This window comes from Rosa chinensis, chromosome 5 (assembly GCF_002994745.2).
Source record: "Rosa chinensis cultivar Old Blush chromosome 5, RchiOBHm-V2, whole genome shotgun sequence".
Taxonomy (NCBI): domain Eukaryota; kingdom Viridiplantae; phylum Streptophyta; class Magnoliopsida; order Rosales; family Rosaceae; genus Rosa; species Rosa chinensis.
The window spans coordinates 22,790,986-22,851,128 of record NC_037092.1 but is presented as its reverse complement, the minus strand read 5'-3'; the positions used below and the strand labels follow the sequence as shown (position 1 = coordinate 22,851,128).

Sequence of the window (60,143 nt, the reverse complement as noted above, 5' to 3'; positions counted from 1 at the left end):
ATATATATATATATATATATATATATATATATCAGTGAGAAGGGGGAGGAGAGAGAAAATCAGTTTCAATTTAATAATAGGGCCAAATTGTCAAAAGATGTTAGATTGGGTAAATGGGTTAACAAAACTCTTAGTAGAGCAAGTAAGTAATATTTATGCTGAAATTGGGTAAGTGGTCACGGCTCTATAAAAATAATGTTGGTCGAAAGACAAAAAAGAAAAAGAGTACAACACGCCTCACATTTCGAGAATACCATATATACATCTAACCTCCCCATGATGCCAATGTTTCCCGCTGGATTTTACAATCGTGAGAGATCATATGATTTTTGTAGATCAATGCCACGCACATATTTCTCCAATGTGGTTTTGGGCGATGACTTAGTATATATAACACATTAGGAGAGGGTGCAGGCGCTTCTGCCGGGCTTAGTCCCCAGTAGCTGGTTTCCGAGTTGGATTTGAATCTTGAGTATTGGTGGAGAAACTTGAAGAATGCACCGGAGGTGTTTGTGAAAATGCCTCAGAAAAAAATCCCGGAAGATTCGGGCGGTGAGGATGGGATTGTTTGTGTTGAATGCAAGAGTACAGATGGAGACCCGTCGGATCCGATTGTGTTCTGTGATGGGTGTGATCTGATTGTTCATGCCACCCGCTATGGTAATCCCCTTGTAAATGCTATTCCAGAGGGGGATTGGTTCTGCTATCAATGCTATTCCCGTCGGAGTCCTTCTCTTGCTGTCTCCGTCCTGGCAAAGGTGGAGCAATGAAGCCAACTGGAGATGGCCGGTGGGCACATATCATGTGTGCGCTTTAGGAAGGCTGAGAGGGGATTGATTGCTCAAAGGTTCCCAAGAGGGGATTGATTTGTGGGAAAAGGTATACTTTTTGTTTGTAATCACTACTTGTTCTCCTGCTTTGGCAGTAGATTTTAGATTAGTCTAGTTATTAAGTGTTGATGGGGTTTTGCTAAATGAGTTTTGTTTCTATTTGCAGCAACAAGAATCTGGGAAGTTCAAGATCGTGGCTAGAAAAGACTGAAGCGCATAAGTAGTAGTTAGATTGTGATGGATTAACTATAGATCTTTGTGGGATGGTATGTGGACCTGCTGGTTAGTGTTTGATAATTGTTTTTCGTTTTTATGGAATTACTGGTTGCTTTAGTTTTTAGATATCTGTTAGGTGTTGCCTTGTTACCAGTGTTTTGATATTTTTGGTTCCTGCATGTTGTGACTTCAGCTTTGAGCTGACCTGAATGATACTTCACTTTATGTAGTAAGAATTTGTTCTCCCCATCAAGTGGGTCCATAGGTTTTGATTGCCCCTCCTGTAATTTATAGTATTGGAGCATTGTTTGGAATGTTTATATTCATGAAATTATTAGTGTTGGTCCTGTTGGATGATCAACATTACTGTACCTTATAAAGTTGAGAAATGCTTTTGTCAGTATGATCCAATAAAGCAAGCCTCCAGAACTGCTGAATCTTCCTTTTATAATGAACTTGAGACCTACACAAAACTCACAACCAACGTCACTGTCTTTTAATATGTCCCCCAAATAATTAGACATGTGATCTGCACTTTTGGTACTGAGCTTATACTTCAATCATTGCATTCCTCTGGCTTGGTACTCACTACTCAGTGTGAGATTGAATACTTGGGAATAAGCTTTGTGAATACATTTTTCAGCTGTATAAAATCCTGATCTGGAATCTTCTGTGAAGAAATTGTTTTGGGTGTGAGTTCACAGAGTAGTAGTGTCACTAGTGTGAGTTTGTGAGAAGCTTCTTTTGGTGTACTTATAATTTTATTTGGGTTAGGAATTTGGGAAACACTGCCCCTTCCTAGAGGCTAATTAGTTCAAAATTAGGCATTCTTCAATTTTTTGACCAATCATTGAATTAATATTGTACCTGGTAATGATTGATTATAATCATTACTGTGTGACCATGATGCATAACCAAACCTTAAAGGTTGGTGGAACCCGTTGAAGCATATCATTTGTATTTGAATCACGTAAGGTTCTTTGGATGTAAGCAGTAAACACTGAACCATAGATCTAACAAAACCAATGATAATATTAAAGTTAATGTATTTTTATTTTTTAATATATTGGAACAGGCCAAGTACATAGCTAATTAAACAGAAGAAACAAAGATTAAAAGTATGTGCGCTTTCTTAATAGGACTTGATTTACCAAATTGTCCAAGTTTTTTGATGAAGAACCATGCGGAGTAGTGGCTTCTTCAGCTAGTTTCTTCCACTGCAATGCCCTGTTTTTCAACTTCTTACCCTTGTCTTCCTCCGTTAATTCTTTGACAATCTTCTCTACATGGTCTCTCTTGACATCATTAGTAATCTCCATCCCAATGCCCCAATCATTGCAAGTGTAGTAACTGTTTGTTTGCTGATCTGAAAAGACTGGCCAACACAGCATCGGCACTCCAGCTGTAACACTCTCAATGGTTGAATTCCAACCGCAGTGTGTTAAAAACCCTCCAACTGATGGATGGTTTAGGATTTCTTCTTGAGGGCACCAACTTGCTATTAGACCTCTGTCTTTGGTTTCAGCTTCAAACTCTGGCGGCAGGATTGCCGATTTTCCAGCAACCAAATCAGGCCTAATAACCCAGAAGAAGGGGAGCTTGGTATTTGCAAGTCCCCAACCAATCTCGAGAAGTTGTTCCGGAGTCAAAACCGCAACACTGCCAAAATTGACATAGACAATTGAGTTCGGTGCTTTGCGGTTTAGCCATTGGAGACAGTCTGTTTCCTCCTTCCAAAGACTGTATCCCATAGGCTTCAAAGGATCTTCTGGTATTTGATTTAGAAGCAATTGGAGAGGACCAATTGTATAAACAGGTGGAGAAATAGATGAGGTCAGAGCTTCCAAAACATCTTTCTCCAAAGCATCAAATGTGAGAAGAACAACAGCTGAAGCTTTATTTGCGTTTTCGACTGCTTCCATGGTGGTGTTGAAGAGGATGTCATCTGGATCTGTAGTTCGACAAAAGGTTGGTAGATCCCTTAAACGGATATCTTTCTTTTCTGGAATCCATTCTATAACATTGTCCAGAAAACCATTTGTCACACAGGTCTCATCTACAAAGCCCAAAAGACAAGATGCTTATTAATAAGTTAATAACCATAAAATTGAAACTAATCCTTCAATCATCATTTTAGTACCTTTAAGTGGTGCAAGCCCTTTCTCAAGCAAAGTACGGAATTTCCTGAATCCCATGAAGCTGCAAGCAGAAATAGTGTAGAACAATGCAATAGGGATTCCAAGTTCTTCTGCCGCTGTTATAGTAAAAGCGGACATGAAACCATCTGAAACAATGCAAGTCACTGGAGGACTAGTAGCGTTTAGTTTTATTAGGAGGTCACGAAATGGAGCCAAGAGATGATTTCTGACGGAGTCAAAAATCAAATTGCCGTCTTGGGTGGCATCTTCACCTGATTCTGGAATGCCATCAGGGATGGCTTCAAAGTGAAAATCAGGTAAGCCAGCGAGGGAGTTGGGTCCTCGAGACTTAAGAAATCGCTTGTGGTTGAATTCTGTGTTGACAAAGGTAATGTGAAAGCCTCTGTGGTGGAGGATTTTGGTTAATTTAAGCATAGCCTTTATGTGGCTTTGAGCTGGAAGTGGAATACAAACAGCATGAGGCTTATGATGATAAGCAGAAGCCATTTTAGATGCTTGTGTTTGCCAAAACTGTGTGTATCCTTGTTTACGGATGCCGGTTATTTATGGGGAGGGCTACTAGCTTGCTTTTGCTGTTGTTATGGCAAGAGTGTGGTAATGTCCTTGCTGTACTGTTACTGATAGTGCTTTTCTTGTAGGGACTAAAAGGACCCAAATAATTCTTTAGGGACGCTGCAGACATTCGCACGATATTCTTGTGATTTTGTGATGTTGAACTACGCTGTAGTAGTGAAGACTGAATTTCAAGCTTAGAAGGGATGAATAGAGGGAGGGTGAGAGCGAAATCTAGGAACTCTGAATAAAAACTACGAAAAGGTTAGTGGTTTTTATGATCAAGAAGGTGGAGATGGAGATTCCTCAACCCTAAAAGGGAGTGGAAAAAAACAGATATAGTTCTAACGACCTGAAAATGATGAGGATCTGAGGCTCTTAGAGCATCAGAAGTGGAGACTCTTTTTTTGGACTCAAATTAGGGTCCAAATAAGATGGAATAATAAATTGAGTCTATCTGAATAGTGTACAAAAGGACTTACTTTTATTGGGTGCTGCAGTGGTGCATGACTTATTTTAGGACCCATATTTTGGACTCATTTTTTTAGACTCAAATTTGGGTCCAAAACACAAATCTTGCCACTGTGGAACAGATTCATATTTGAGTATTCTACTTTATGTTTGTTTTAATATATATATATATATATATATATATATAATATATATAGACACACACACACATAACTTAAATTAAGATAAAAAAATTCCTAACAAATTAGTATAAATAAAAGTTAATCATCAAACATTAAACATAACATTCATTAAATTTATTCATTACAATATAAAAAAAAAAACGAGAACTGAAACCCGCTCAAGCTAGGAGGCTGTCCTTGCGCCTATTTTATTTAAAGAAACATAACACAACCAACACTAATAAAAACAATAATACACTTGATTTTTTTTTTTTTTGAAGAACAATAGAGTGAGAGTAAGGAATGAAAGAGGCAAATGAAAACTAAAATGAAGAAGTGAAGTGGGGTGAGAAAAATGGTGAAGTAAAATGAGTTTATATAAAAAAAAGTAATTAATTTTTTTCTAAACATAACCATTGCAACATTAAAAAAAAAAATTTCATCACAAAGCTGTTGAAAAACTGCTATTTTATAAGTAAAAATCAATATTTTACGTTTCTCAAAAAAAAACTGTAAAATAAATTTATATATAATTAATGGAATCTATTTCTGGCCATTAGATTGAATTAAAGGCTTTAATTAAACACAGAAAGAGCTGTTGGGTTAAAAGAAAGTGTGGGTCCCAGGATTTTCTGATCCCATAGGCCACATGCATTAGTAACACAACGTGGCGGGTCCCACTAATTTGGGTACAAATTTTTTTGGGTCCAAGACTAGATCAGATTTGCTCTCAAATTTGGGTCTCCGGCAGATATAGGTCCAATTTTTTCCGACCCACTGCAACTCAATTCCTACACTTTGGACTCAAATTTTGAGTTTGGACCCAAATATAGGTCCCCATTGCTGATGCTCTTACGCTTGAACCTCTGATACCAAGAAGAAATTTCACAAGAGAAGATCAAGGTAATAATTTGTGTACGTATTCATGCACGGTAAGTGACTATTTATACAACAAGTGATGAAGACCCAGCTACTACTAGACAATAGATCGCATGTGATATCTATAGGAATCTTTTTGCGTTTGTTATGTAGGATAGCAATACTGATAGTTGGCATTGTTTTTTTTTTTTTTTTTCTGCACTGCAATGTGATATTATTTTTATATATTTTATTTTTAATTAAATTGCCGTTTTAATTACGACATTCAAGTAGCATAAATATGGAGATTATAAAATTTATAGAATTGGCGCAAGGATTGAAATATCTGCGATATTTCCGATATATTTTCTGATATCTTCTTTTTTGGAGGAACTGATATATCTTAGGGGGAAAATATCTTATTTTCTATTGTTTCTGCGAAATTTCTCCGACGTCGTCAAATATCCCCGATATATTAGATATTTGGGATATATCACCAATAAAATGAAGAAATATATGTAAAATTTGATAATAAAAAAAAAACAAAAAGTAGAAAAAAACTCAGTAATTCTCTAAATGCAAATCTGTGTGAAGAGAGATCTCTTTAAGACTTCAAGGCGAATCTAGGTGAAGAGAAATACCTTCAAGGTGATTCTACGTGAGAACTGAGAAGTAATTCTCTAAATGCAAATCTGTGTGAGGGGAAATCTCCTCAAGGAGAATATGGGTGAGGAAAAATCCCCTCATAGTAAATTTGGGTGAGGAGCGTTCCCTTCGAGGGAAATCCGAGTGAGGAGTGGAATTCAGGTGAGGAGAAATTCCCTAAAGACGAATCTGGATAAGTAGTATTCTTGATTAAATAATTTCAAAAAGTAACTCATTCACTTCATTCTTCTCAATTATATGGGATTGGCCCAGTGGCGGAACTATTAAGAGGCCGGAGGTGGTCCTAGTAACTTTTAACACTTGTGTGGTACAATATCTTTAACCTATTAATAAATCTTTTTGAAAAACTAAAAAGAAGACATGAGTAGATGCTATGAAAGAATACATTGGTACGTAGCTCAAAAAATTAAAGCTTTCTTTACAAATGTTAAATATGTTTTGCATTAAATTGTTTTCTATAAAAATAAAAATAAAATTTGTTAAACATATTTCACAATTTTTCGACCCCCTCAAATACAGCCTTTTAGTTCTGCCACTGAATTGGCCTCAATTATATTAAAGTTTCAGACAAAGAGAACAAAACTATTGGATTCATCTTTATTATCCCCTTATAGGGACAAGAGTCGGCAGCTCTAAAGAGATATATAACTATCATGTTTATTACTACAATTCAAACTATATAAGACATATGTCTTGGTCTGATAATTGCACTTTCATAGACCAGTCAGGGACTTTTTAACCACCTAGAGTCTCTTTTTTGGATGTAGATGAAGTTGACATTCATATGTGTTTATATGTCATTCCAATAAATTGACTCTTTCAAAAAAGATATATTTTCCGGAATATCCTCGATATTTCTAATATCTCTCTTTTTCAAATTTTTGATAGATATGTATACACAAATATTTTAATCCTTGATGTGGCGATGTACAATCTTGGCGAGGTACAATCTTAGATAGTAGAATGAATTCAGCATTATTATTCGGTGCTATGTGGGAATCATTTGTCCCTGGTACAACTGGTGATGTGCAGCAGTGATGCACAACTCTACCAAATGTATAGCCACAAATTTTAAGGAGGAGAGAGACTACTCGGGAGTCGAGACCATGAACTTAATGTTGTTTGGTTGTAAGTTGTTAGTCGATCACATAAAGATGAAAGATACGAACCAAATTTGCTAAGTATATATCTTTCATCTTTAAGGGAAAATGTCAATTTTCAAAATTTGAGCTACACTAACCCCACTTACCCAAACATCTTATAAGATTGCTCACTTACCCAATAAATTACATATTGTTTTGGCCTAATACCAAATTAGTTTTTTTTTTTGGGACAATTTTGCCCTCTCGATTTTTTTGTCACTTAGAGAGAGAAATCATCGGAGACTTCGCCGTAATCCAGTGACCGGCCATTAGATAGTATAATGAATTCAGCATTATTATTTAGTACTATGTGGGGATCATATGTCCCTGATACAATTGATTATTATCATCACATGCAGCAGTGATGCACAACTCTACCAAATGTACAACCATAAAATTTGAGGTGGAGAGAGACTACTTGGGAGTCGGGACCATGATCTTAATGCTGTTTGGTTGTAAACTGTTACTCGATCACATAAAGATGAAAGATACGTAGCAAATTTGGAACCATACTATAAAGTTATAAGGGAAAATGTCAATTTTATCCAAATTTGAGCTACACTAACCCCACTTATCCAAACATTTTATAAGACTGCTCACTTACCCAATAAATTATATATATATATATATATATATATTTGTTGCCCTAATACCTAATTAAGTTTTTTTTTTTAAATTTATTTTTGAGACAATTTTTCCCCCTTTCTCTTTGTCACTTAGAGAGAGAGAGAAGTTATCGAAGACTTAGCCGTAATCCAGAGACTGGCCGCCTGATGGTAGAATGAACTCAGCATTATTACATCAATACTATGTGGGGATCATCTGTCCCTGATACAATTGATTAACATCTTCACATGCAGTAGTGATGCACAACTCTGCCAAACGTACAACCATAAATTTTGAGGTGAAGAAATACTACTCTTGAGTCGGGACCATGATCTTAATGTGGTTTGGTTGTAAGCTATTACTCGATCACATAAAGGTAAAAGATATGTAGCAAATTTGGAACCATACTAAAAAGTTGTAAGGGGGGAAAATATCAATTCACCCAAATTTGAGCTACATTAAACCCACTTACCTAAACATGTTATAAGATTGTCATTTAACTCAAGAAATTACATATTTTTTGCCCTAGTACCCAATTAATTTTTTTTTAATCACTTAGAGAGAAAGAGAGAATTCATCGGAGACTTCGCCGTAATCTAGGTGACCAGAGTCCGGTGTTTGGTTTATTGCTGCCTAATAATACCCAATAAAAATTTATTAGGTTTTATTGGGGGGTAATAAAGTCTCCGGAGACCTCTAGGAGGACCTCCGGACAGGTGACAGGAGTCTGACATCTGGTTTTATTGCTCCCCAATAAACTTTTATTGTCATCAGATAAAAATCTATTGGGTTTTATTGGAGGGTAATAAAAGTTTCCTGCGACCTATAAGATCTTCAACAACCTCTTTGGAGACTTCCAATGACCTCCGGCGACCAGTGATCGGAGTCTGATGTCAGGTTTTATTGCCCCCTAATAATACTCAACAAACTTTTATTACCCCCAATAAAAATTTATTGAGTTTTATTGGGGATAATAAAAGTCTCTGGTGACATATAAGATCTCTGACGATCTCTTTGAGGACCTCTGGTAACCAGAGTCCCGCATCCGGTTTTATTGTTCCCCAATAAAATTTAACAAAACTTTATTGCCCCCCAATAAAAATTATTGGGTTTTATTAGGGGGTAATTGAAGTCTCCAACGACCTCTCTAGTGACCCATAAGATCTCCGACGACCTATTTGGAGACCTTTGGCAACGGGATTCCCGTGACTACAGTCTCTGGTGACCAGCGAAGACTCAAATGATTTTTTAATTATTTGGAGGCCAAATTTTTTTTTTTTTTTAACTTATAAATAGGGTAAGTGGACACACAAATCTTTTAATGTAGTAAGTGGCCATTTATTAGGCCAAATTTAGACATTTGATAAGAGCCCTGTAACTTACTTTTAAGAGAAGCATAGAGTCGTAGAATTTAAATCTAATACAACAAGGAATCCTATTCAGAATTTTAATAGGAAATCTATTTTAATAGGAAATCTATGACTAAATATACTTTTCCAATCACATAAGAATTTATAATTCTGTTTGGACTAGTCACACCAAAACTAAGTTAACTACAACACTCCATCTTATGACTTTCAAAAGTGTCCGTATGTCGATGATGCTTTTCACGTTACCACGTTAAAACTTTATCAAGTAATAAAAAAAAATTTTGAGTAAAAATAATTTGATCGAAAGGAAAAGAGGAAAAAGAATATAACACGCCTCACCTAACCTCACCCTGATGCCAATATCTCCCGCTAGATTTTACTATCGTGAGGGATCAGGTGATTTTTGTAGACCAATGCTACGCACATGTTTCTCCAATGTGGTTTTGGGCAATGACTTGGTATATAAACACATTAGGAGAGGGTGTAGGCGCTTCCGCGGGGTCTAGTCCCCGATTGAGTACAAGCCGCATCTCGGGGAAGAGTTAAGAGGCTTTGGTGGAGAAACTTGAAGAATGCACGGGAAGTGTTTGTGAAAATGCATCAGAGAAAAGCCCGGAAGATTCGGACCGCGAGGAAGAGTGTGAGGATGAAGATGGGATTGTTTGTGCTGTTTGTAAGAGTACGGATGGAGACCCGTCGGATCCGATTGTGTTCTGTGATGGGTGTGATCTGATGGTTCATTCTACCTGCTATGGCAATCCCTTTGTAAAGGGTATTCCAGAGGGGGATTGGTTCTGCTCGCAATGCCCTGGTTCTTCTGAGGCTTCACAGTCCGATGAGTCTTTCTCTTGCTGTCTGTGTCCTGGCAAAGGTGGAGCAATAAGGCCAACTGGAGATGGCCGGTGGGCACATATTGTGTGCGCGCTTTATGTTCCTGAGGTGTTCTTTAAGGACCCGGAAGGCCGAGAGGGGATTGATTGCTCAAAGGTTCCCAAGGGGAGGTGGAAAGAGAGGTGTTATGTGTGCAAGAGTGCAAGTGGGTGTGCTATTCAGTGCTTGGAAATCAAATGTCCTTTAGCGTTCCATGTGACTTGTGGTTTCAACGAGGATCTTTGCATAGAGTACAGGGAAGGAAGGAAGGAAGGGTGATTTTATAGCTGGGTTTTGCAGAACCCACACTGATTTGTGGGAAAAGGTATACTTTTTGTTTGTAATCACTACTTGTTCTCCTGCTTTTGCAGTAGATTTTAGCTTGGTTTAGTTATTAAGTGTTGATGGGGTTTTGCTAAATGAGTTTTATTTCTATTTGCAGCAACAAGAATCTGGGAAGTTCAAGATCGTGGCTAGAAAAGACTGAAGTGCATAAGTATTAGTTAGATTGTGATGGATTGACTATAGATCTTTGTGGGATGGTATGCATGGACCTGCTGGTTAGTGTTTGATAATTGTTTTTCGTTTTTATGGAATTACTGGTTGCTTTAGTTTTTAGATATCTGTTAGGTGTTGCCTTGTTACCAGTGTTTTGATATTTTTGGTTCCTGTTGTGACTTCAGCTTTGAGCTAGTAAGAATTTGTTCTCCCCATCAAGTGGGTTCATTGGTTTTGAATGCCCTTCCTGCGATTAATATTATTGGAGCATTATTTGGAATGTTTATATAAAAGTGTTGGTCCTGTTGGATGATCGACATTACTATACCTTATAAAGTTGAGAAATGCTTTTGTCAGTATGATCCAATAAAGCAAGCCTTCAGAACTGCTGAATCTTCCTTTTATCAATTTGAGTGATAGACTTGATACCTACAAAAACCCACAGGCCACAACCAATGTCACTGTCTTTAATATGTCCTCCAAATAATTAGACATATGATCTTCACTTCTGTTACTGAGCTTATACTTCAATTATTGCATTCCTCTGGCTTGGTACTTTCCGTGAGATTGATTACTTGGGAATAAGCTTTGTGAATACATTTCTGAGATGAATAAATAAATCCTCTATATGGAATCTTTTGTGAAGAAATTGTTTTGGGTATGAGTTCATAAAGTAGTATAAGTCTGTGAGAAGCTTCTTTTGGTGTACTTTTAATTTTATTTGGTTTAGGAATTTGAGAAGCACTGTCCCTGTCTAGTTTAATTCCGTATGGTTCATGATTAGTTCAATTTTTGACCAATCATTGAATAAATATTGTACTTGGTGTGATTGTTATAATCATTAAACTGTCACCATGACGCATAACCAAACCTTAAAGGTTGGGGGAACCGCTTGATGCATATTTGATCTACTTAAGTTTCTTTGGATGTAAGTAGTAAACCCAAACCAATAAACCATAAAAATATTACAAAACCAATGATAACATTGAAGTTAATGTAAGCAAGCTATTTTTAATGTATAGGGAGAGACGAAGTACATCATTGTAATTAATTAAACACAGGAAATACAGTTAAAATTAAATGCGCTTTCTTAATAGGACTTGACTCACTAAATTGTCCAAGTTTGTTGATGACGAACCATACGGAGCAGTGGCTTCTTCAGCTAGTTTCTTCCACTCCAAGGCCTTGCTTTTCATTTTCTTTCCCTTGTCTCCCTCCATTAACTCCTTTACAAGCTTCTCCACATTGTCTCTCTTGACATCAGTGTTGATCTCCATGCCAATTCCCCATTCGTTGCAACTGTAGTAACTGTTTGTTTGCTGGTCTGCAAAGAATGGCCAACACAGCATCGGCATTCCAGCTGTGACACTCTCAATGGTTGAATTCCAACCGCTGTGTGTTAAAAACCCTCCAACTGATGGATGGTTTAGGACTTCTTCTTGAGGGCACCAACTTGCTATTAGACCTCTGTCTTTGGTTTCAGCTTCAAACTCTGGTGGCAAGATTGCTGATTTTCCAGCAACCAAATCAGGCCTAATAACCCAGAGGAAGGGGAGCTTGGTATTTGCAAGTCCCCAACCAAACTCGAGAAGCTGTTCCGGTGTCAAAACCGTGACACTTCCAAAATTGACATAAACAATTGAGTTCGGTGCTTTGCAGTTTAGCCATTGGAGACAGTCTGCTTCCTCCTTCCAAAGACTGTATCCCATAGGCTTCAAAGGGTCTTCGGGTATTTGATTTAATAGCAATTGGATAGGACCAATTGTATAAACAGGTGGAGAAATAGATGAGGAGAGAGCTTCCAAAACATCTTTCTCCAAAGCATCAAATGTGAGAAGAACAACAGCTGATGCTTTATTTGCGTTTTCGACTGCTTCCATAGAGGTCTTGAACATGATGTCATCTGGATCTGTAGTTCGACAAAAGGATGGTAGATCCCTTAAACGGATATCTTTCTTTTCTGGAATCCATTCTATAACATTGTCCAGAAAACCGTTTGTCACACAAGTCTCATCTACAAAGCCCAAAAGACAAGATGCTTATTAATAAGTTAATAACCATAAAATTGAAACTAATCCTTCAATCATCATTTTAGTACCTTTAAGTGGTGCAAGCCCTTTCTCAAGCAAAGTACGGAATTTCCTCAATCCCATGAAGCTGCAAGCAGAAATAGTGTAAAACAATGCAATAGGGATTCCAAGTTCTTCTGCCGCTGTTATAGTAAAAGCGGACATGAAACCATCTGAAACAATGCAAGTCACTGGAGGACTAGTACTGTTGAGTTTTATCAGGAGGTCACGAAATGGAGCCAAGAGATGATTTCTGATGGAGTCAAAAATCAAAGTGCCATCTTGGGTGGCATCTTCACCTGATTCTGGAATGCCATCAGGGATGGCTTCAAAGTGAAAATCAGGTAAGCCATGGAGGGAGTTGGGTCCTCGAGACTTAAGAAATCGCTTGTGGTTGAATTCTGTGTTGACAAAGGTAATGTGAAAGCCTCTGTGGTGGAGGATTTTGGTTAATTTAAGCATAGCCTTTATGTGGCTTTGAGCTGGAACTGGAATACAAACAGCATGAGGCTTATGATGATAAGCGGAAGCCATTTTAGATGCTTGTGTTTGCTAAAACTATGTGTATATCCTTGTTTACAGATGCTGGTTATTTATAGGAGGGGCGGAGGGCAATACTGGTAGCTGGCATTTTCTTTTCTGCACTGGTATGTGATATTTGTTTTTTTTTTTAATATATATATTTTTTATTATTAAATTGCCGTTTTAATTCAGCATTATTATTCATTACCATGTGAGGATCGTATGTCCCTGATACAATTGATTAACATCATCGCATGCGGCAGCGGGGATCATATAATTTGACCCTGATGCACAACTCTACCAAACGTACATGCAGCCAAAAATTTTGAGGGGGAGAAAGACTACTGGGACCATGATCTTAATGTTGTTTGGTTTAAAGCTGTTACTCGATCACATAAAGATCAAAGATATGTAGCAAATTTGGAACCAAACTATAAAATTGTAACTTAAAAGTCAGAGAAGCATAATTCCAGTTAGTCAATTAACCAACTAAACACATAATTGGAATTATGTTTTAGAATGAGGAAATTTGGACAATAGTAAATGAGACGATGAATTTGAAAATTTTGTATTCGTATGAGAATTTTAAAACGATGAATCATATTCAGAATGATAAATGAATCAACCAAGCCGATGAATTTGAAAAGTCTCATTTGTTGTATTGGAAAGATACATAGCAAATTTGAAATTTAGAAATTTTATTGTACAAAGACATGTCTAATCAAGATCAGTCAAGACGATGAATTTGAAATTCTCGTTCAAACTGGAAGTTAGAATGGTAAATGAGAGAGAGAGAGAGAGGGAGCAAATTGAAAACTTTCTTCTAATAAAAATATTGCACAACAAAATTAAACATTTTCTATGGTGTAAATGGGAGGCTGATTTCCCTCCATTCTGAGCTCATAATTCCCTTCTAGAACAAGTTCACCAAAACGAAATTTGAACTACTTACACAACAATCCTTTTTTCTCTGTTGTATGAACAAATATTGTATGAAATTTGACAAATCCTACTAGGTGTACCTAGTGCAAGATGCACAAGTTTGTACAATTGATTAGTAGTTCTGTTGTCTAAGCATGAAACAAAGTTGCAGAGCGCGGCAAAATTTCAATCAAATGAAACCTATGTAAGCATGGGTAGCAAATTTTCTCTCCGAGCCTGCTATGTCATCATACACTCATACAACGATCTGTTAATTTTCTGTTGTTGGAGAAACTTGAAGTCTCCCATCAAACAAGTTAAGTGGTCTTTATTGAAATCAATATGCAAGGATGGTGTTTTGATAGAGTTGTGGTCGAGAACGATTTTGATTGTTAATGTTGCATGTGCTATCACTGTTACTATAATAACGTGACATTGTTTAATTACAGTTTAGTCGTAATCCACTATATATACCACTTTATAGTAGCAGAGAGAGTGGAGGTAGTGGATTGTTGAGCCAACTACAAACCTCAATGCAATTGAAAATGATACAACTGTTGTGGTAAAAATGGAATTACAGAGAGAATTGTAATAGTATTATTGATAATAGGCGCCCTATATATATGGATTTACAGAGTACATAAAAGGTAATAGAATCCGAACATAATTAGGAAATCTAGAACCTTCTCCTATTACAATTTTAAGACTACACCGTAGTCTGAAGAGGCACACATGATGTCGACTTCCTTCAACACTCCCCCTTGTGCCGCTCAAACTTGGTGATGGCACTTTGATTGTTGCCTCACTAAAAACCTTGCCAGGTAACAAACAAAAATAACCCTGGTCGAAAGACAAAAAGAGCATAATACGTCCTTCACTCTTCGAGATCGAACATGTAGACATCATACCTCCCCCTGATGTCAATATCTCCCCCTGATTGCTACAATCATGAGAGTTTGGATAACTTTCTCAATCCGATGCTCTTCACATGTTTCTCGAAGGTGGATTTAGGTAACGACTTAGTAAATAAGTCCGCTACATTATCCTCCGATCGGATTTGATTCACTTCAATATTTAGAAGTGCTTGTTGTTGCTTATTGTAAAAGAACTTAGGCAATATATGCTTTGTGTTGTCGCCCTTGATGAAACCTAATTTCATTTGCTCAATACAAGCTGCATTATCTTCATAAATGCATGTAGGTTCATCTATGGTAGACTTCAAACCACAAGTTCCTCGAATATGTCTAATTACAAACCTTAGCCATATGCATTCTCGCACGGCTTCCTGTAGAGCAATAATCTCTGCATGATTTGAGGAAGTAGCAACAAGGGTCTGTTTTGTAGACCTTCAAGATATCGTAATGCTTCCCATGGTAAAGACATAACTCGTTTGGGAGCGACTTTTATGAGCATCAAAGAGAAACCCTACATCAACAAAATCCATCAAAACATCATCATCATTTTGATGTAAGGGAGGAGGATGGGTGACCGGCGGCTTTGCCGATCACGGCGTCTTGGACGGTGCCACTTGGGCTAATGAGATCCGTTCTCATTCTTCCGTCATTCTTTTCTCTCTGCAGGGATAGAACAAACCCATATCTATCGTACATTTTTAAGTAATGAAAGATTGTCATTATACTAGTCCAATGGCGTTGCGTTGGTGCAGGGCTACATCTAGCCAACAAGTTCATAACAAATGAGGTGTCCGGTCTTGTATTGTGTTAAGTACAATAATGCACTTATTGCACTTAACTAAGACATTTCTGCCAATTAACACGTCTTCATCATCATCCCTGGGACGAAACATATCCCTCTTAGGGTCAAGACTACGGACGACCATGGGAGTGTATCTTTGACTTTATCAAAATGCAAAGCATTTATTGACACAGTATACAAGTTCTAAATCTAGACAAAACCGTGTTCTCCCAAGGTCCTTCATCTCAAACTTGGATTTCAGGTGTTCAGCGGTTTCCCTTAACTCTCAAGGGTTCCAATTATGTTTATCAACATAAACCGTGACAATTGCAAATCCAGAACTTGTCAAGAAAATTGCGCATAGTTCATCATATCTTTTCCCAATCAAGTAGTCACTTTAGTGACACTACACCAAATATAGGCTTTAGAGACAGCCACAAAACGTCTCTAGAAATATATTAGTGACTAAAATATACTTAAATTTGTCTCTAATAGAAGGAGTGACAAATTAGACTTTCGTCCCTATAGGTTGCGTCTCTAAAACCTATTAGAGACACTTAGATAAAAAGTTCCGTCTCTATTACTTATTCACTGCCACATGGACAATAACTGCCAATGACAATTTAAGGTGTCTCTATTACTTTTAGAGACAGAAGAAATATTATATTTAATATATTTTTTATTAGAATACTTGATATTATTAATAATAGAATCCATCTATAATTAACCACTAGTACACCAGTTCGATTGGCATTGGAAAGAAACAGTGAATCCATCTATAACTAACGACATATATAAATTATATATATAAATTTTTTCTGGGCAACAAAATATAATATAAATTTATTTCCTGTTCAACAAATCTTTACTGATGCAACTTAAAATCAAGTCTACAAAATACTTGTTACTAAAAAAGTCACAAATTCATCTAGTCAAATACCTATCAGTTAGCATCTAATTATCAATAAGGGAAATAATAAAAGTCTATTGCTCAGATCCACGAGAGCTTTGATTCGATGAAGCCCTAAGCTGGTTCAACAAATCAGTTTCTTGGACACTTGTATCTCCCATAAGCAATCCAGTTAGTCCAGTGGTAGGATAAGCATGTTGAGACTGATAAGGCATTTGAGGATAGATCTGCGGTTGAGGCCAGTACATTTGAGGAGGATAAGAAGGCATCTGGAAGGATGGTTGCTGCAAAGGCTGAGAAGATTGTTGCGAAGGTGGAGTAGATTGCTGGGATTGTATCATTTGCTTTAACATTGCCAATTCTTGTTGGGTTTGCAAGAGTTGTTCCTGAGTTTGAACTTGCTGCACCTGTGCTTGCTGTTGTTGTTGTTGGTACTTGGACTCTAACTCCATAAATTGTGACTGCAAGTGAGCATAATGTCTTCCTTGTGATCTGTGTGATGATGAGCTACCATCAATTTGAAGATAAGGCACCATATCAGGTATTACACCTAGTCCATAACCACGAACTCTATGACGTTTCTCAGGTCCCATCACTGCAACATATGCTCTTTCTCACATCTCTGTAGTCTCATTACCTTCAACTGCTACAATTTCTGCCAACTTCTCTTGCATACCAGCCTATGAGAGAAAATACTTAACTTATTATGGGCTGGTTATATTTAGTGTGCAACAGATTATGAAATATATAAACAAAGCTCACATGTGTCCGCTCAGCAACTTCATCAATCCAGGTTTTTTCTTTGTCATTCCGTGTATGCTTATCATAAAAAAACTGAATAGGATCGGGCTCATGACCATGCTTCTTGAGCTAAACATGCAAAGCAGAAGAGAAATAATATCTAATCAAGTTTGATGCCATCATTTCAAACAATAAAGGAATATAATAGCATGTAAATAATATATTTCAGAAAATATTCAAACATATCATAACAAAAAATGCTCATTCCAAATCATGAGCCAGAACATGGAACCATGCTGCAGCCTTATTATTTGATGCAAAATTGGTCATTTTATCATGCACCTGTTCACTAGCATCTGCTATCAACATTTAATCTATTAAATTAAGCTTTAGATTTTCTAGAGCAACAATATTATTTACTTACATATTCTGCTCGACTGCGTGCATAAGTCTTGGTGCCAGAGGTGTGATTGTATTTTTGTTCTTTTCGATTTGCAGAATTCTTCTCAGCAATTACCTATTATTGGGAAAAGCAAATAACATCATAATAAATTTACACAACAAAACAGAAAAAAGTTGCAGAGAGAAGGACTTACTGTTGTCTTTTCAGTATCCCAATATTCCACCATTTCGCGCCATTCAGCTGCGTTGACATCTTTATTCCCACACACCCAACGTCCTGGTGTGCCTATTTTGGGATCATAATGAGCTTTCTTAAGTCTGTTCTTGTAGCTTCTCCAATATTTAGCAACTCTTTCCATTATATTATGCTTTATGAGAGGTAGACGAGGAAGATCTTCAGGTTTCCATTCAATAGTTGCCTGCACACACAATGTGTTGGTAAAATATCACCAAAATGTGTAATAAGATTAAAAAAATACCATAACAAAAGGAAAAAAGAAATACATACATATATTTGGTCCCATAAGGGATCTTTAATAGTACTTGAGACTTAGGCCAAGGTTTAGTGACGAGCGGAAGTACATTAGAATCTCGAGCTAACCCACCCAAGTACCGGCCAAATTTTCCATCATTAGAACCTACACTAACACCCATAAAATTGAACTCGAGGGATTCTTTTTTATTATCTTCCATCCAAGTACATGTTCCTTTACCACGTACTTTGGTAGTTTTGCCTACAAGAGACATATTAACTTATGAAAAGTAATGTAAACCAGTAAATAACATATACTTTCACCAAAAACAATTCACAGATAACTATATATAAAATTCAGCAACATACCTGTGCCATTAGCAGAATCACTTGGTCCTTCTATATCACCTTCCCATGAACTATCTTCGGAACTCATCTACATAATTAGTTTAGTATGTGTAAAATTGAAAAATTGAAAACATGAAGAAACAAACACTCAGGCAAATAAAGTTCTCTTTATTTAACAATGAAAAGAACGCACAAAAAAAAAAAAAAAAAAAAAAAAACATATGTGCAACCGAGAAACACAATTTAGTACTCTATGTCATCATAAAGCTCATCTTCATCTTCAGTATAAAGATCATCATCATCATCGGTTTCAAGCTGCATCATGTCATTGGGAATAGGTAAAAACTGGTTTACATGAGTCCCATCAACATCCAATCTAGTATCAAATTCCTCGCTATCCATAAATTGATCATCAAGATCTGGTATTGCATAATGATCTGCTGCATGTAATGGGTTTTCAAGATTAACAGAGACATCATCTTCAGCAACTACATCATAAAAGTCTCTTGGTTGTGTAACAACTGCAACATGCCAATTTGGGTCTACTGGATCCTTAACATAAAAAACTTGTATTGCTGATAAGGCTAATAAAAATGTGTCATTTGTATGCAACACTTCATTGAAATTGACCAATGTGAAACCATATTGATCCATCTTTTTTCCTCGTTCACTAGTACTATCAACCCATTCACAATTAAATAGCACAACATTTCGACCCATATCATCATCCTCAGTAGGACCCCCATATCGAAGTTCATATATATCCTTAATGACACCATAATAGTCGACATCACTAAGACGTGGATTGCGATCCCTTGCACTAGAATAACAAGGAGTGGTAGCTGTATAAAAGACACCACAATTCTGATTTTTTTTCCTATCATCCAGCGATTTTATTCTAAATCTGAACCCATTAACAACATGATTGTTATATCTAGTGACAGTTTTACTAGGACCATTAGCTAACCAACGCAAATCTTCTGATATTGAAGGATCGTGAGCTTCATATAGATCATTTACCTAAAATAAGCAAATAGAGATGCTAATAAATATAAAAGTAATGAAATAAAATGAAACAAAGGAGAAATAAAATGAAACAAAGGAAAAAAAAAAAAAATTCATGAAAGTAAAAGCGTACATGTTGCTTGAACCAAGTTGGAAAAATCTTATTTCTTATTTGCTCCAACTCTCGAATGGGCTTACGTCGATTATTTTGTTTTACTTCATCAAGACATTGTCTGTTCATAAACAAATTCAAAAATTGACCTTAAGGTTGTTGTAAACAAAGCATATATAAACAAGTTGAACAAAAAAGAAAAATCAAATGAAGACATCTTACTGTAAGTATAGTTTGCATTCATTGCAGTTGAACAAGACAGTTCTACGACAATGCTCCCAAATTTGTTGATCTAGCATGATCTGTGTCTTTTGACCTTTGGAATGTCCCAATGAGGCAAAAATACTCCAACCCCATCGACACCACGACCATTAGAATCTGCATTTCTGCCTTCTCGGTTGCGTCGAGTTTCAACATCTTCAAGGTACATAGAGCAAAACGATAGACTCTCCTCAACAATATATCCTTCTGCAATGCTTCCCTCTGGATGACTTTTATTTCGTACATATTTTTTCAGCGTGCACAAATACCTTTAAGTAAAAAAGAAAAAAAAAACAATGAAAAGTTGCAAACCATTGAAAATGGACAGCAATTGAAAATTACTAATAAACCACAATTCTGTTATTACCTTTCAATGGGATACATCCAGCGAAATTGAACCGGTCCTGCAATTGCAGCCTCTTCTGGTAGATGTACGAGAAGATGGACCATTACATCAAAAAAAGAAGGAGGAAATATCTTCTCCATTTGACATAAGACCAATGCAACCCTCTTTTTCAACAATTCCAACGATACTGGTGATAGCTTCTTAGTACATAACTCTCTGAAAATAGCACTCACTTCAAGCAATACAAGTTTAGTGGCTTTTGGTAAAATATGACGTATTGCAATTGCGAGCAACTGTTGCATTATAACATGATGATCATGGCTTTTCAACCCATATATTTTCCTCTCACTCACATTCACACAACGAGAAAGATTTGCAGAATACCCATCAGGAGCACGTACATCAGCAAACACTTCACACATTAAAGTCTTTTCATCTTTACTCGTGGTGAATGGTGCAGGAGGTAAGAAAGTCTTACTTCCTTCTCTGAGAGGATGTTGTTTTTTTTTCTTATTTTCATCAGTTCAAGATCTGCACGAGCATTGATTCCATCCTTTGTCTTGCCATTGATGGCCAATAACGTCCCTAAGATGCTATCACTTATATTCTTTTCTATGTGCATTACATCTAAGTTGTGTCGTATCAAGAGATTTTTCCAATATGGTAATTGGAAAAAAGTGCTCTTTTTCTTCCATTGAATATTGTCTCTATTTGCTCGGCTTGTGGTTCTTAAACTAGCAGAAGTCGAAGCCCCTTGTCTTTTTTGCCCAACACCACGTTTCAGAGGTTTCCCAAAAGTAAATGACAAATTAGACAATTCAGCCAAACATTGCATCCCAGTCAACTGTTTTGGTGCTACACGATCCTCTCCATAACCATTGAACACTGCTTTTAATCTTCGAAATCTATGCTCAATAGGTAGAAATCTGCGATGTCCCAAATAACAAATCTTGTGACTCATTTTCAAGTGTTTTGAGTCTGTTTCATTCATACAATGAGGACATGCCTTAAACCCCTTCGTACTCCATCCAGAGAGATTCCCATATGCAGGAAAATCATTTATGGTCCATAATAAGGCAGCCTTCATTGTAAACCTTTCATTACTTGACACATCATAAGTGTTAGCACCAACCCCCCACAACTCCTTCAACTCATCAATTAAAGGTTCTAAATACACATCCATATCATTTCCGGGTCCTCGAGGTCCTGGAATTAGCAGTGTTAAAAATAAATTGGACTGTTTCATACACATCCATGGAGGAAGATTATAAACTGAAAGGACAACTGGCCAAGTGCTATGAGCTGTACTCATATTTCCAAATGGATTAAATCCGTCACTCGCGAGCCCTAAGCGTACATTACGGCTCTCTGACCCAAATTCAGGGTACAATAAATCTAATTGCTTCCATGCAGGAGAATCTGATGGGTGCCTCATGAATCCATCCTTAGGACATTCGGTTGCATGCCATCTCATATCTAAGGCAGTATGTTTCGACATGTATAACCTTTGCAATCTAGGTGTTAAGGGAAAATAGCGAAGAACCTTAGCCGAGACTGGCGTACTAGATTTCTCAGATTCTTTCTGAATATATCTTGAGGTACCACACTGAGAGCACACTTTCAAGTTTGCTCTATCTTTCCAAAATAGCATACAATCATTGGGACAAGCATCAATCTTCTCATATTTGAGGCCCAACTCATTTATGAGCTTCTTGGTTTGATAAAAGGAATCTGGCAAACACTCCCCTTCAGGCAATAATTCTTTAATAAACTCCAATAACTTGGAGAAAATGTTGTCACTCAAACCCCCTAAACACTTCAGTTGGTACAATCTCACAACGGCCTCCAACTTCTTAAACTTCTTACATCCAGGGTACACCTCTTTATTTGCATCTTCAAGTAATTTATAAAACTTTTCAGCCTCAGGTGTTGGTCCCTCAAATATATGTGGTTGACTTGATAACCCAACATTTTCTCCAATTGTTGGCTGCACAAAGGTTTCGTTAAGGAACTCTTGCATGCCTTCTATATCTGCACCTCCACTATTTTGTAATTCCATTTTATCCCTATATTCAGCATAAGACTCTCCATGCTCCTTCCACCTAGTATTCATATAAAAAGGCCACATTCCTTTCACAACAAGATGTTGCTCAACAGTTCTTCTATCAAAGCTTTCACGATTTTTACATCTTGTACATGGACAAACTATCTCATTTCCAGGGTAACTTTTGGGAGCACCATCTAAAAACACTTTCAAACTAGCATAGTATTCCGGACTGCGGCGATCTAAATGAACCCAACTTTTGTCCATACTGCCAAGGACACCACATCAATTTTCACCACAGTAACACACTAGAAAATGGGGTTCTAATCGTAAAAAAGTGCAAGAAAGACTACCTTTAAAATACACAAATCAATGTTCTGTATAAAGTTCTAAAGGCAGTTAATGTGATACAATCTATAAAAGTACAGTTGATCGTCAGGTCAAAGTTTATATTAATGTTTTAGCTATTGTTAAGATTTTATTGCTACTCTATCATATCTACTTCCTGTTTGGCAATGAACATTACATTTGATGCTTATAAATTTTGGAAGTTCATGGTAAAGTTGTAGAAAAGACAGAACCATTGGTTCTTTAATCCCTACAATGTCCTTCCACTTGATCTTAATAGTGCAAATTAAGCAATTATGAGATAAGCAAAGGTAAAGTATTAAAAATTATATTTATAAAATTACCTCCAGGTTCAGTTATGACAGAAGGTTATCTGTGCTTCAATGTTACTCAAACTTTCTATTGTTCAATAGATTCAAGCTGCAGTTTTTGATCTTTGTAACAGCAGGGATCTTCCTTGGCCTGAGGAGAACAAAAAGATAAAAGAAGAGGATGTTAGCTGTAGTAAATGTTAGGTTTCAGGTGATGTAATTGGACAATAGAGTGAATTAATAGACATATATAATTAACCTTTAAAGTTCACTAGAGCAATATTTTCACTATATTTATTAAACTATTCTTCTTGGATCAAAGTACAATGTATTTTTTTTTCCTCTTAATGTAGAAGGCATAGCACAAACATAGCACCAAATATAGCATACTTAGAGTAATATAAGAACAATTTTCTACTGCACAAACATAGCACCAAATATCGCATAGCTCCAACTCTCTACTGTACACTCTACACATGATATTATCACTTGCAAATGTTCAGCCAATGACTCAAATGGAGCACTAAGTCAAAACTATTACAAAAGAATAAAAAATAAATGAACCAGAACCTTGAATTTGACATATATATATACACTTATTATGTGTGTATAACTGTATAATATATGTATATATCAATCCAACAAGTAACATTCATCCATATATAATAAAAAGAGGACAGACGCGCTCCATGGTCAATGAAGTCCACAAGAACCTTCATTATATTCTGTATCTAGATCCCCATAGAGATACGTAGTGACCACATTCGTAAGCTGCATGTTCAGTTATTTGGAAACTACCAAACTGACAAGGTAGTGGAGTGCAATGACATCCATTACGAGAGAATATGTCTTCTCGTAGTCGATTCCTAGGCGTTTTGTGAGAAGCCTTGCGCCATAAGGCGAGATTATCATCTCTTTTTCTCATCACGCTACCTAACGAAGACCTATTAGTGTCAACAGGTTTTATGTTAGGAGGTGTTAGCATCTCAGGCCCGAAATCCTTCCTCTTCGTTAGTGAATCCAATTCAACCTGGATCACATCTTTTCATTTAGGCCAATTCTCTCTACGTTAGCATTCTTCAACGGAGTAAGGTTCGATGTCATTGGTCTCAATAATTCCACGTCTTCATGTACACTAGTGTAATTCGTAGAGATCTCTATATTCTCAAGAATTGGTTCTAACATTGAGGCCTCCCCCAACGATGTCTTTTGGACATAACCACAATCCAGAATATTCTCATGAGACGAATTTTGAGTATCAATGATTAATTGATCAAGTTGTACCAAACTCGCTCTCTTCCTAAGGCAAGAATCCATCGAACCTATGGGTCTCCTACGCTCTCTAGCGGAACCCATGGCCTATGACGCCATTATGCCACCTTGTGGCGTCACCATACCACCGTCCATGGTAGTGGTGCCGTACCCATCTCCTCTGGGTGGCACCATGTCCTCTTGTGGGGACATCAATCCTTGCAAACATGTTTGCAGCAGGTATATGTGATCTCGTCACTTTTAGGGAATCAAGATGAGACATAGTGAGGACAGACCACGACAATTCCTGTCATTCCTGTTGAACGTTGACATTCTAATCTCCCCCTAACGACAGGAAGACTGTCTCATCAAAGTGACAATCTTCAAATCCAACGGAAAAAGAGATCGCCTATCAAGGGTTCTACATTGCGAACTTATAGTTGGAGACTCATGTCCAACACAAATATATATATATATATATATATATGCATTCATTGCAATGACTCATGTTGATGCGCTGTGGCGGTGCAATTGGCACATAAACCGCTCAAATATGTATAAGTACGAGATATTAGACTCGAACCCAGTCACTAGCTGTAACGCAAATAAAAGTTGAGTAATTGCTATGAGTCGTAGACGAATTAGCATAGATGCATGCGATATTGCATAACCCAAGTGGAAATATTGGTGCGCATTACCAATGTCCGGGCTACCATCGTAGTCATTTAATGGTGGCTTTTCCGGGAGGCCAATTGGGTGTGTACATGGGAATATGATACTTGATATCAATACCCAATGATATGCAATAGTCATAAAAAATTTTCGATGTAAACCCTCTAGCATTTTCAAGTCGAATTGACTAAACGGGATGTGAGCCCGTAGCCATATGATTGGGTTAGGAGTTCATCTTAAGCAGCATTACGAGTGGATGATAGCGCGACATGTGACCAGCGTGTCCGCATATCAACCAACAGCATAAAACATCTAAGCAGTCCGCAAGTTGGTTTAGTCGATCCATAGAATCCCCTTGGATTCTTTGTAAGAATGAAATTATTTCTTTAGTGTCCTTTGCATAGGATGGTCATGATCCTTTTAAAAAAAAAATAGGCTTTACAGAATGAAAGATTGGCCTTATAATCAACCAATGAAGGTTTTCGTTGAGCCACAATGTCACAATTTACTTTGAGAAGTAGAGAGAGGAGCCAAGTCTCCATACATGGTGTCAAAGCCATGATTTTTCCCCAGGGGGATCACGGCGCCGGCTTTGGCCGACAGGCCGTGCTCCAAGGCGTGGCGGCGGTGCAATGCTCTCTTTGAATCGACTTTTGATTCTTACTTCTCTTTGTTCTGAAGAAGAGATGTCTGTGTGAAGTCTTTAGTATCACGGATCATCATATCATGACCTGGGTGTCCCAAATGGTCGTGCCAAAGCCTATATGTGTCAGAATCCCATAAGTCATCTCTCATGACATGGTTGGATTCAATAACTGGAATAGTGGTTGCATACAACCCACTAGAGTGACACATAAGTATCTCTAATACTCGTTTATGTCTGTAGTTATTAGAGGTGATGCAAAGAAACTCTTGTCCATTCTCACAATGTGTTTCCACATGAAAACCATTGGCTTTTATATCTTTCAAATAATAAAGTTCGAATTAAGGTATGTCCAGGACATTAAGTAAAAGAATCGACACTTTATTAATAGCCAATGATTACATAAAAGTTTCTTAACCAAAGTATAATCCAAAATAAAAATCAAATTTAGACAAATCGTAGTCACTCAATCAGTTTGGTAACTCCAATCAAATATGACCAGAGAAGTAGAGAGAGATGTCGGTGGAGCGAGGCTCTCTTAAGTACCACTAATCTCAATTACTTTCCTAGACATCATACTTCATTGGATGCGCCACTTGAGAAAGAGTTAAGACAAAATTGTCATTTATTGATTAAGGCATAATTGCCATTACATAATTCTTGGTAAAATAAAAGACTATTCGAAATTAAAATTTGCAGCATTTTGTCTTCATCGCCAGATTTAAAGTCTTTTTGAACTCGATGTCTTGATCACCATGATGCAGCTACCTTCTTAGGTACATTGCAAATTCAGGTCCATTGATCAGACGTTCCATATCAAAAATAGACACCATGAAGAGGATTCTCCCTTGATTGAGGCGCATTGGCGCAATGTGCATGGTCCCTAGGACCGGAGGCATTAGAAAATTATGACCATGGCTAATGTTGGCTCTATGGTTTCCAACCCTTTGTCCCTCAAAGTCACGGCTCCTATGGTGGCGTGATTGTCACCTTTGGCGACTACCTTCATGAGCATTTTGATCATATGGATCATGACGTCTATGGCGACTTTCTCTAGCCATGGGATGATGCTCTGGATAACTATCTCGAAGCCTATCAATTTCTCTTCTCACAAGCTCGTTGCCTTGCCTTTCAGCAATTTCCATAGCTTCAATAAGCTGTTAAAAGCTTGTGATCCGTCTTGCATTTATGAGTCCGAAATAAACCACAGGACGTCATAGCATAGACAGGGAAGGTATTGAGGGTTTTCTCAATCAAATGTTCTTCTGTGATCGTCTTGCCACAGAAGCGCATCATTCCTATGATGCGGAGAGCTTCCGAATAAATTTGTATGATTGTATCAAAGTCTCTGACTTTTAAGATCATTCCATTCTGCTTCTAAATTCGGAGGGATGGAGTCACGAACGTTGCCATAACATTCACGAAGCGCTTGCCATAGCTTTATAGCGCTATCCTCATTCATGAACTCAAACCTGAGGTCCCTATCCATGTGATGCATCATTAGGGCAAGTACCCTAGAATTGTCAATCTCAGTTTGAGGGTCTAGAGCAGTTCCTTTATGACAAAGCTCTTGGATTGTATGCAATAAGTCACGGGCAATAAGGTGGAGCTCAACATCCTGAGCCCACATTAGTATCTTTTGCTTGCATAATCCAATGGAACAAAATCGAGTATATTTGAGTTTAACATCCTGAAAAAAGGTGAAACAAGAACGAATTAGTTTCGGAGCTAAACTTCCACGAAAACTAATAATAATAAGATTTCCGAGCTATGCTACCAAGAATCGATTTCCAAGAATATTTGGATTAGACCAAAACATTGATGTTTAATATGGTCAAAAATTGATGCTTGCGGACGCTCTTAGTCTGTTTATTATGAACACTCTTAGTTCATTGATTACGAATGCTCTTAGTTCATTTAGCGTGAATCCCCACAATTCCGCTTATTAAATAATCAAACTCATGTTCATATTATACAAATCCTACAGCAAATAAAGGAATTTAAAAGACAAGAAAGCAAGAACTTTAATCACAAAAGCTTACTTGATGATTCGGGGCTTGAGAACACGCGCGTATTGATGCAAGCGTGTTAGGGCAGCAGCAGCAGCAACAATTGGCAGCAGCAGCAGCAGCTAGTGGCAACAGGAGGTGGCGGGGCTTGAAACCGTGAAAGGATTGCACACGTGCTATCAATCTTGGGTCGGGATTGCAGATGCTGCTTCAATCCTAAGCTAGGATTGCAATGGCTGTTTGATCCTAATCTGGGATTGTAACTTGTTTACAATCCTGGTCGTGGCTAATGGCTCGGTGGTAATGCAGGAAGCAGTTTGCGGGTGCTTCCTGTCGGTGGCTTTGCTAGCTGAAATGCGGGAGCTTGCGGCAGGAGGCTGCAGGTGCGCGCAGGGTGTAGTCTGTAGGTCGCGGGAGGCGGACGAGCACATGGGTGCGCAAGAAAGCTGCGGGGGCAGCGCAGTGCTTAGGCTGCAGGGGCAAGGCTGCAGCGCGGGGAGAAGGCGCACAAGAGGCTAGCACGGGCTGTAGGTTGCAACGCGGGGAGCAGCTTGCGGCTAGGGCTTGCGGCAATTTTGGTGAGGGGAGTTTAGGGTTTTATTTTTTTCTTTTTCTTTTAGGCTAGGGTTAGGGCTCGTGCTGATAACGTGTTGTAGTAAAAATGGAATTGCAGAGAGAATTGTAGTAGTATTATTGATAATAGTAGCCCTATATATAAGGATTTATAGAGTACACAAAAGGTAATAGAATCCGAACATAATTAGGAAATTTAGAACCTTCTCCTATTACAACTCTAGGACTAAACCCTAGTTTGAAGAGGCACACATGATGTCAACTTCCTTCAACAACAACAACGAGTTTATAGATGGCTCTTATGTATCATGATTTTAAGTTTCCTCAGAAGCTTACGCAAGAGTTTAGTTGTATAAGTTTCCCATTTGCAGCTTAATTATAGGTGGCCTGTATTTGAGCTTAAAATTCATGATTAACGGGGTTGGCAATCCCGTGAAAGTCTTTTTGAAGAGATGTTGGTTTATATCTTGTGTACTTTATTGTATAGTTGGGTTAGCTCTAGTTAGAATTATGAAAAGTTTCCTAAATGTCAATCCAATGGCATATTCATTTGTTTCCTTTTAATACTAATTGATAGTAGTTATGTGTAGTTTGTTTTCTGTGCAAGTCACATGTTTATGCAAGACTCTCCGGTCTTGACTATAACTGATTATTGCTATTTGTGCAGATCAAAATGATATATTATCTGGTCCTGGTGAAAAGGTATGGCTAGCTTCATGCTTGCATTGATTTCTGCCTCAAATCTTGTATGCATACCGGTTTCTACAATAAAGTAAAAATAAAATTACAAAACCGTTTTGAGAACCATATTCTTGGTGCAGAATTTGGATAGGAGGGAACGAGTGGCGCTTCAACATGCCAAACACTACCAGAAAAAAGGTCTTTTACAGCCCACAAATGTAGGCCGTAAATGGACATGCCGTAAAAGACAATTATTATTTATAGCTAGGGCTGCCACTTGGTTTGGTAATTACCAAACCAACCGAATACCAACCGATGTTTTAGGTTTGGTAAACCGACTTTTTGGTAACCAAGACCGATAAAACCGAAATCGAAAATTACCGAAAAAGTTGGTTTGGTTTTGGTAAATACCGAATCTACCGATTATGTAAATATTAGATTTATATACTACAGTTTTCAATACACATACATGTATATTAAGAAATAAACCTAAAATTTTTTATAATAGTATGAACATTACTACATATACTACATTAATAGTACATGTATTTTAAGTAACCTAGTCAAAGATGGTTAAATAACCTAGTTTTATTGAAAATTGCTAGAACTTGATGTCATATATACAAAAGAAAGCTATAATTAGTAGATGAATACAACGTTTATGACTATAAAATTCAAAAACCTAGTTTTGTTCATTCTAATTTATATTATAAAGAATTAGTTATTCTAAAGTTGGTAATACCGAAAACCGAAATACCGAATTTGGTAGATATAATTAAAAACCGAAAATTTTGGTTGGTAATTGGCAGCTCTATTTTGAAACCGAAAGCTTTGGTTTTGAAGTTGGTAATACCTATAACCGATTCGAACCGACCGAGTGACAACCCTATTTATAGCGCACATGAAATGCGCTGTAAATGAGTCACAATGTGCGTCGTAAATGAGTCAAAAGTGTGCCGTAAAAGAGGAGTGTATTTACGGCACATATATCATGCACGCCGTAAATGAGTCAACTGTGTGCCGTAAAAGAGATTATATTTACGGCACACATACCATGCACGCCGTAAATGAGGGTTGAAAAAAAAAAATCATAATAATAATAATAAAAGCCAAAAATCCACAATTTACAAATTTCATGTTTCTATATTTTTGTTGGTAAATAAACTTCATTTATATAATTATTGTACATCATATAAGATTTGCTTACAAGCAAATAAAAATCCATAGAAGCAAAAAGAAACCTTCACAACTACTTTACATCCATTTCCTACACTACTTTACATTCATTTCTCTCATCCACTCTGCAAGATAAGCATCTACTACACCAGTTGAATGGGGCTTATTTGAATTACCTTCTTGTATCTGATCAGAAGAAAAACAGATCATCTGCCCTTGCTTAGCACTTTTCTTAACCTCGAACTAGCTTCTTCTCTTGCCCTCAGAAGGCTTGTCCTCTCTATTTCTCTAATAGAACTGTCCATCATCCTCTTGTTCTCCAGCTAGAGTTCTCAAACCCAAAGCTTCTTCTCTTGCCCTCAGAAGGCTTGTCCTCTCTATTTCTCTAATAGAACTGTCCATCATCCTCTTGTTCTCCAATTAGAGTTCTCACACCCAAAAATCCTACACATAATAAAGTCCAGCTTATAAATGATATATAATCTTAACAGGAAATTGAGACAGCTAAGTTATGTGCCTGAACCATTATATAATCATAACAATCCCTTGACTGCATGCTCAGGAACCACCTTCCATATTTGGAGTCAAATAATTAAATCTGAATTGTATGTTCTTTGCAGAGTGTATATGTGGCTTTTGAACTAAGCATTCTATATATGAAGTGCAAACCATTCTTAAATGAGCCAAAAAAGCTAGATTGAACTTAAGTCATCGATTTCTTATAAGTATAATTCATCTTCACATACACTACATCTTGCAACTAATCATCACAACAAAGAGTGACTCGAAGCTATACAAAAAGCTTAATTAGAACTCTAGCTAACTCTTTTCCCTTATTGATTCATAATTAAACTAGAACTTCAGACACTCCATTTAATCCAAACACATATGATAAGCTGGGCTTGAACCACTGACTCATTTTTATCATTCATACTTTAGTACAAGTGCATCACGTACATGATCTCAATTCAGTTTATAATATTGGAAGTAACAGTTTAGCATATGTAGAACAAGGATATGTGCATTTGGTAGCATTTGGCAGAACTAACTTAAACTTGCTTACTAAGTCCTCCGATAAAGTGCATTTTGGAAACCCTTGTATCATTTAACAAGGATATTTGTTTCTAACAAAAACGATTCCAGCTTAATTACTACTTAGTAAAAGTGCATGAACTGAGAAGCACAACTAATTGATCAATGAACCTAATTCGTACATCTCATATATCATACACATTATTAGAGACTCAAATTGACCAACTCAAAAAAACATAGAAATTGATCAACCTTGTTCAGCAATTAACAAAACTGGGACTGAAGTACTAAGGTATTGAATGATCATGAGAAATGAAAGCCAAAGTGGCAATTTACTTTTCAGTTTGTGTTTGACTTTGATTCTAACCTGCAATTTACTTGTCAAAGTTCTAAAATGTAAGAATATTAAAGCAAATACGAAAAACAGAGAGAACCCAAATTACATACATATCTAAGAACCCATCTTCCAACCAGCAAAGCTCAAATTGTCTATGCGTCCCAGACTCTGCTTCACCCCCTGTTTCCAATTTCTACACACACCGCTTGCTCTTCACAAATTCACCAAAACCCAAACAAGCAACAACAAAAACAAAACCACCAAAAAACCTAGAAAGAAAATTCAAAGACAACAATCAGATGATGATGAAATGAATTAGAAAACTCAGAAAGTGTCCATCTCCAGGTTCCCAGAGCTCAGGAAATTTCAGTTTCTGGAATTTTCAGTTAAAGATGGGATGGGTTTCGACGGCATAGAAACAGAATAATCACAAACCCTGAAAACCCAAAAAGAAAACCTAATCAAAATTAGATCTTGAGCTCTAAACAAACACAAACGAAATCCACCCAAAGCTCTTGGGTTCAAAATCTCTTCGCTGCCTAATCAAATTTGAACATCAATACCGAATATGCAAGGCAAAATTGAAAAATGAAAGGTAAAAGAAGGGTTAGAGAGAGTTATACCAGATCCTGATGATGTCAAAACCCAAAAAGAGAATTGGAATACCGAAGCGATGATGTTCGTCTCCAGATCTAAAAGAAACCCCAAAAAGTGAAACCCAAATTTGGAGGGAAAGTGCTTGTGGTGGCCAGTAAAACCCCCTTCCATTGATATGCAGAAGTAGTCGTCTGGTAACTCCCGTTGGAGTAGGCAAGGACAAGGTCAGAGAGAGAGAGAAGAGGGAGAGAGAGAGTCAGAGAGAGATGGAAGGATGGGAACACTTCCCTTAAAGAAAAGGGGGGAAGTTTAATTGTTGACCGAAAATATGAGCGGGCTCTTAAAATTTGTGAAATTTGCGGCGCACTTGAAAGCACACCGTAAAAGACTTTCATTTCTAGTCTTTTACTGCACATATATGAAGTACGCAGTAAAAGGTTTTTCTTCCATTTGTTTGGCTCCAAAACCAGCTGGTGTGCAAACTGTCTCTTTTGAGCGTGTGATTGCGCAGGCGTGCCAGCACCGCGGGATGCAGTCGTTGGGGTAGTCCCTTGACCTGACTTCTTCTTCAAGCGCTGTGGACGAGGAGAGCACCAACCTCGTCACAGGGTTCTTCTCTTGCCTTTCGGAAAAGGACTTCTTGCCTTACGCGGGTAAGGGCTTTGGTTGTGATCTCTTTGCGTTCACCGTATCGATACTCAACGTTAAAGGCTGAGCAGAGCAATCACTGGGAAGTTGGAGAAAGCACGGGTTTTGCTAAAGCGTGACTTTAGCTTCGCTGGGTTGCGAGGGTATTACCCTTGCTTCGCTGGGTGTGTCGGTGGCAGTAGTACTGGCAGTCGGCTCACGAGGAGACTAGGACTGGAAGCACGGTCGCCGAGTTTCAACGAGGTTGAAGGTTTGCTCCGGGGAGGCTTTGTAATCGCTGGGATTGATTGATCAGAGAGAGGTCATTTTCTGTATCGTCTTTAGCCTCTATATATAGGCTGCTGCAGAGTCACTTTCCAAATAGGAATGAAATACTATATTTTAGGCCACAGTTATTGGCCTTGAATCGAATCAAAACTCTTAATAGCTTTGATATCTATCGTAGGCGATAATTAATAATTATCCTCTGTCGTAGCTAGAATGTAGGCAAGGATTAATTGCCTCTTAGAGTCCTTGATGTAATCTCTGGATGCGAGCAGTAGGATATGCACGCAAGATATATGTCTTCGCGAGCACTCGTCGCGGGAATCCCGTAGGTCGCGGCATGCAATTAGAAAGGATGAATGTTTATTTGTAATCAAGGGCGACTACATCCTTCTATATGTCGTACATCCAACCACCCATGCAATATATATATATATATATATATATATATATATATGTATGTGTGTATATATATAGCCCACGTACTCATGCATGCAGCTTGCATAATTAACCTGTATACAAATCTTCTGTTTGATTGCCAACAAGCATGGTTATGCCTTAATTGCAATATATATGTATGTGTAGCCTTGATTCTTGTGCCATGTATGCATTACGTCCTCCTCTTTCCTTGATTGATTAAAGCCATGATCTTGTTGATCTTTTGCCAAATATGTCCATTAGAATCCTAGCCAAATACAACCACGATGCCATCTTTAATGCAAAGATCTTTCCATCTTCGTAGTCACTATTAATTATCAAATCTCTTGATAATTACTAGTAAATCCATGAATATCACGATTCGCCTCAGGATTGCTTGATCTCTAAGTAGGCTTTATTTGGCCTCTAAACAATATATTCCGAACCTATCGGAAATAAATAGGTCGGGCTACGGAAATTGGCCCGGTTTTCTTCGAGTCCCCCTTATCGGGAAAAATATTTATTTTGGGTTCAAACACCATTTACAGCGCACATGAGAAGTACGCCGTAAAAGACTAGAAATGAAAGTCTTTTACAGTACACAAAAAACATACGCCGTAAATGTAATTTGTCATTTACGACACACACGGGAAGCACGCCGTAAATGACCAGAAAGAGAACTCTTTTACGGTGCATAAAAAAGCATGTCGTAAATAACACTCTTTTACGGCGCGCATAAATTGTGCTTCATAAAAGATAAGTTTTCTGGTAGTAAATCTCTTTTCTCAAAAGAGGCAAGTGCAACTCTACTAAATTAATTTATATGTTATACTCATTTCTGAGTTCATAGGAATGGTGGTAGTTTTCCTATTTTGTTGAGTCTTCTCCCTAACAGCATTCTGATTGGATCAACATATTAGGTCATTGATGTGATTGCAGCCAGCACAAATGACATGGGCCCTTTGAGTCCTGATTTCTTCAGAAAAACATTTTGTCAGCTTCGTGGAAAGTCATTGGGGAAAAGACATCAGTTGTAACAGATCCTGAGGTTAGTATTTCTATTATGCTTTCTCCTTGGAATTTTCACTATTCCTTATGCTGGAAAAATATCATCCATTTGTAGCTGCTGATTGCTTCTTTTTTGTTTTGTATGTGCAAAGATAAATTTGACAGCCATAGATGCAAAACAAGCCATCTAGGGTTAAAGTGGATGACGCTTCAGGTGGTAATATGTTCTGATAGCATTTGCTTATGGCTGTGAAACACTTCTACATTATTTTTGATTTTATTGTCCTTTACAGATAATCATGCTCAACCTCTTGATCTTGCAAAACTAGCCCAAAGGGTAATAGTCATACTTACCTATGTTCCATGTTCTGTATTATGTCTATTTAGGGTCTCTAGTTTTGTATTACTGCAGTATTGGTTAAATTCTGATTTTGCATTGTAAGCAATTCTGCAGCAATTAAGAGAGAGAAGACGTGCAAGCCGTGCAACTGAGTTGACACATCACGATGATGAATCAATTGTAAAACTTGAAAGTGCAGCCATTGAACGCTCCAAATCAGCATGTAGTTCAAAATTTTGCAGTAATATGTGCAAGTTATATAACACCTTCTAGTATTTTCTAATGTTTTCCTCTAGCCTCTCACTGCTTTGTCAATTCCATATCAACTTCTCACTGCTCTGTTGATTTCATATCAGCTTACAACTACATTGTATCTGCAGGGAGCATCTACAATTCAATATCATCTTTATCAGCATATATTGCAGGTCCTAAGGAAATTGGAAATTAAAAGGTGGTTTGATGCTCTTGTATTGTTGTTAGAGTATCAAGAGCCACTGCAATTGTTAGCTAGAATACAGCTGCATTAAGCTAGCTAGAATGCTGCTGGTGATGGAAATAATTCGCTAGAATGTTGTTGCATTGAGCTAGCTAGAATGCTTTCTTTCTTGATTTCATGGTATAGATACTTGAATGTATGGATAATTGATAGATATATATATATATATATATATATATATGAAACATTATTTCTATGCAAATATATATGGAGCATTAATTTTTTGCAAATATTTTGGGCAAATAATCGATAATGAACAAACAACAGTTAGTAAATTATGTTGTATGAGTACGTCTATGTTTTGAATCACACAACAAACCACTTATAAATCACCCAATGGTTGCTAAAAGACTTTGTTGTCAGATATGAACTCACACAACATAAAAAACATAAAGTACACTACTAGGATAAAGTTCATAGACATCAGTTCACAACTTATGTTAAAAAAAAAAAATCCGATGTCTTAGTGGGCGATGTTAAAGATCGCCAAAACTAAGACATCGGTTCACAACTGATGTCTATTTTGCAACGAGACATCGGTTTAAGGTTCAGAACCGATGTAAAAACGTTAATGTGATCACCATTTTTGTGTGTTTAGCTATTGTCAAACTTTCATATTTTGGCATTAGATACTTAATGAAATATAGGTCTAACAACACAATTATCCATTTTAACATCGTTTCTGATTTAGAAACGATGTCTGATAATATTTTACACATCGGTTCTCATAAATTTTAGCTTGTGGTTCATAAGCTTTTCGTGTGTTTGGTACATAATATTTCACTAGACATTCAATCTACATTTTGTAGTATAGTTTGAACTGATGTCCATATTTATGCTAGACATCGGTTTTGTTTATATATCGATGTCCATAGTTATTCTAGACATCGATTTTTCTTTATATATCGATGTCCATATTTATTCTACACATCGGTTTTTGTTTATATCTCAATGTCCATATTTATCCTACACATCAGTTTTGTTTATATATCGATGTCCATAGTTATACCAAACATCGGTTTTTGTTTATATATCAATGTCCATAGTAATCTAGACATCGGTTTTTTTTATATATTGATGTCCATAGTAATGCTAGACATCGGTTTTTGTTTATATCTCGATGTCCATATTTATACTAGACATCGTTTTTGTTTATATATCGATGTTCATAGTAATGCTAGACATCGATTTTTGTTTAGTAACTGATGTATTTTCTCATTCTTGACATCGATTTTTGTTTCCAAACTGATGTATTTTCTCTTTTCTGACATCAGTTTTTGTTTTCAAACTGATGTAATTTCTTTTTTCTGACATCAGTTCTTCCTCAGTAACTGATGTTTTTTTCATATCCCTTTCCTGCTGTATTTGGTACTAGAAAGCTGATCCACAAATAACATGAAATTCAAATGTACTTTAAATATTAGGGAATTGTATTAATTTCTATCCAAAATTAGAGCTTGAGGTAGTTTCAAAAATTTTGCACAATAAACCCTAACCTACTTTAAGGCTAGTGTAGAAGATACCACTACTGCGCGCAATAACTACATGCAGTATAATTTGTTCACAATTCATCCTGATATCACTACATCTACTACAAAATGGTCAACAAAATCTAGCCTTACTCAAAATCATATTGCTTGTCAAGATCTAGCTATAGCAAAGTCTGCAAGTAGTCAGCCGCTTCAATCCGCACCTCATCAAGTTACTCTTGGGTATATGAGTTCCGACTCTTGGCCGCCCACTAGAAATGTATAACACAACATAAGTCATAATCATTGAAGCTATTTAAATCAAATTGTTTGTCAAACTATAATATATGCATTTACCTTGGTTGCAAAAGTGAAAGCCAGAACACACATATATATTGCAGTTAATTTTGCAACCCAAATGGGTTTGTGCTTAAAGCATCAAACTCCATTTGATTGAATATTTCATTCCCTTCCCTTGTATTTCTCTGTATACATATCACATATACTGATTTTAAGACAAAGGAAAAGATTAAAGAATTTATTTCCCAAATCAGAAGATCTACTGAGAGACAAAACCAGATGCTATTATCTAAAGTAATGTTATGGGCCTCATTAAAGAAAAGGAAGAAGTCAAGAAACTGCTTTCATAGTCAGACAGTAACCATATCTTGCAAGTAATAAGTCACATAACTGCAAAATCAACTCAATTTTGAAACCAAATAAATAAAAATAGACAGAAAAAGATTAAGTACAAATAAATTAAAACATGCATCACTGAATTTCACTAATTGCATTCTTTTATACTATGACAATCTTTTTTATTTATTTATTTGCTTGTTATTCTTTTTGATTTGATCTATCACTAACCCTTCTTTTGTTTGTTACTTATATCAGTACCATATAATCAAATCAGAGCAGAACTAGATGCATGAATTGAATGTAATATATAGGTCCCTTTATGCATCTTTTGGTTTTGCTCTTTCTTATCCCTGAAAGGGTGTTGTTTAGCTCATGCATTGAATATAATACATCAAGAGAAAGATAATTAACAGAACTTTAAAGCCACACAAGCACTGTATCAACTCCAATAAAAGTCGGCAGATATTAATAGCATGCAATTCATGGTATTTTGCAATCATTTCTATATTTCGTGTTTTTGTGTCACTGGATTTGAAAAATGCATGAGACAACACAAAATTGACAATAAAAACTGATGGTGATGTTATACCATTGAGTTTGTTTGAGGTATCAAAAGCAAGATGATGCAGTATGGTAGTCTTTAATGGCTAAAGCAGTAAAACTTAAGATACTGTTCCTGCAAGAAAATTGCAAAAAACACATTGCTATATACCATGAAGAAAGAACCATCGATTGACTCATCCATATATGTTATTGATTATGTAATTTTTCTGTTATAGTAATTATTCTTGGCTACCATTTGTTTCGTACCAATTTCTTTGGTGTACCGAAAAAGCAAGTCTATGCAGATCAGACCAGCCATGTGAACTGGTGGCCAAGAACAAAATACCAACAATCATTGAGATATACCTGCTTGTGCTAATTTGCTACTTCCAGTCTTTCAGAGAGCAAATCCTAGCTGTTCTTGGAAACTAGTCTTCACACCAATGATGGTACATATAGTCTTGTGCAATCAATGTGCTTTCCCCTTAGCTGCTAACAATAACCTTAGCTGCCTATATAAGAGAGAGAATTCATGTCAACAGTAAAAGAAGGAATGTTCATACTCAAGATTAACTGTTTCTGACAGACTACAAAGAAACTACAACTTTAGAAACTGCCAGTGCAATTATTGATCCTGTAATTATTTCCCATTTGGGTAGTACTATAAACTGAAACCGCAAGAATTATTACTCGAGATTTCAACAAGATAATGATTCTAAAAAGCTGGCATAAATAAGCTGGCTATCGCATGAGAATGTTGCATGGGAGATGGGGGCAGCAGACTCACATGGGAGCCACTAAAAAACAGAGAATAGGATTTAGTTAATGGATAAAAAATGGAAACAAGCCGATAAATCTGTGTTCTGTGGCAACAGAACCAAGACATACAATAAGCCAAAACAGATAAGCACAAAATCGATAAAAGCAACCACAACAATTTGATAGGCTCTTAGCAATTTAGTCACCTAAACCATAATTCGAGCAACCAAATAACAACAAATGTACTTGAATGTAATATTCTACTGTAAGTGCAATAGCCATCTTACCAGTTCTCTGTGTGAGAAACAACAAGGGTCTTGTCTAGAAAGCAATACTGATATCCATATGGTAGGTCGGCAGCAATGAATGGTTGAAGGCTAATCTGAGGTGATCTAAAGACCAAATTGATCAGATGAGTTTTCCCTTATGTTGGAAAATTAACTTAGAAGAACAGTAATTATAGTTTGACATGTACTGGTGATGTCCAAGTGCCCCAACAGTGACAAAATAAGCTAGAGAAACTAGTAGCAGTGAAATAAAATCTTGGGTTAAATACTGCTTACTCCCTATACTTATAGGGTTTCATCGTTTCAGTTCCTGACCTTTGAATTTCACCTAAAAAGTCCTTGAACTCCCAATTTCCTCCTAATTAGTCCCTACCATCAAAAACTCCGTTATCTTCCCCTAAAAAAGTCTATTATACCCTCAATTACTTCCAATAAAAAATAAAAAAATTTCTCTTCCTCTATTTTTGTATTTTTTTTTTCTTCTTACCTCTTCTTCTTCCGGCTTTCTCGCATCCTTTTGTTCATCTCCTCATCAAGATGGTTCCAATCCACACACCTTCAAGAGGTGAAATGAAAAAAAGAAATAAAAGAGAGAGAAAAATAAATTTTAAAAAAATAAATAAAAGTGAGGGCATAATAGACATTTTTGGCAAATTTAACAGAAAATTTTGACGGCAGGGACCAATTGGGAGAAAATTGAGAGTTCAGGGACTTTTTAGGTGAAATTCGAAGGTCAGGGACTGAAACGATGAAACCCTATAAGTATAGGGAGTAAACAGTATTTAATCCTAAAATCTTAATCGTTGAAAACAAGATTGGCATTCAGACAGGAATAGAAATAACCTGTTCATTAATGATAACAATGTTTCATCATCAGAGGGATTCGCATTGTTTGTGTTGGAATCATTTAGGTCATGATCCCTCATCAGCATGTTAGCTCCAGACCTCTTCTTCCGAGGAATATATAACCCAAGCTGCTTAACTTTAGAGAAACTTGAGGAGCTATCAATGTATCATCCCCATCCATTGCAGTGGCAATCATGTGGTTGCAACTTTTATGGTCTTTAAACCTGGGTAGATCAAAGAACAATTCCTTTCTTTAGAACTAAAAACTAGTATATAACAGACTACAACATTGGTTTTTTTTTTTTTTGTAAACACCTGTCAAGTGAATGGGGATGAAGTTAAAAAATGTCAAGAAAGCAACCAATTAACACTCACCATAAAGAGATCTAATTTGAGCTTCCTATTCTTTGCTTAAGCCACGAACTCTTTTTCTTGTGTGCCTATGAAAATATGAAGTTAAAATTAACCAATAGCAAGCATGAAGCCTTGTTCCCAAATGAAAGAGTAAATGAATAACAAAATTTACACTAAAAGATGGCATCAGTGAGTTCACTACTGCATCTAAAACTTTAGAGTAAAAAGTAATCAAACTGTAATACTCAGAATTTAAAATGTACTTACGAAGGGTGAGATTTTGATTCATGATGAGTAATAACCATTTCCTGTACTTCTCCATCTCCATCAGTTTGACTAGACTCAGCAGAAACAGCTTCCTGTGCATGGCGCAATCCTTTCCTTCGCGCAACTTTGAGTCCAAGCTGTTTAAGCTTGTTGGAAATTTGAGTTGATCAAATTTTCCTATCAGGATCAAGAGCTTCAGCAATAAGGTGACTACAATTGACAGGTTGTCCTTGAATTTAAATTGGCCATATTTTTAAGGAAATTCAGTAAGGTGGATGATAAATTAAGTAGGCCTACACTATTAAACTGTATAAGCACAACTCAAAATTCTGGTAAAACAAAGCAATCTCAAAATGGGGATATCAGTATTGCTTTCTACATATGAATAAACAAATCAATACTGATATCCACAAAGTCACAAACCCCAAGCTTTTTAAATTGTCTGCTCACTAGGTCAACTCAAAGAAGAGGCATCTGCACATTTTTTCATAATGTTGTTTTTATCTCTACAATTGAACTTTCATGATCAGCTAAAGGAACAATGAAATGCACAAAAATATAGAGGCCAGACCGCCAGACACCTAATATTTAGTTCACGTCCCTCAGGAATGGAACAAGACCACATTCCAGATGAAATTTAATTGTCTAGGGAAGCATAAACAGTACCTGAGCAGGGGGTAAGGATGAAACCCAATCGGATGCATGTGTAGGAAGGAACCCCAATGTGTTAAGCTGCCAGGAACAATGAATATTTAACAAACTAGATTCCTTTATAGATATCATTAGGCTGCCAGGAACAATGAATATTTAACAAACTAGATTCCTTCATAGATATCATTAGGGATAAAGCAATTAAGAAAGCTGAAGAATAATTCACCTACTAGACACCAAGTGCCGAGCACCGCAAATTAAGAGCCATGAAGAGCAACTTTGCGCAAGAAGATCCACTTTGCTGACCTTGTAGGGCTCAAAAACTACAGAACCAAATTAAAAATCACAACATCAAGTAACCCAACATCATATGCACATCGATTATGCAGCAATGCAGAGAGCAAGTATGGTATAGGATGTCAAATATGTTAGGCTATCCATACAATACAAGCTAATACAATTTGACAGCACAATCAATTTAATCATACAATACAAAAGTAACTGACCAATAGTTTCATAAATGAGCTTTAAGCTTGAAGAATCAGAAATCAAACACAGAAAGTAACCTAGAATTTCTGCTTTATTGCTTGAGGAAGTAAAACCCAGAAAACCCAGAAAATCATGGAGATGTTCATGAGAGATAGATCGATTGAAAACCCAGAAAGTAAAACCCAGGCAACTATTCGACTGTCAGTTCGTCTTACCGAGTTACTAACGAGGAGAGCGAAGGTCGTCGACGCCTCGATGGTCGAAGAGAGAGGCTGAGATGGAGAGGCCCATGGAGAGAGAAAGAAGAGACAGCGATTGCAATCTGTGTTTTGGGGGTGATAAGGATGGTCTGTGTCTTCGGATCTCGTCCTTGCTGATTGGGAGCTCTGGCTCCGGCTTCAAACTAGAGAACGGTCAGAGGCGGACAAGGAGGAGAAGAAGGAGGGGAACGGTCGGAGGCGGAGAAGGAGGAAGTGGATGTCGGTTGCTGGACGGCTGTTGCGGTGGTTAGGTTTTGGGAATGAAAATTGACGAAGTGTAGGAAAACATAGTCGTGGGAAAACTGACTAAGCGTTGGGGGGAATGAAATTTTGGTTCCGCGCTTCACAAATTTTGTACTTAGTTATTTCCGCGTTTTTAAAAAATTTTGAAAAAAAATGTAGACATCGGTCAAATATAAAAAACGATGTTAATTGTATGAATAGAAATCGGTTTTTCAAGAACTGATATTAGAAAAATAATTTACATCGGGTGAAATTTTAACTGATGTAAATGACATGATGTCTATTAACATTATTCTAGTAGTGGTAGTTGTCAAATTGTTGAATCACACAATGATATAGAAACATTGTGTTGCAAAATTCAACCTTAATCTCTCACATACAACAACCATTGTTTGCTCACAAATATTTTTACAAATATTACACCATGGTAATTTAAAAATATCTGTAGTGGTAAAGATCATCCAACAACAGTTTATAATGATTCTGTTCTCTGATTACGTAACCAATGCCAACTGGAAACTTAATTCTGTTGTGTGAGCAGCCATTGAAACAACAAAGTGGATGCGACGCATGTCACGCCTCCAATTTCTAGCATTGGCATGCGCAGATTTGGGACAACGTATGGTGCTACCTTCTGCTTTGACACTATGATCGACACACAATGGTGTTTCACTGTCGTCTAAGTGTTGTGATCACACAACACCGAGATATAAGTTGGAACTTTGCTTTTGGGACAACGGTTATCCACCGTTGTGAGATGCTTTGTTTGTAGTAGAGAGAGAGAGAGAGATATATATATCTAGATTCGTATCGAGATCGAGGTGTATCGAGGCAACAAATCTGAAATTCATACTCAAAAATGAAGTTTGATTTGTAAATTAAAGGATTTGAGTTTGTTTTTATGTACTTTGTTTCTCACTTCAAATTCTGTTGAAATTCATAATGGGTTGTTCTGTATGTGGAGTTTTTTTTGTTTTTGTTTTTGTTTTTGTTTTTGTTTTTGTTTTTGTTTTTGTTTTTGTTTTTGTTTTTATTTTTATTTTTTTCCCGTACCCATTTGTTAATTCAATTTTACTTTTGACTCTGTTCATGGTGTTGTCATCAAGTGCTAGTTGATATGTATAATATGTCTCTCTCTGTCCCTCTCTCTCTCTCTAGCTAATACATTTGATTTTGCCTAATCGTTGGAAAACTATTGCTCTAATGTGTGGTGTTTGTGTGTTCACGTACAAGTCCATTTTGATGAAGTAGTTGGTTAATTCAAGAATCCTTCTTGCTGGGCTTTTTAATTTTTAGGACTAAATACTGTTTAGTCCTTGAGCTTTTGACCATAAAACACTTCAGTCCCTGACCTTCTAATTTCACACGTTTAGTCCCTGTACTTCAAAATTTCAGACCAATAGGTCCTTGCCTTCTAAAAGTCACGGCGAAATGTCTATTATGCCCTCAGTTCTTTTTTTTTTTAATTAATTATTTATTTTATTTTATTTTTTGGAAAAGGAATTTTTTTCCCCTTTCTTTCTTTCTGTTTATTTTTTTATGTTTTTTTCCCTTTCTTTCTTTCTGTTTGGAAAAAAAAAAAACGAATAAATAAAAAAAGAGAAAGGAATAAATTTATTTTAAAAAAAAGAACTGAGGGCATAATAGACATTTCGCCCCGACTTTTAGTCGGCAAGGACCTATTGGTCTGAAATTTTGAAGTACAGGGACTAAACGTGTGAAATTGGAAGGTTAGGGACTGAAGTGTTTTATGGTCAAAAGCTCCAGGACTAAACAGTATTTAGTCCTAATTTTTATTAGGTACCTTATAAGTTATTTTTATATAACACAATTTTCTACCATTACATATATTGACAGTAAATTTTTGAGCATTTCTAGATTATCTTCTCAATCTCTATTGACCCTCAGAAGATTTTAGCCTAATGCTATTGACTTCCAATACAATTACTTTATTCCTACTGGTCCTCAATAAGAATCATCCATTTTCATAATCTCCTTGCATATTCATATAGACTTGCAATCAATTCCATACTTACCGTCAGTGTCAGTTACACAATCATATACTACCCTTAGTTGCAATTACTCAATTTTGTACTGACCCTTAGTAGAAAACACGTCGACCTTGCTACTAACAGTCAATAGATAATACACTACTCAATGTATCACTTACATTTAGTAGTAGTTACCCAATTTTCACTTATAATGAGCAATTACTATCCAATCTCTCACTGATTTTGTTAGCAATTACACAATTATACTAACTATCAATAACGATTACACACTTATACTGACTCTCAGTAGCAATAGCAAAATTTCCTACTGACACTAAGTAGTGATCATTAAATGGATACTAATGAGTCTAAATATCTTTCATATGAACTTTATGTTTTCAATAGATTTAATAATTAATTTCTTTATCCATACCTATCGACAGCAACAAATACTTCATATTAGTAACTTTATTATACATGACAATAGTTAATGATGTGTTCATTATTTGTAGTTTCACACAATACCTACCAAGAAAGGTTCATAAACTATGGATAACATGTAGATCGAGAGTGCAAACAAAATGGAGGAAGTACAAACAAGCAAAAAACTCAATGTCAGGAAGAGCAGTAAAGATCAAGAATACAAAACAGAAGAAAATACAATGTTGTAGTGTAAGATCAATCTCAAAATTAATTTGTTATCATAGTTGAAGGTGCTTGTGGGATGTCAAAACCTAATGGAAAACATCAAGATTGTGAATGTTACTGTTAGTCAATAGTATTGTATAATACTTGTCTTGGCTTTGATTGAAATGGTTCAGCTAAATGTTTTTAGTTTATTTTATGGCTAAATATTGGTTACTACCCTGTGGTTTATGTCCAAAATCAATTCAGTCCCTGGACTTCTAATTTCATCAAAAACACCCTTGTACTTTCAATTTTGATCTAATAGGTCCAATTCATTAATATTTTGCTATAGGTTCAACTTATAGTTAGATTATTTGATGAAAAACTTTTTATTTGATAGATTTCTAATAGTGAGACCCACTCCTAAATTGACTATGCATGTCACCTCAACACCACATCATAAAACATAGGCCATATATGAGCTACGTCAACAAGTTAAATGACTCAATTATAGGAAGACTAATAGATTGGACCTATTAAATCGAAATTAAAACTGCAGGGGTGTTTTTGATAAAATTAGAAGTCCAGAGACTGAATTGATTTTGGACCAAAACCACAGGGTAGTAACCAGTATTTAGCCTTTATTTTATTTATTGTGCAAACGGTGGCAATTCAATAATTATGGATCAATTTAAAGATGTTGTGGTAATTGAGTAATTTTTTTTTTGAATAAAAGACTGATGCGGCTGCCCTCAAACCTTGATTAATGAAAATGTTGAATACAATGGTGGGGACATCAAGTCTAAACCCCTTATTACAATAAGCCTCTAGAGAATGTCCCAAAATAATATCAGGTCTAGCCCTCCCTATAAATAACTAGCATATGTAAACAAGGATATACACATAGTTTTAGCAAACACAAGCATCTAAAATGGCTTCCGCTTATCGTCATAAGCCTCATGCTGTTTGCATTCCACTTCAAGCTCAAAGCCATAAAATGGCTTCCGCTTATCATCATAAGCTCACGCCAACACTCCCCCTCAAGTTGGTGCATACAGATCACGGATGCCCAACTTGTCAAGTGACTCATAGAACGCTTTACTCGAGAGAGCCTTTATAAGAATATCCGCCAACTGTTCTTCAGTAGGAATGAAGGGAAACATAATGATCTGTCCATCCAGTTTCTCTTTAATAAAGTGTCGATCTACCTCCACATGCTTCGTGCGATCATGCTGAACAGGATTGTGAGAAATTTCAATTGCAGCCTTATTATCACAATAAAGCGGCATAGCCTTTTTCTGCCTGAACCCCAAATCCCTCAACAAATTTCTCAACCACAACATCTCACAAAGTCCTCTGGCCATTCCTCTATACTCTGCTTCTGCACTAGAACGAGCCACCACCTTCTGTTTCTTGCTCTTCCAAGTAACCAAGTTACCACCCACAAATGTGAAGTAGCCCGAAGTAGACCTGCGATCTGTAATATTACCTGCCCAGTCCACGTCAGTGTACCTGGAAACATCCAAGTGATTGTGTTTTGAAAAGAGTAATCTCTTCCCTGGAGCAGACTTTAAATACCGCAAAATATAAAATACAACATCCATATGAGTCTTACTGGGATTATACATAAACTTACTCACCACACCAACTGCATAAGCTAAATCTGGTCTAGTGTGGGATAAATAAATCAACCGGCCAACTAACCTCTGGTATCTTGCTTTATTCGTAGGTACTTGATCCAAGTACTCTGCTAACCGATGGTTTCAACAGGTTGACAGACAAGCATACCTTTTTCTGCCAGCAAGTCGAGAATATACTTCCTCTGACTCAACACAATACAATCCTTCCCACGAGCAACTTCAATTCCCAAAAAAAATTTCAAATTACCCAAATCTTTCATCTCAAATTCTAAAGATAACTGACCTTGTAACCTTTGAATCTCCTCAAAATCATCACCTATCACAACCATGTCATCAACATAAATAATCAAGGCAATCACTTTACCACACCGATGTTTAAGGAACAAGGTGTGATCTGAATTGCTCTGCCGGTACCCAATTTTCTTCATGAACTTGGTGAACCTGCCAAACCAATCTCTGGGAGACTGTTTCAAACCATAAAGAGATTTTTTCAATCTGCACACCACCTGCTCTCCAGTAGAAGTACCATATCCATGAGGCAAATCCATATAAATCTCTTCATGTAGATCACCATGCAAGACTGCATTTTTAACATTAAACTGTTCTAAAGGCCAATCAAGATTAGCAACTAACGAAAGAAGTACCAGAATTGTGTTAATTTTGGCCATTGGTGCAAATGTTTCATCATAATCCACTCCATACTTTTGAGTATAGCTTTTAGCCACTAGTCTTGCCTTGTATCTGTCCACCGATCCATCTGAATTGTGTTTCACGGTATACACCCACCGACAACCAACTATCTTCTTCCTGGGTGGTAATGATACTAGCTCCCATGTACAATTCTTCTCAAGATCATCCATTTCAACTGTCATTGCTTGCATCCACTTCTCATCCCTCATTGCATCCTGCACTTTACTAGGGAAAGACACAGAAGATAATTGATTCACAAAAGCTACATACGGTTTAGACAACCTATGGATCGACACATAATTAGCAACGGGGTATTTAGCTTTTGCACTTAGAGTAGGTTCATAGTGCTTCGGGGGTTGACCACGGATGGAACGACTAGGTAGAGTTTTGGTTGGAACAATATCTAACACAAAAGAAGGAACACTAGCTGACACAGAAGGACTAGGCAGAGTTTTGGTGGGAACAATATCTGACACAGAAGAAGGAACACTAGCTGACACAGAAGGAATATTAGATAAAGAAGGATTAGAACATACCTTGGGTGATGATTGAGTAGGTGAGACCACTGAAGGAGAGAAGAGACAGAAGAACTGTTCAAAATGACATTGGCGACATCAGGAATTTCATTGGAAACAGGACCAGGAACTTCCTCTCCAGCCAGCCGGTCAACTGATCCGGTAGACTGGTCAGTAGCTGACTACCCAAATTCTCTTCTCCGTTCGGTGGGCTGCTCTCCTCTTTTTCAAGTTCCGTTCCCAAACACTCCAGCCTTGAGAACTCGGATGCCAGTCTCCCATCTTGCGCACTAAACAAATCTTCATAATAACAAGACTTGTCTCCCTGACTAGGAGTCATAGGAGGCAAAAAATAACATGCATCTTCACTGAAGTAATATCCATAGTGACATAAAAGTTATGGGATTGAGGATGATAACATTTGTAACCGTTCTGATGAGAACCATACCCCACAAACGCACTCTTAAGGGCTCTAGCATCCAACTTTGACCTCTGATTCTTATATGGATGAACATAAGCAATACAACCAAAGACATGAGCAGGAAGAGTATTAGAAGATGGAATAGAAACATAGTTAGATAGGACCTCAAGTGGGACACGACCTTGAAGAGGGACAGACGGAAGACGATTGATTAGATGAGAAGCACACAATATGGCCTCTCCCCAAAGATACTTAGGCATGTTAGAACTAAGTAGAAGAGACCGAGCCATGTCCAGAAGATGACTATTTTTCCATTCAGACACCCCATTTTGCTCAGGTGTCTGTGGGCATGAAGTTTGATGTATTATGCCATGGTGTTGGAAATATTCATGAAAAGAATGATTGACAAACTCACCCCCATTATCGGAATGAAAGACCTTAACATGAGCATCATATTGAGTATGAACAAGCTTATGGAATGCTGTAAAAGCAGAGAAAACAGAATCTTTGGACTTAAGTAAAAAACCAAAATAATCGAGTAAAGTCATCAATGAATAACACAAAATATCACGTTCCAGAAAGGGTAGAATGTTTAGAAGGACCCCATACATCTGAATGAATTAACTTAAAAGGTATAGTACTAGAATGAAAACTCGAAGGATAACTAGACCTATGACTCTTAACCAAAGCACAAGTTTCACAATGCAGGCTAGACTCACTAACTCCTAGAAACAATGAAGGCATGGACTTCTTCATAACTCCAAAAGATGGATGACCCAAATGCCTATGCCACAACCATAGCTCACTCAATCTGTCAGAATTCAATGTCAGGGCCAAAGGCTATTCTGGTGCTTGTGTTGGCTCTGCGTACATGCAATCCAAGTGAAACAGTCTCCCCCTCAAGTCTCCCTTGCCCATGATCACCCTGGTGCACAGATTCTGAAAAATAACATACATTGGATAAAAGGTTATAGAGCATTTATTTTGTGACCCCAACTGGGATACAGACAAAAGATGATGAGACAATGAGGGTACATAAAGCACATCATGCAATACAATGGATGGTGTAACTTGAACAGACCCAATACCTAAGACTAGAAAAGACGCATCATTCACATTAGAAACATGGGATATAGAAGAGGATGACATAGACATAAAGAAGGACTTATCATAGGTCATATGGTCAGACGCACCAGAATCAATTATCAATGTATCACTACCAGTAAAGTCAGAAACATGTAAAGCAACACCAATTTTACCTTGAGTTTCCTTAGTCAAGGAAACATTACCCTGTGAGGGATCTTGCCCTGCAATGTCGTAGAAGTCAGGTTCTAGCACCAATTGGACTGTCGATTTGCCTCTTTGACCACCACCACGTCCTCCAGTATTATTGCCTCCTCTCTAACCAGAGTTGTTGTAATTAAAGCTTCGCAGCTTAGGACATTGATTCTTGAAATGGCCAACTTCCTTGCAATAGTTGCAAGCCATTTGGTTATAATTCTTATTTTGTTGATATCCCTGATTTCGTGGTTGACACTGACTCTGATATGGAACTAGGGTAGAATTCCCAATTGAGGTTGAGGTGGAGGTGTAGCATGGATTGCTAAACCAGAAATTTCGGTATGAAGGTTCTGAGCAGCAGCCTTATTACCTTAATCTCTTCGGATATAGGCAAAAGGAAAAAGCTTGTTCCAATGTAGGTGGAGTTGCAAGACGCAATAACTCATTCTTTGCCCCTTCAAAGTGAGGGTCCAGGCCAGCAAGAAAAATATGGACACGCATCTTGTCCTGCTCAGTCCAATAGAAATTATCAGCTTCACAAGTCATAGGATTAGGGTTTCTCTGATCAAGCTCCTGCCAAATTGTCTTCAAATTCGCATAAAAGGTTACAACAGGCTGTCCACTTTGAGTTATTTTGAAAGCTTTGACATTCAATTCATGAACACGAGCAAAGTCACTCCCATCATAATATGTAGCAGCAACAGAATCCCAAATTGCTTTGGGAGAATCATAGTTAGCAAATAATCTCATTACCTCCGGAGTCATAGGCTTGAGAAGAATTCCCATCACATTAGTATTTGTTGTATCCCATTCATCGACTTTTGGTCCTGCAGCAGGTCTTGTTGCATTACCGGTAACATATATAACTCCACTTTCCAATTCCCTGAATATGGATCTTCATAAGCCTCTGCCATAACTGATAATTGGTGTCGTCGAGCTTTACACCAAAACTTGAATTATCTGTCACATTCTGAACAATCACAACCTCAAGGGCCACAGAGTTAGCCCCTCCACTCTGTGATCCTCCATTATTCCCATCGGTAATAGTCAAGTCCACCATCTTCTTCCTTCTTCAAAAAACTCAATAAAGTTTTTTTTTTAATACAAAAAACTCAATAAAGTTGTAACAAAGGTAGCAGCAAAGGGCACTGATCAATGAATATTCAAAGAAACAAATATTCAAAGAAAGAAAGTTGTTGGCTTTATTATATATTCTCTTGTCCAAGAAACCAAAAGTTGTCCAGCGAACTAATCAGTAGAACAAACAGGATATCAGCAATAATCAAGTCAAAACAAGGGGCCACGAACCAGATGGACAGTGACTAATTCCCAAAAAAGACGAGAACTAGCAATCGAACCAATCGAACTAAAAGAACCAACAAACAAACCCAAAGGTAAGCGACAAAAGAACAGCAGCAAACTAATTTTCTCGCAGCGGAAACCAAATAGCACAACAGAGTCCAAATGGATTTCGGCTCTGTTACCAAGTTAAAGAGAACAAAGGAACAAGATATTTTAGATTTTTCTGATGTGTTATTTGCTTTCTCCAAGAACGGAGTATATATACAAGATACATTAAGACCTATTAGGAAACTAATTACAATAGAATAATCCTAATAATTCAGAATATTCACAATCCTAATTACATGGCATGACTCACGTCAACAGCTAGTAGCTTGCTTTTGCTGTTGTTATGGCAAGAGGGTGGTAATGTTTTTGCTGTACTGTTACTGATAGAACTTTTCTTGTAGGGACTATAAAAGGACCCAAATGATTCTTTAAGGATGTTGCAGACAGTCGCACGATATATATATTCATGACTGTACGGTTTTGTGATGTTGAACTACAGCTATAATGGGGAATACTCTAGCTATGGTGAAGACTGAATTTCAAGCTTAAGAGGGATGAAAAGAGGTAGGGTGAGAGCGAAATCTAGTGACTCTGAATAAACACTAGGAAAAGGTTAATGGCTCATCTTCAACTTCTGTGTTTATGTTCAAGACGGTGGAGAACTAGAGATGGAGATTCCTCAACCCCAAAATGGTGTGGAAAAAAAGATATAGTTCTGACGACCTAAAAATGATGAGGATCTGAGGCTCTTAAGCTTGAAGCTTTGATACCAAGAAGAAATTTGACAAGAGAAGATAAAGGTACGTAATAACTCGTGTATATACATCAAGTGACTATTTACACAATAAATGATGAACACCCAGATACTACTAGACAATAGATCACATGTGACATCTGAAGGAAGCTTTAATTTGCATTTGGCCGTTTGTAATGTATGATAGCAATATTGGTAGTTGGCATTGTCTTTTCGATCTGCACTAGTATGTGATATATATATATATATATATATATATATATATATATATTTAAGGAAAACAAAATCAAAGAGAGAATTGAGAGAATAGTTGTGTCTTTCATTAATAATAAGAGCCCCTATATATAGGGAGTACAAGTACATAATCTTTGACTATTCTAATTAGAACTAGAATCTAGAACATTATCTCCTATTACAACTATAGAAAATAATCTTAGTTTGGTAAGACACACATAATCCTGATATCCTTCAATACTCCCCCTTGTGCCATCCAAACATGATGTCATCATGACACTATGTCGCTCCAAACGTTGCCTCATTAAAAACCTTGCTCGAGTAATAAAAATCATGTGGGACAAAAACAACCTCGAGGAGGAGAAAAAGAGTACGTCACGCCCTTCACTCTTCGAGATCAAACATGTAGACATCATGTCTTCCCCTGATGTCGAGATCTCCTATTGATTGCTATAATCATGGGACTTCGGATAATTTCCTCGTTCTGATACTCTTCACATGTTTCTAGAAAGTGGGTTTAGGTAATAATTTAGTAAATAAGTTTGCTATATTATCCTCTGACTAGATTTAGTTCACTTCAATCTTTAGAAGTCTTTGTTGTTGCTGATTATAAAAGAACTTATCTGATATATGCTTGGTGTTGTAGCCCTTGATGAAACATTTCTTCATTTGTTCAATGGAAGTTGCATTATATATCCTCATAAATGCACGTACGTAGGTTCATTTATGGTAGACTTCAAACCACATGTTATTCGAATGTGTCCAACTATGGACCTTAGCCATATACACTCATGCACTGCTTCATGTAGAGCAATAATATCTGCATGACTCAAAGAAGTAGCGATAATGGTCTATTTTGTACACCTCCAAGATATCGCGGTGCTTCCCATGGTAAAGACATAACTAGTTTAGAAACGACCTTTGGTGAGGGTCAGAGAGGTACCCTGCATCAGCGAAACCCATCAAAACGTCACCATCATTGTGACGGAGGGAGGGAGGACACCGGCCACCTACAACGGAAGCTACGGTGGCGTCGTGCTCCCCGGTCGGCTGCCTTGGTGTTGACGACGGCCTTTGGGCCAATAGAATCTGATTCCATTCTTTTGTCCTTTATTTTCTCTCTATAGGGATAGCATAAGCCCATATCTATCATACCTTTTAAGTATCAAAAGATTGTCTTTACACCAGTCCAATGGCGTTGCGTTGGCGCAGGGCTACTGATGGTATTCCTGCAAGTATACAAGGTAGTACAGCAATGAAAGAAAAAGGGGTTGTCATTCCCACGAGGATATTAGTTCAATTCACAATATGAAAACCTAAGTTAACTAAACTAAAAGAACACACAAAACAAGAAACACAAATCGACTAAGACGAACACAATGACTCAAACTAAGACTTATGATTTTCACAGTTTTGAAAGAGTTAATGATAAATGGAAAATAACTTGAAAACAGAAAATTGAAAAGTGAATCTAAATAAATTGAAATTGAAAAGAGTCTATAATGATTGAAAGTAAGAATATGATGATGATGAGCCTAGGGTGTCGGAATCAACCACAAGCAATCTTATCTATGTTTTGAACCAACAAATGGATTCTTTCGTTTCTCTAGATGATAATTCCCGTATCTAAGTCTTCTCAAGTACTCTAGACCATAGTTTTCCTTAAGTGCATGATTCTCTCCCTCTCGGGTAAAAGTCGTATATCCTAACTATGCAGTTTATCCTTCTCAAGTATAAATTTAACATGCAGGACTCATTATGCTTTAGAAAATAAGGGAATCAAGCAAATCATTATTGTTTCTCAAGTAATAATGTAATTTAAAATTCTTAATCACATGAAGCTAATTTGAATTATATTGCAGCTATGCCTCAAATATCTTCTGATAACTAGATGCAAAGCCCTAAAGATTGTGAATCAACAGAACTTTAACATAAGCAACAATTCAAGCAGAGATTAAGAATTTATCTGAAAAGAAACTAATTAATAATCCATCAATTGAATATCAAAACATGTAACCAATTATGCTAGGGCCTCATCCTAGCCCTAGAAAAGAGGTTTAGCTATTCATGTTCAAAGGAAACATAATAGAAAATCTTAAAAACATAAAAGAACTTATTAAATGGAGATGGAGGGTGAACACGGTGATGACAACAACTTTCTTTGATGAAATTCTGATATATAATGGTCCTTCTCCATCTTGACACTCCTTTTATAAGATGCAACTTTTCCTTCTTGCTTTAGGCCTATGGAACTCCTTAATCACTTTACACAAAAGAAATGTGATGTGGCACTTCTAAAATTCCAAGGAAACATATTTTGGGTTCTCAGACGGTCCATAGTGCTATATCAATCTTCCCAGAATTTTGCTAGTCATTCAAGCCTTGAAAACTCGAGCTCTTAGAAACACGTTGCAGATTCGTGCATTGACTGAACTGCCTATACTTAAACTGCCATATCTCCCTCTAGACATATCAAAATCACAAACCTTAAAATTCTCCAGAAACTGGACATTCGGGACTTTCCATGCATATAAGGCTTGTTTCCTGGTTGTCTCTGGATCAGTACAGTTTAATCCTCAAAGTTAGTTGTTCTGCAGAGGCTGCTTCAGTTTTATTTGATATTTCTCTCTCAAATTCTCTCTATTTTATTGATGATAAATTCTCTCTATTTTTACAAAGCTATCATATAGAACTTTCCTCTTGGACACGTTTTGAATTTAGTTGGCATTGATACCGTTCTTGCATTATATTGTTATTGTTGATGAAAATTAATCATCCTACAATTAGTGAAAATATTGGACCTTTATGCCTCATATTGATGCTATATTATTAGTCCAAAACTCCAAAAAATCGATATATTTAGTATTGATTAATTTCGGAATATGATTGAAGCATTGATCTTCATCATCAGAGTTATAATTCGATCTAGTGGAACTGTTTATAGAGATTGGCCTAACCATCTTTCTTTTTAACTTGAAGCATTTCAAACATAATAAGAGCTGGAAATTTCTCTTGCATATAGATCTCACTGCCTTTTTTCTACATATATAGCTACTTTCTATCACATATACGGGACAGAAATGTCAAAGCAAAACCTAAAAATGACTTCACCAATTGGAAGGTTATGAAGATGGTAGCTAGCTGTGGTAGCGCTAGCCGTGGTAGGTACGTATAGCTGTACTTCAATTTGGTCACGGGGGCTCTTAGAAAATTGTAATCTGTCTGGTAGACAGTAGAATCTATTCATACTGTCTGATCCTTTTTCAAGCAAACAAATACGACTAATTACTAGCTATGTAATTTGTCAATAATATCTTCAAAATTTCAAGTATATCTACAATATATCCGTATATTCATATCCTCAATATTTCCATGTCCTGAATATTTAATTTAGTCATTGATTACTGGTAAAATTACAAGAAGTAAGTTGAAACTCTCATCTATCCTAATTTACCAGAGCTTTGAACAAATGAAATTCAATGATAATTATTATAATTAATGACTTGTTTGTTCTGCATAATTGGTTCAATTTGTACAGATCTGATATCTCTCTACTAAACCATATTATATATTAGTGGGAACGTTTGAATTACAACCCTAGATGACTATTTATGTACGTGTGTAATGATTTCTGGAGTACTTTTGAGGATTAAGCTCGATCAATTCAAAGAAAATGGCCTGCCAATCGCCAATCTGCATCTCTAATTTGTTGACATTTCTTTCTGGGTTCAGTAGTTCAACGGGAACACCTTCTTGTACAAGTAATAGAAGAGAAATATAGGATGGATTAGGATCCCCTCTTGGATGAGAAAGATTGACTTTTATTTTCCACGTCGTCGATCTCTCTAACGTGTCCTCACCACATATCCCTATAAATACCTTGCGTTGCAAGACATAGAAAAACACAAACACGTACAAAATATTCATTTGCAAAATCCCAACAGCTATTCAATTTTTCTTGAAATGATGTCCATGAAGTTGATCGGAAGCATATGGCTAGTAATGGCCATGGCAACCGTAGCCCAAGATAGCGCTCCAGTGCTCGACACCTCAGGGCAGGCTCTTCAATCCGGTGTAGACTACTACATCAAACCCGCCATCACCGACAACGGCGGCCGTTTCACTTTGATCAACCGAAACGACTCCTGTCCTTTGTATGTTGGTCAAGAAAACACCTCAGGCCCCAAGGGCTACCCGGTGACCTTTGCGCCTTTCGCAGAGGGTGAGACGGTGGTAAGAGTGGGTAGGGATCAGAAGATCACATTCTCTGCATCCACAATCTGTGTGCAATCGACTGCATGGAAGGTGGGTGAGACTCAGTCCGAGACCCAAAGGAGATTGATTGTCACCGGAATTGATGAAAACGAAAGCCGTCCTACCGGAAACTACTTCAAGATTAACAAACAGGCAGATCTTGATGGCATTTACAATTTCGAATGGTGCCCTACTGAAGTGTGCCCGATTTGTAAGTTCATCTGCTCAGATGTGGGTGCTTTGGTTGAGAATGACAAGAGGTTGTTGGCCTTGGATGGTTCTGTGCTTCCTGTTGTCTTTGAGAGGGCCTAAATTACAGAGCAGCTGAACCTGCTCTAGCTATTAGGCTATGAATAATGAGAGGATCATGAGTACCTAGCTCTTACATGTATCTCTTAATTATTAATAATCTTGTTCATCTAATCTGATGGAATCATACATGTGCAGTTGATAATATTTGTTATTTCTATCATAAATAAAATAATAAATGGATTCGACTAATATGATCTCTCGTTTTGTAGATATCACTTACATATCTTTAATTGTGAATTTGTGATATAAGTATCTAATATTCTAATAATAATAATGTTGGGATATACAAGTGTTGACAGTGAATGGCAAATTTTGGTCGGCTAGTTATATATCCTCAAGCTGGGAATGAAATCAAGCGAGAAAGGGATAGGGAGCTTTGACTGTAATTTTCTTGAAATAAATAATGGAACAGTGGGCGGACGTCAACAAAAAATCCTTGCGCAACTTCAACGTAATATTAATTATTACCGATTACTATGAATTCAACGTAATATTTATTACCGGCCGATTACTGAATTGAATAGTTCTTCGATTTGTAGGCCGGCAATGAATCTAACAGACAATTAAATACCTTTGATACAATCTAATTAAACAAATATTATGTAGCGATAATTTTAAAAGAAGACATTAAGAATGAACACTTCGAATCATAATACTCGACTACCACAAGTATAATCAAAGAGGTAGAAAAGGAGGAGGCTGCTTTCTATTCAAGACATTTTTATTGACTTATAAAAGAGTTGACTTTTAGTTTTCTCAATTGGTCATTTTGTGATCTTTTAATTTTTAGCTTTTCATTTTTTTTTCTTTGCTGATAGTCCTAACTTGATCAGGTCCCATATATCTCTCTACTTGTATAACAAGTTGCACATCGGGTTAATGCAGTTATTGTCACCTTATCATTTTCTTAGTTTTCCCTACAAATATTTGAATTATTGAAAAATTATATTATCCAAATGCAAAATGACTAATAAATTTACTAATTTTCTAAAATCCAAATCTGTAAGGAAAACTAAATACATAATCATTAATTAAATACAAAGACTACTTAATTTTTCATTAGATAACATTAATCTTCATCTTCTCCACTTAAATTTGAATTTATTAATACAATCAATTTGATTATTAGCTAATAACATTGCATCAACGAGATCAGGGCCGGCCCTGAGCCTAGGCGAAGCAGGCCCAGGCCAAGGGCCTCAGATTTCAGGGGCCTCAAAAAAAAAAAAAAAAATTATGTAGGCCTGCCGATATTAAAAAAAAAAAAAAAAAAAAAAAAAAAAAAAAAAAAAAAAAAAAGAGACATGACATTTTAGTGTTCTCGGTTTGTCCTTGTCCTCCTCCTTTCTCGGTTTGTCCCTCTCCACCTTAGAGTGTTCTCGGTTTCTCCCTCTCGGTCCAGAACTCCAGATCAGTGCGAGAAGTTCTGGGATGAAGCTAGAAATCTGAATCCAATCTCCGTTTCTCCCTTTCCTCGATTCCATTCCTCCCGGTAATTTCTATTTCCCTGAGCTTCTCTTGCCGTTTCCGAGCTCAATACACTTATGAATCCTCTCTTTGCTTGGAACCACAGCTTAGACAAAGCCTCAAGGAGGTGAAGTGGTTGCTGGAGAAGGCAGAACCGTTGGCTTCTAGTCTTCTAAGTCTCAATCAAGGTCGACCTCTCTCTCTCTCTCTCTCTCTCTCTCTCTCTCTCTCTCTCTCTCTCTCTCTCTCTCTCTCTCTCGGTTAATCGTACTCTTGTGTTTTTTGTTGGTGTATTGGTTTTAAGCTGCAAGTTTGTGTTTTTTGTATTGGTTTTGCTTGCTTGCTTCATTAATGCATTGCTGGTGTATTGTTTGCTGCTTGCTGTTAGGAGTAGGATTATGACAAACTGGTGTATTGCTTGCTGTTAGGAGTAGGATTATGACAAATTGGTGTATTTCTTGCTTGCTTGCTTGTTGGTGTATTTCTTGCTTGTTGTTGAAGTAGGATTATGACAAACTGATTATATGGTTCTAGAAACCTTGTTAGGAGTTTGAAGTATTATGACAAACTGATTGTTATGTTCTTTGGGATATTATCACAAAAACTGATGATAGTTTTTGCATATTGACTGGTGTAGGGAACACTGCTACTGCCCACTTCGACTAGCTCTGTGAAGCAGTGGTTGAAGAAATCTTGTATTCCTTAAGCTTTGTAAATGATAAATTGAAACAGTGGTGAGCCTTTCAGATGAAAGTCAGCTTGTGGGTTGTTAGGACAGTAAGTTTTCCATATCTTGAACATATTCACCCAAAGAAAACTGTCAAATTAAATGACCTCATGATGGGTTTTTGTTGTGATATAAGTTGGATCAGTTTACTAATGCAAGAATTTGAAAATAAATCTAGCCACTCTCCCTATATAAAGAATATACGCAGTAGGATATCTTGATAGGAGCACTTTTCAGCCTTTGGTTTCTGACTTCAACTTGAATCATGGTTTAAGCAAGTCTGTTGATATGTTCATACAATAGGAGTATTTGGAGGCATTCTCTTTTAGTAAACCATGTTGCATCTTCAACATATCTTAATTCATTACTGCGAGAACTGTTTTATCTGAATCTTAATTTCTTTCTATTGCAACAGCTTTGTTGTATCAAAGAAGCCTGGAGATGGTAAGCGGTTCCTCCGCTCACTTGGGAAGGTAGTTTTTGAAACCACTTTTTCTTTTGTTGCTTAGATCTACTAAGAGCGAAGACATCATATACCTTTTATGTGTTGTTTAAGATATTTCAAACCAAAAAAAATAAAAAAATAAAAAAAAATTAATAAAAATACCACTGAACTATTGTTTCCATAGTTCAAAATCATTTTATAGGACTATAGGAGTCTAACAATACAGAGCACAATACTCAACTCTTTTGATTTCTTGGTAAACAAAAAGATTGTGAAGGATCATACAGATGGTGTGAAAACAAAAACTTGGCTGCTATGATGGTTACCTACAGATTTATATGAATGACATGAAATATAATCCTTTGCTAACTGACAGGAGAGGCATGAACTTGCTGAGAGAGTAATGGTCACACGGCTTCATCTCTATGGTAAATGGGTCAAGGTAAGAAAGTTTCAAGTTTCTCTCTTTTAACTATTTTTCTTCATCATCCGAAGCACATATAACGTGTAATTCTCCAACAATTTGAAAAACATACTTTTCTTGGATGGATGTTGATGCAGAAATGTAATCACGTTGAAGCAAGAGCATTTGTTTTGGGGCCTCAAATTTTTTTTCGCCTTGAGCCTCTGAACTCACCGGGCCGACCCGAACGAGATCACAAAATTAATATATCTCAAAAAATTCGCTCCAGCCTTTTCGAAGCTGATTATACCAAAATCATAGGGTTCTTGGTAGCAGGGAGGCAGCGTACTCAGGTCCGTCTGCTTATGGGCATGTCCGGTGTTTCTTTAGTGAGGCGTACGGGTAATAGCAATCTCCGCATCGTGCTCGGATAGAATTTTCTGGTCTCGATTTCGACATTTCATCTCTTCGCCGTCGGCTATTAGCAGACTTTGTTGGTTTACGTGAATCTTTCAGGGAGACGGCGCACTCTGGTTGGTTGGCGACGAAGTTGAGTCAGCCTTCGGGGTTAACCTAAGGCGGGCCGCAGGCCTGCTTTGGTATTCCGATGGATTTTGCCTTCCAACAGTGACCCAAGGCAGGGTCTTTTCTGGTTTAGCCTGATGTTGGAAGGGCGGGGACGTCTGCCAGAGTGAAGATGGGTGGCGGTGGCTTCTCTGCAAGTTCAGATAGGGCCAGCACGGGTGTTGGGGAAGAGGGGTTTAGGCAGCGGACCTTTGGACATCTGGTTTTCTGGGCTGTCATACGGCCTGGTGAATTAGGCTTAGGCTGGTCCAATTCTCCTTTCTTCTCTTTCACTTGGGTTGGGCATTTCGGAAGGTCACTTGTCCTGCTCTTGGCTTTTACATGTTCCTAGTATGTTACTGTGGCTGTGGTGAATGTTGTGTTGTACACCAACGGGTCTTAGGCGTCATGATGTTTAGGATAATGGTTCCATTCTAGGGCAGTGTCGGGCTAGAGAGTTTTTAATTTTCGCACTTTGGTCTCAGCATGATCCTAAAGTTTGTTTACTGCAGTGACGGGTGGAGGGGTACACCAAGATGGTCATTAGGCCCCAAGCTAATCAAGGCAGATGCAGAGAGTTAGGGTTGTGTTTCGAATAAATTTAGTTGTTA

At 37.1% G+C, this 60,143-nt stretch overlaps 5 protein-coding genes and 3 long non-coding RNA genes across 8 annotated transcripts; 3 read left to right on the top strand and 5 right to left on the bottom strand.

The window, feature by feature from the left end:
- Positions 1-2,090: 2,090 nt before the first annotated feature.
- Positions 2,091-4,044, bottom strand: LOC112168487 (7-deoxyloganetin glucosyltransferase). Its single transcript, XM_024305606.2, has 2 exons — positions 3,187-4,044; positions 2,091-3,102 (listed from the first exon to the last, which is right to left on the bottom strand). The coding sequence occupies exons 1-2, from the start codon at positions 3,689-3,691 to the stop codon at positions 2,159-2,161; spliced, it is 1,449 nt and encodes a 482-aa protein (XP_024161374.2). The 5' UTR covers positions 3,692-4,044; the 3' UTR covers positions 2,091-2,158.
- Positions 4,045-9,384: 5,340 nt separating this feature from the next.
- Positions 9,385-10,679, top strand: LOC112203453 (protein Jade-1-like). The gene is given in 4 exon segments (XM_040505770.1): positions 9,385-9,427; positions 9,579-10,170; positions 10,172-10,226; positions 10,344-10,679. Coding segments are annotated over 4 exon segments (735 nt in total). The 3' UTR covers positions 10,389-10,679.
- Positions 10,680-11,328: 649 nt separating this feature from the next.
- LOC112168486 (7-deoxyloganetin glucosyltransferase) lies at positions 11,329-13,074 on the bottom strand. The gene is made up of 2 exons (XM_024305605.2): positions 12,498-13,074; positions 11,329-12,413 (listed from the first exon to the last, which is right to left on the bottom strand). The coding sequence occupies exons 1-2, from the start codon at positions 13,000-13,002 to the stop codon at positions 11,476-11,478; spliced, it is 1,443 nt and encodes a 480-aa protein (XP_024161373.1). The 5' UTR covers positions 13,003-13,074; the 3' UTR covers positions 11,329-11,475.
- A 7,550-nt stretch (positions 13,075-20,624) lies between these two features.
- On the bottom strand, positions 20,625-22,514 carry LOC112203452. Its single transcript, XM_024344425.1, has one exon. The coding sequence runs from the start codon at positions 22,512-22,514 to the stop codon at positions 20,625-20,627; it is 1,890 nt and encodes a 629-aa protein (XP_024200193.1).
- A 7,351-nt stretch (positions 22,515-29,865) lies between these two features.
- On the bottom strand, positions 29,866-32,108 carry LOC112167401. The gene is made up of 3 exons (XR_005800454.1): positions 31,904-32,108; positions 31,391-31,491; positions 29,866-30,355 (listed from the first exon to the last, which is right to left on the bottom strand). It is a non-coding gene; the product is annotated as an uncharacterized LOC112167401 (long non-coding RNA).
- Positions 32,109-36,459: 4,351 nt separating this feature from the next.
- Positions 36,460-38,741, bottom strand: LOC112166541. The gene is made up of 2 exons (XR_002923314.1): positions 38,068-38,741; positions 36,460-36,791 (listed from the first exon to the last, which is right to left on the bottom strand). It is a non-coding gene; the product is annotated as an uncharacterized LOC112166541 (long non-coding RNA).
- A 16,509-nt stretch (positions 38,742-55,250) lies between these two features.
- On the top strand, positions 55,251-56,115 carry LOC112165763 (kunitz type trypsin inhibitor 104). Its single transcript, XM_024302402.2, has one exon. The coding sequence runs from the start codon at positions 55,324-55,326 to the stop codon at positions 55,924-55,926; it is 603 nt and encodes a 200-aa protein (XP_024158170.1). The 5' UTR covers positions 55,251-55,323; the 3' UTR covers positions 55,927-56,115.
- A 1,143-nt stretch (positions 56,116-57,258) lies between these two features.
- Positions 57,259-59,240, top strand: LOC112166421. Its single transcript, XR_002923264.2, has 6 exons — positions 57,259-57,418; positions 57,500-57,581; positions 58,031-58,170; positions 58,536-58,593; positions 58,942-59,007; positions 59,127-59,240. It is a non-coding gene; the product is annotated as an uncharacterized LOC112166421 (long non-coding RNA).
- The last annotated feature ends 903 nt before the right edge of the window (positions 59,241-60,143 follow it).

Excerpts from the sequence above, each read along its gene's own strand:
- LOC112203452 (XM_024344425.1), bottom strand. The coding sequence starts at position 22,514 with ATGGACAAAAGTTGGGTTCATTTAGATCGCCGCAGTCCGGAATACTAT.
- LOC112165763 (XM_024302402.2), top strand. The coding sequence starts at position 55,324 with ATGATGTCCATGAAGTTGATCGGAAGCATATGGCTAGTAATGGCCATG.
- LOC112168486 (XM_024305605.2), bottom strand. The coding sequence starts at position 13,002 with ATGGCTTCCGCTTATCATCATAAGCCTCATGCTGTTTGTATTCCAGTT. Across the intron at positions 12,414-12,497 it reads AGGGCTTGCACCACTTAAAG|ATGAGACTTGTGTGACAAAC; the intron begins GTACTAAAATGA and ends TGGGCTTTGTAG.
- LOC112168487 (XM_024305606.2), bottom strand. The coding sequence starts at position 3,691 with ATGGCTTCTGCTTATCATCATAAGCCTCATGCTGTTTGTATTCCACTT. Across the intron at positions 3,103-3,186 it reads AGGGCTTGCACCACTTAAAG|ATGAGACCTGTGTGACAAAT; the intron begins GTACTAAAATGA and ends TGGGCTTTGTAG.